The following is a 72,089-nucleotide window of genomic DNA, read 5'->3' on the forward strand; positions in this document are numbered from 1 at the left end:
TCTATGTTCCTGTGGATAAATAAATAATTCTTTGTTTGAAGAGGCTGTTCTGAGTCACTGCAACTTCACACTGGTCACAAGCTCCTGAAGAAAAGTTTATGCAGGATTTTAATGCAGTTGGGCCAGCAAGAGGGAATATGGTTGGTAAATGGGGTGTTGTAGCCTTGTCAGTCCAGTCTAAGAGTGGGACAAATCACAGGATTCCATTATGAGAGGAGTGCAGGTATAGGTCTGTCACTTGGAAAGGGTGCTCACAGAGATGGGCAAAAGTACAGCTTCACCCTCAGAACTGTAACATCTGTTTTGCATTTAAAGCAGGGATTCAACCTCTTTGTTATGGGTAAATGACAGCACCGTCTCCCCATAGCTACAGCATTTACTCTCTAGGTATAGAATTAATTTTCTGAAGATTTACAAATAAATCCATTGATTAGTTTGAGTTAAAATTAATTTTAAAATGAGTCCTTTAAGAAATTTAGTCTAAGTCTTTTCTTCTAAATTATCTTAAATGAAAAAATATTCTTCAAACTTTTCACATAGTTAAAATTAATTGAAATATATATTTGAGGAAATTTATGTTGAAATTAAGCTGCATTATTAATGATTTTGTATCTAATTGTTATATAGGCTACCACTAGGGTCGGGACAACAGCTCAGGTAACTCAAGTAACACCATTGTGACATCAGAGATAACTGAACCAGTCACCTCTACAGGTAACTTTCATGCAACAATTCTATTGGTTATAATGACTCAGTGATATGAGGGAGACTAGACATACGTTAAGAATTCTCACGGATAGATTATTTGACTCAACTGCCATTGCTCTCTAAAGATTCCATGGCTGCATACTGGCTTGGCACCAGAGTTTGAAAAGGCTCCCTATTGTGTCAGCTCCACTGTGTATTTAGGCATCACTGCTGGGAGAATTGAAGCAGAAGCACAGGGCTTCCTTAAAATGCAGAGATGTTGGGACTTCAGGCTCTCTCCAGCACTCCTTTCACATAATACAATCTCCATGACACAGATCTCTAAACCAATAGGCAATTGCAAATTAAGGGCCAGTTTCAGCAGTGCACTGTAGCTGCTTTTGTGCTGCTCTGATAATGCAAATTGGCTGAAAACCCAGTTTAACTGGTCAGTGCTCTCCGTCTGCTTTAAGCAACTGCCTTTAAAATATTTTCAATGATTTGTTCATTATTACATATCTTTAAATTATAAGAAATATTGATTAGTGTATTTTTTGGGTTTCTTGTTTTGTGTTCATGCACAAATTTTTTAACCAACAAAAAAACAACCACCCAAGAAAATTACATTACAGAGATGTTGTAGATGCCACAAAAGCAAGCATTGCAAACCCAGGAAATTCAGAGCTAAGATTACTCTTTAAAGAAATCCAAACAAGTGAAGGTAAGATATGCCAAGTTAAACATCAAAACAACCTTATTCTGTCCTGTAGTGTCAGAATGAGAGAAATACCAATGCAAAAAACCTATTTTAAATCACTTTTAATCTGTGACTACAAATACTAAAATAACTACGTCATAATCGCATGGTGTCTCTACAAAGCAGAGTTAAGGTTGCTTGAATGCCATAACTGTTTATTTCCGTACATTAACATGTTTGGGTTTTAAGTGAAAATTTAACTCTGAATATAGGTTTCTGAGTAGGGTCACACATTCAAATTGAAAAGCTGCAAGGTGACAGACTTGTATGGAAAGCACAAGGGCCACTTTAATAATCTCATTCTCCCTCTCATTGTGGATTTGAGACCCGAACATCTATTTCCATCCTACCCAATGACATAGCTGACAGAGTACCTCATTCTCAAAACAGTCTATAGGCGATATTTACAGATTACCTATTCTACAGTTTTTCTGTTACATACACACAGAGGATAAAGGGAAGATGACTTAAAACTTGAAAATTTCTCAATACATTTGAAAAAATTTCTTGAGTAATTGTGATAGTTATTTTGGATGTCATTGCACATCAAGTGGATCGTGTGTAATTTGGCAGGACATCAGGCAAAGTTACTAGTTTGCATAACTTTAATTCTGAATTTCCAGATTTTTAAACAATTGCTTTTTGTGACTGCTTTACCATAATTTAGTATGTTGTAACTATAGAGGAGAAAAACCCTACCAACGTTTGAAGGCTAAGAAATAATTGCTCTCTCTTTACCACTTTAAAAGACTTGTCTTCATGGGGATTTTTACCATCAGAACTATACCAGTATAATTATGTTGCTATAATTTGACTGGTATAACTCCCCATGTGGACACTATTATTCCAGTGTACGAGGGGGTCCTTTTCCAGTTTAACTTATGTCATATATTACACTGGAATAAGATTGTCCACATGCGGAGTTATATCAGTATAACTATAGCAACATAATTATAGTGGTATAATTTTTATGTAAATGTCTCTGTGTTGACAAGCCCTTTCCCTTTGTCTAGCAATTTATTTTGGCTCTCCATATTTCAGTTCATTCATGTGCTGGACTAAAACAGAGTGGATCAAGGCAATGAAAACAGTGAGAATTCAGTGTATATAAGTAGGCTGTCAGGTTCTCAGGAAACCAGACAGTAATAAACATATGTTTCATGAAAATATTCACTTTAAATTACATTGTCCTTGTTCTACAATGTTTGCATTTCTGTTGGGTTTAATAAAAGGGTAATAAATAAAGTTTTTTGTTCTCTTTGAGGATCATAAACTAATATACCAAATAGCTAAAAATTGGTAAAACATTATCTCTCATAAAATGCAACTGGGTTTTCCGGCAAATACAACACTAGGGAATGATTTGAAAGCTTTTTAGTCTCTACAGCAGGTCCTTTGTAGCCTAGTACCATAGCACATCAACTATGTAATTTCTCCATCTCCTATATCACAGTTAGGGTTCCTTAAATATGTGGGGCACAGGACAGTTGTCAAAAGTACAACAATAGCCAACTTACATGAAAATAGTATTCACGAAGTCTTTAATAATAAGACTCTGTTAGATGATAAAGGTAAATCTTAAGCAATGTTTTCCAAAATGTGCTTAGAGTGAACTATAAACATGCCTCACTTTTATAGATCTTTAAGGCTAGAAAGGACTATTATGTCAATAACTCATGCCATAGAATATTATCCAGTAACTTCTGAATCAAGGCCATAACTCCTAGTTGAACTAGACCATATCTTCTAGAAAGCCAGCCAGTCTTGATTTAAATACCCTTCAGGTAATGGAGAATCCAGTACATCCATAGCAAAAGTTAATTATCCTCACTGTCAAAAAATTGCACCTTATTTCTTATCTGAATTTGTCTACGTTCAGTTTCAAGCCATTGGATCTTGTTATGCCTTTGCCTTCTAGATTAAAGAGCTCTTTATGATCAGAAATCTTCTCTTCAAGTACGTACTTGCAGATAAAATGACCACTATGCACTTTGTATTCTGTGTTGTAATTGAAATCAATATATTTGAAAATGTAGAAAACATCCAATAAATAAATGGTATTCTATTATTGCTTAATAGCATGATAAATCATGATTAATTTTTAATCGTTTGACAGTTCTAATATTTTTTGAGATGGGGCAACCAGAACTAAATGCAGTATTCAAGGTGTGGGCATACTATGGATTTATATAGTGGCATTATGATACTTTGTGTCTTATGGTCTATCCCTTTCCTAATGGTTCCTAACTTTCTTTTACCTTTTTGACTGCCGCTTCACATTGAGCAGATGTTCTCAGAGAACGATCCATAATAATTCCAAGATCTCTTTGTTGAGTGGTAACAGCTAATGTAGACCCCATCATTTTGTATATCCAGTACAATCTCTTTATCATGAAAGTGGATCTTTCAAATATAGACTTTTAAGTACAAAATAACTGCATTTAAAAATAAAACAATGTAAAAACTTTAGCGCCTACAGGTACACTCAGTCCTACATCTTGTTTGGCCAGTTGCTCAGACAAACAAGTTTGTTTACATTTGCAGGCGATAATGCTGCCTGCTTCTTGTTTACAATGTTACCTGAAAGTGAGAACAGGCATTTGCATGGCACTGTTCTAGCCAGCGACGCAACATATTTACATGCTAAAGGCACTAAAGAGTCATATGTCCCGTCAGGCTTCAGCCACCATTCCAGAGGACATGCATCCATGCTGATGACAGGTTCGACTTGACAGTGATCCAAAGCAGTGCAGACTGACGCACGTTCATTTTCATCATCTGAGTCAGATGCCAACAGCAGAAGGTTGATTTTCTTTTTTGGTGGTTTGGGTTCTCTAGTTTTCGCATTGGAGTGTTGCTCTTTTAAGAATTCTGAAAGCATGCTCCATATCTCATCTCTCTCAGATTTTGGAAGATACTTCAGATTGTTAAACCTTGGGTCAAGTGCTGTAGTTATCTTTAGAAATCTCACATTGGTACCTTCTTTGTGTTTTGTCAAATCTGCAGTGAAAGCGTTCTTAAAATGAACAACATGTGCTGGGTCATCATCTGAAACTGCCGTAACATGAAATATACGGCAGAATGCGGGTAAAACAGAGCAGGAGACATACAATTCTCCCTCAAGGAGTTCAGTCAGAAATTTAATTAATGCATTTGTTTAATGAGTGTCATTATCATAGAAGCATGACCTCTGAAATGGTGGCCAAAACATGAAGGGGCATACGAATGTTTAGCATATCTGGCGTGTAATTACCTTGCAATGCTGGCTACAAAAATGCCATGTGAATGCCTGGTCTCATTTTCTGGTGACATAAATAAAAAGTAGGCAGCATTATCTCTCGTAAATGTACACAAACTTGTTTGTCTTAGCGATTGTCTCTACAAGAAGTAGGACTGAGTGGACTTGTAGGCTCTAAAGTTTTACGTTTTGTTTTTGAGTTATATATTAAAAAAAAATCTACATTTGTAAGTTGCCCTTTCATGTTAGAGATTGCACTACAGTACTTGTATGTGGAAAATTTAAAAATACTATTTCTTTATCATTTTTACAGTGCAAATATTTGATCAAAAATATAAAATAAGCAATGTATACTTTGTATTCTGTGTTGTAATTAAAATCCATATATTTGAAAATGTAAAAAAACATTCAAAATATTTAATAAATTTCAATTGGTATTCTATTGTTTAACTGCAATTAAAACTGATTAATCACGATTATTTTTTTTGAGTTAATCACGTGAATTAACTGCAATTAATTGACAGCCCTAAAAATAAATATATCTATCTATCTATATGAATTGGAAAAAGTACAGAAAAGGGCAACAACAGTTATTAGGGGTAGGAAACAGCTTCCATATGAGGAGAGATGAAGAAGAAGATTGGGACTCTTCAGCTTAGAAGAGAGATGACTAAATGGGGATATGACAGAGGCGTTAAAATCTTGAATGGTGTGAAGAAAGTAAGCGTTATTTATCCTTTTCCATAACACAAGAACCAAGGGCCATCCAATGAAATTAACATGCAGCAGTTTTAAAACTAACAAAAAGAAGTACTTCTTACACAACACACAATCAACCTCTGGAACTTGTTGCCAGGGGATGTTATGAAGGCCAAAAGTATAACAGGGTTCAAAAAAGAATTAGATAATTTCATGGAGGATAGGTCCATCAATGGTTATTAGCCAAGATGGTCAGGGATGCAACCTCATGGTCTGTGTGTCCCTGAATCTCTGACTGCCAGAAGCTGGGACTGGACGACAGGGATGGATCTCTCAATAAATTGTTCTGTTCAGTTCATTCCCTCTGAAGCATTTGGCGCTGGCCACTATCATGGAAGATAGGATAATGTCCTAAACAGTCTGACCAAGTGTGGCCATTCTTATTCCTCTGTTGGACTTCCTCAGTTCCAGGTGGAAAACTGAGGCAAAGGACTACTGTTCAAGATACTGTGGGGCACATGTTTACTTATTGTTTGCATATTTTTGAATCCTTGTTGTGGTGTTTTCCCAAAATAATGCTGTTTCCTTTTATTAAGAAAAGTTTTATTTTGTTATACACAAACTCAGTGCTTGTGAATGGAGAAGGAGAGGGGCCTACAGGTGGTGTTTAGTTTTTCCAAAGTTTCAGTTGGGGTCTGTCAGGGTTCCCTCCCCACTCTGAACTGTAGGGTATAGATGTGAGGACCTGCATGAAAGACCCCCTAAGCTTATTTCTACCAGCATAGGTTAAAACTTCCCCAAGGCACAAATTCTATGCCCTTGGAGGGTATGCTGCCACTACCAAGTGATTTAACAGATAATCAGGGAAAGGACCACTTGGAGTTCTTATTCCCCAAAAATATCCCCCAAACCCTTACACCCCCTTTCCTGGGGAGGCTTGAGAATAATATCCTAACCAACTGGTTACAAAGTGATCACAGACCCAAACCCCTGGGTCTTAGGACAATAAAGGAATCAGTCAGGTTCTTAAAAGAAGGATTTTATTTTTTTTTTAAAAAAAAAGTAAAAATCACCTCTGTAAAATCAGGATGGAAAATAACTTTACAGGGTAACAAAAGATTCAAAAAACACAGCAGAACTTCTTCTAGGCTTAGTTTCAAAGTTACAAAAATCAGGAATAAACCTCCCTCCAGCAAAGGAAAAATTCACAAGCAAAACAAAAAATAAAACATGCCTTGCCTGGCTTTTACTCACAATTTTTGTAATATGAGAGACTTTTAGGATGGTTTATAGGAGAAGGAGTTTTCTGACCTGATGCTTCTCTGCTTCCCACGAGAACACACACAAAGCCTTCCCCTCCCCCCCAACAAGATTTGAAAGTATCTTCTTTCTCCATTGGTCCTTTTGGTCAGGTGCCAACCAGGTTATTTGAGTTTCTTAATACCTTACAGGTAAGGAGGAATTCTAGGCTACTCTTAACTGTATTGTTATGACAGGGTCTTGAGATGGTTTTGTTTTGCAGTATTAAGAGGAACCCCTACATATTGAAGCTGATCCTTGCTGCTGCTGACATCACCTGGCAGAAGGATTACATAAACATCCTTCTTAAAGTATGGATCCCAGAACTGTGTACACAGTATATTGGTAATGGTCTTGTTAATACTGTATGTGGCAGTAATCCCACTTCCCTCCTTCTACTTGATACTCCCCTGTATTATATTTCCAAGGATCATGTTTGCTCTCTCAGCGACCACATTGCACTGAGATCATACTGAGTTTATCAATAATTACCCTAAGTCCCTTTCAAGAGTCACTGCTTTCCAAAATCCATCCCCCCTCCCTCCTCTGAGTGTGGAGGGAGGGGGGATGGATTTTGGACTTTGTTCATAAATGTATGACCTTGTATTTGGCTGTATTAAAATGCACAGTATTCAAATTATTCAATTTACCACAATCCAGATTACTCTGTAGAATGGGTGTTTTCTTATCATTATCACTCCACCAATTTTTGGGTCATCTGCAAATAGTCTAAGCAATGATATTGTTTTCTTCCAAATCATTTATAAAGATAGTGAATAGCATTGGTCCAAGAACAGATCCCAGTGGGACCACCATGGGCGGCGGCAGGTGAATTCCCACTTTGGGGAGACTAGCCTGCTGACCGTGCCCCTTCTGCCCGAGACTCTGCTCCCCATACACTGGAGAACCCCCAAATCAGGAGGAGCCCTGAGGGCCCCCGCATGACTGGAGGAGCCCCACGGTCTGCCAAAAGGGGTAACAGTATTATGTCAAACACAGATATCAACCAAATTTGCCTTTGGTTGAGAATCAATAATAATATTTTATAACATTATCTTCTCAAGTTCTTGAAGAAGATGAACTGAAAGACTATACTCTGCACTTGTAGGAGGTGAGGTCTCTCTGATCTAGTACATTTCTACATCTACCTCTTGTGATCTAAATGTGAACTGAAATTTTTAGACTTAAATTCTTAGTAATGACTTGAATACTTCCATCCTGTATATGCTGGTGTATAAGTAGGAGCAATCTCAATTAAGTAAAAAGCAATAGGTATGCATTGCACTGTGATTGGCTGTGAAATTTATTGGGTGTTTGGAACTCCTTTATATCTTTTTTCCACTTGTGCATCTTTGTCTCTTAAATATAGTAACAGCTATTGTGAGTTAAGAAACCTATCTGGTTTGCCAGAGAGGAGTCAGGATGTGAAATATTTATTTTTTTTCTAAATATGAAGGTTTTTTTAAGAAAAATTGTTTAACTGAGTGCTAAAATGTTTTTCAACATTCAGTGCTGCATTTGGTTTATTTTAGAATTCAGCTACCACAATTAAGAGACATGAACACTGATAAGTTCGTAGGGCAATAACAATGATGCATGTGACTTTTCTGTAGTACACTGCACTTGCAGATATGGAAGCAATGAGAAATAGTGAAAGCCTGAGTATGGTGGGGAAGTCCCAGCAAAAGTACTGGATCTATAGTACTGTTCTTGGAACATCAGAAACTTAAATAGAAGTTCACAAATTTAGAATTTTGAGTTCGACTTAGTCTAGTCTGCCCTTTTGTCTCTGTCAAGAAAGGAATGGCATATATGACCCTGCAAGCTTAATACTGCTGCAATGACTTTTGAGTCAGTAAAGCTTTTTTTTTTTTCTTCATCCCCAAAACTCGGTTGAGTAAGGCCAGTATTTTTATGGGATTACAGAGCTCCTCACATACTGCTCACTGTGTACTGGCTTTATGTGTGATCATTAACAAAGGCTTTGTTACATTCTCAGCAGTGTTATTTATAAATTCTGACTAAATCCTGTGTTGTTGTTCCACCTTTTGTTTAAAAAAAAAATCCCTCTAAAATAAAAATAGCAAGTCTTACCACTACTACAATCCCTGAATGAAGGGGGAAAAAAATCAAGATTTTCTTAGTAAACCTGTCAAATATTTTGAGATCGGTGAAATAAAAAATAAGGCTGAGTGGAATTGGGATCTTATACGGTGGCAAGAAGCCAGGCTGGATACCATTGAGGTATAGTATACTGGTCTTTAGCATTCTCCCTTGTGATCCTGCTCCTCTGAAAGAAGAAGAGGGCAGGTACCTCTACTCTCCATAACAGGTTTTCAGGAGAGGTGGGGAAATGGTTGCTTACCACCACCACAGTGTTGATTTCCATAAGAAGAGTTGAGGATGTCAACAGCCACCCATTGGAATTCTGCTGTGTCTGGGTGGACAAAGTAAACTACTAAAGGCCCTCTCCTACATGAACCTGTTTTCTGCTTGAGAGTGTGAAGACAAGAAGACCTCCAACCTATTATATACCTTGTAATTTGTGTGAGCCACAGAGTACCACATTTTCAGCTGGTTTCTGTTGTGTGCATAAATCTGCATTTGTATGTGTAAGCTGACATTTGTGCAATTGTAATGGATGGTTGGGCACCTGACTACAGTTTATTGTGTTCATAAGTGGGTATGTACACAGCTATTGCATTCATGCAAAAATAAGGACAGCTGGAAACGTGGACCAGAATAGGTTTGGGGTTGAAGAGGGGAAGGGGAAAAAAAAAAGTACTTGACTGGGAAAACTGGTGCCAAACAACTGAGAACTTCGCTGTATTCATCATATCAAAAAGAGAGGAAGCCACATACAGTAACAGTATGGTGAGATATTGATTCTAATAATTTAAATTAAGAAATAGAGCCGATAAAAGAGCTGAATAAAGAAAACACCAAGTACATGATATAGAATTCTTTTTTGATTTATCTTTATGACTTTATGATGGTAAGAGTTCCCAGCATTTAGAAATAAAGAAGTAAATTTAGAATCCCCTCAGTCTCCACCTCACCACACCAAACTCTCCAGAATACATTAATGTTAAAAGGACTTTACTACTAGTAAGTAAGAAAACCTCTCTCTATTGAGATTTGCTTAGAGTCAGTAAATTCAACTACATCTGTTTGAATTGAAGTCATATGTTATTTGCAGTGTTAATATTCTTTGAATTAAATTCATCATAGAGAAATCTCTTAGAAGGCATGTTTTTAAGCATATGTGGCTAAACTGGTGTTGCCAGCTCTGTATGTGGACACTTTGATTTCAGAATAAGAATCCTTTTTCAGTCAGTTTTTCACTTAAGCAAAATTGAAATAAACCTTATTTTGGAATAAAAAAAGTGCCCACACATAGACTTACACCAAAATAACAAAGCACATGAATTAAAACGTGTTATTTTAATGCAAGTTTGTGTGTAGAGCAACCCTAAAGAACCTGCTTGAGCTACATTGATTTAAACAGATTTCAGAGTGTCCACATAGGGAGGGTTGCACTGATTTAACCATGTCAATTGCTACACAGATTTAGTTGAACTGGTACAATTTGTGCATAGACAAGACCTTATTATTTAGTGTCTCCAAAACATAGAGAGACAAGAGGAAGGGAAACAAGTCAAATACTTATTGCTGCAAATTTATATTTCAAGGCCATTTCTTAAGTGCATGGTATTTTCTGGGGCTGCAGAACTGCTGCCAACTTCATGCCCTGATAACATAGATAAAGAGATAAGGTGCCAACAATAAACTCAAATTAAGCAACTTTAATACATGTGTAAGTAGCTTATTTATGTATAATTTTCTACTGTAGGTCAGCCCTCTCTTATACCTCACCAGAGACCAGTTCATAGCTCAATGATGCTTTCTATGAAAGTGATTCATTTATACACTTTGGAGTTCAGACAGGGATTCTGTACATATTCCCCTCTTTTCCATACCTTCTGCATTGCTTCTTGAACCGTTAGGAGAATGTTTCCTGCCTGACAGGGCAGAGAACTTTCATTTCTGTTTCCTCTGCACACATCAGTCCACAATGTGACAGCCTTTGGCTGGGAAAGATAGATGTGGTGCCATGTGGCTCTCATAAAAACTGTTGCTTGTTATTCTACAGTGTCCTCTAAGACCTGCTCTACACACAAGTTTCGTGTGGTATAATTATTTTGGTTAAGGGTTTGATTTTTTTAAATTGAAATAGTTATACTGATTCAACCCCTAGTGTGGATGCAGTTAAACTAGTAATAGTGTGCCTTGTACCAATATAGGTTTCAGAGTAGCAGCCGTGTTAGTCTGTATTCGCAAAAAGAAAAGGAGTACTTGGGGCACCTTAGAGACTAACACATTTATTTGAGCATAAGCTTTCATGAGCTACAGCTCACTTCATCGGATGCATTCAGTGGAAAATACAGTGGGGAGATTTATATACACACAGAACATGAAACTATGGGTGTTGTCATACACACTGTAAGGAGAGTGATCACTTAAGCTGAGCTATTACCAGCAGGAGTCTCTAAGGTGCCACAAGTACTCCTTTTCTTTTTGTAACAATATAGTTATTCCCCTTCCCCTACAGGAATATGTGTACTGGTATAAGCAATTTTATACCAATATAATTGTATCCACTAGGGCAGTTGTACAATTTTAACCACACTGGTATAGTTAAGGAGGTACAGCTTTTGTATAAAGACAAAGCCTTAGATCAGTTAAATTAAATTCCTCTTCCCTTTCAGAAATTGATTTGTTGCCTTTGAGGCAACTTTACTCCTTTGTCTCACATAGCATAAGACCTCATTCAAAGCTATATCAGATCAAGCATGCTTCTATTAGGGGTTTTACACCAGTTTAACAAGATCAATTTAAAATAGGTAACTGGCACAAGTTTTCTAGTATAGACATAGGGCCTGAAAACTCATGTTTTTTTATAGTTTATTTTTAAAATACACAGGAAAGAACTATGCGCTCCTACACACAGGTGCACACAAGTCTTTCAGTTTAATTGGGTCTGGCTTGTCTGTGCACTAATGGCCTGATTTTTAGAGGTGCTTAGAACCCACAACTTCCATTTGAATAGCTTCTGCTGTTTGCTTTCTAAACCAGTATTGTGCAAGACTTTCCTCACTTATCTTCAGATCTTTATGGGGTGTGGTGCAAATGTTATGTGTTTCAAGAAACTAATATGATACATTATTTTTGGCTTCAATTTTTTTCTTAGTGATAAATATTTAGTGTTTCTATTCCCTTCTACTTATGTCCAATCATCAAAGCTTTTATTCAACATTCCAAGAAGCCACTTCAGAGTGAGAACTCGATGTTATGAAAATAGGGGTGTGGTTCATTTGAATTTGGTTCTGAATAAGCTGTGACTCTTGGTTTCATAGTTTGTATTAAAGGGATAAAAAATTATTATAGTAATGTTACAGTACGTCTCATCTTTTGATGACTATTATGCTTCTGGTAAGAAAATTACTGTCAATTGTAACACCTGAAAAAAATGTTGTGAAAGCTTTAAAGAAATGGAGGTCTAATTATGTATCATCAGGTAATGCCTCAGTTGTAACATCCATGAAAAAATTAAGGTTATGCTCTTCCAGAATTATGGTTATCAGTTTAAGACACATTAATATCCAAGATAATGTTGAACAAAGCCAATTCTTTTGGTCTATCAAATTATGATAAAACCTATGTTAGTTCTAATTTAACTGGGACTAAAACCCAATATGGTTTGCAATGCAAATTTGATTGCAAATGTTGTCAACATTTTCCTCTCTTCTCTTCCTCACAAAACATTTAAGGAAATGAAGTCTAAGGTGATAAACTTTACCTCAGATGGCATGAACTTCCTGCATATTGCAAAAATCTGCCACTAATTAGCAGATTTGAAACATAAACACTGCAAATCTAGACTTGTTTAAATTTTTTTTTGCAAACATTGGGCCAAATTCTGTCTACATGTGATGTACACAGTTGCTATTGACTTGAATTGGGAGCTGCATGCCCATAATAGGGCAAAATTTGGCCACCAAATGATTAGTCACTTTGAAGGGTAAGTTCTCCCCTACCTCATTTTTTTGGGTGTTACACAAAGTCTTGAAGTAATGCCCTTGGGACCAAAGTACTGTGTTTATTCATAAAATAGGTAAAGCCTGGGTAATGGCAGTGCAAAATTCCCTGCTCTTCCTTTTCTGTGCATCTCAAGCCTGACTGGGAGGGGACAGCCTTCAGGAGTGAAAAGGTACCTCAGTCAGTAGGGCTACCACTTCTTGGCTCTCTACTGAGACTGACAACTATGGTGCCAACGTTAATTGGGAACTGGGTTGACCACCAAACTCAGTTCCCATAGACCACTGTCAGCCGTTAGATAATAACTTGCATTCTCTACTTACATGAATCAGATTTGAACTGACAACCTGGAAGCAAAAAGCTGTGGGTGAAATCCTGTCCCCATTGAAATCAATGGGAGTTTCGCCATTGACTTCAGTGGGACTGGAATCTCATCCTCTTTTCATTTGATTCCACTTAGCCCTCTAGTATCCATGGCATGTAAATAACTAAAAATGTGTAATTCGTTAAAAGACAACTAGTTTCTTCGTAGCGCTTTGGTATATTGCCTTTTTTCCATTCAACAGATATTGTCAAGAAACAAAGGATTGCAGGTGCAAATTTAAAAATTGCATTGAAATATTTTTTGAAATATGAATCTTTACATAACATTTAATGGTATAGTTTATTATCCACTATAACTTGTTCTTCAAACTGCATCATTTTTGTAACTGTATTTCAAGTGAGGCACCTCTTTAAATTAGTTCCATGCTATTATTTGGTTCCTTAACACTGATTCATTATAATTATCAGAGGTGGGCCTGAACTGCATAGTCAAAACTGGATCAGGTTTAGTTCTAAATTATAATGACTAAAACCAATAGCCAGTTAAATTACAGCAGTGCTGTCATGTTCCATCTAATGAATTGTTAACTTTAAGCAAAATGATTATATGGACAATAAGTGCACTAAGGGAAAAAAATAAAAATGTAATAGAAACCAAACCCTCTCTTACAATCTTTGATCTGTACTATAATTCATGAAAGGAACTTAAATACAAAAGGGTTTATCCATCAGAAAATATATCTAGCCATCTGGAATACCTATCTCCTGGAAATGTGTGTGTTTTGGCTACATACCAGGCCCACCTACCTGGAAGACAGGTTGGTCTTTTGAGCAAGGTGAAAGAACCCGAGAGGCAAATTTAGATTTCCTAGGGCCCAAAGATTTCTACTGTTTGCTGCAAATGACTAACACAATATGATCAACAAAATATATGGTGTAGATATAATCTTTTATAGCATGTAGCACACATTGTCAAATCTACTTTTAGGTTTGTGGACATATGCTAAGGGGTAGATTTTTATTTTTGGTGTATACTTATATTTGGTATTTATTTAGGTATTGTGACGGGGCAAGGCCAGATGGCTATAGAAAAGTAGTGAGAGAGAGATATATTAGCTCCAGGCTAAACAAATCCCTGATACCAGGATAAGTGAAATGGCAGCTGCTCCAGGTCAATTAAGACACCTGGAGCCAATTAAGAACTTTCCAGAAGGCAGGGAGAAGGCTAGGTTGATTGGGACACCTGAAGCCAGTCAGGGGCTGGCTGAAACTAGTTAAAAGCCTCCCAGTTAGTCAGGTGGGTGTGCATGTCAGGAGCTGTGGGAGGATGTTGTGCTGTTGGAGAGGCTAAGTAGTACACACCATATCAGGCACAAGGAAGGAGGCCCTGAGGTAAGGGTGAAGCGGAGCTTGAGGAAGTGAGGGCTGCTGTGGGGGAAGTAGCTGAGGGAATTGCACATGTCATGTTTCTAAAAGGTCAGCTACTATAGCTGATATTGTTAGGGTCCCTGGGCTGGAGCCTGGAGTAGAGGGTGGGCCTGGGCTCCCCACCCCCCACCGTTGCCCCCTGATTAATCACTGAGACTGGGAGACAACAGAGACTGTGCAAGGAAGGATAACTTCTCCCCACCTCCCTCGCTGGCTTATGATGAAAATGGCTCCGTAGACTGTGACCCTTGTCTCTAGAGAGAGAAGGGTTACGTGCAGGGTCATGGTGAGCCTCTGAGCTAGTGAAATCTGCCAGGAAATGCGGGACCCATGGAGGCAAGGACAGAGCTTTGTCACAGTGTGTACTGATACATACCACTCATCTGAATTACTCAGACCCCTATGGAAAACTGCATTTTCCCTAGACTCTAGTGTGTAATTTTTTAGAGCTGGGAACTCTACAAGAAATCTGCCACGTACTCAAGCAAATATGGTTTTTTAACATTTAACTTTAAAATTTTTTGGACCTAAAATTCATTTTTTAAAATTCATTAAACTCAGTTTTATTAGGCAAACTCTGAAAGTGGAGTTCTATTAACTCCCATTTGTAAAGGGTTTTGAAAATACAAATTTATGTCAAGCTGCTTTTGATACTGTTGATCCCTTGTGAAGCAGAGTAGGAATAGATGGGGCTGCTTCCAGCCAGCTTCTGTCTTTCTGATGAGCTTTTTCAGAAGAATTGTTTTGGGCAATTGCTCTTTCTCCATGTGGGATCTCTGTGTGGAGCTCCACAGGGTTACTTCTTGTCTGTCTATCCTTCTGTGTATAAATGGGGCCACTACTGGAGGTTAGAAGGAGACACATGCTACAGTGCTTTCTTTATGCCAGTGCCTTTTAGATCTATGTTTCTTTCTAACAGACTTACTGGATACAGTTGAACATCATGGGCGAAATCCAGGTGCCACTGAAGTCAATGGCAGAGCTCCCACTGACTATAATGGGGCCAGGATGTCACCCTTATGCTGTCAGTGTTTGGTAGAAACTGGGTGCATGATCTGCAGTGATTGCCAGTGGTTTTTGACCTATACAGTGCTAAATGGCTTGTGACTTGCCTATTTGAGAGATCATCTCTCTCCCTATATAAATATACCAATCTTACAATCAGAGTTGGTGCTCAAGTCTGAGCACCTTCATTTAAGAGAGGAAGTTCTTAGCTGAGTGTTCTCCAGGAATTACCCTTGGATGTGAATCTTATACATGCCTCCCACAGTCTGAAATAGCTTGAATCTGTTGAACTTCAGGGCATGCTTTGAATCTCATCTATAATCGTGGGCTTTTGGGGAAAGGTGCTGAAAACTTTGTTTATGGGAGAGGGTAGTGTGTTTTTGTTTGGCTAATATTGTTGGGAGAGATGAGACTGCTTATTTATGTACATCTTGTTTCAGAAATTTATTTTTCAGTCATGGTAAAGGTGCCTAGAGCAGGGGTCTCCAAACTTTTTGGATCGCACACCCCCAGGTCCAGCTCTGGGGAAGCAAAAAGACAGAGTGGGGAGAGCAGAGCTGCAGCTGGCATGCCGCCAAAGAATCAAAGGTCTAAGAGTGCTGCTGCCACTGGGCCGGCGGCGCTCCTCCTGCCACACCCCCCCCAGGAATAGTCTTGCGCACCCCCTGCAGTGCGCGCATCCCACTTTGGAGACCACTGGCCTAGAGCACAGGATAGTTGTATTTGTGTTATATTAAATCCAAATAAATAAAAATATAAAACAAATGCTAAATTTAATATTTGTGGCTTTACAGATCTTCTGTTGGTAAGCATAATTCTGTCTGCGTCAAGATATATTTTAAAATATAAATACATACATCTGTGTGTGCATTTTACGTTTTTGGTTTGTAATTGTTGCCTAATGCATTTACTACTTCTGTGCCCTTCAACAGGGTAATAGTGGATCAATGGAAGTAAATCAGTAATTAATTTAGCTCTTTCCTAATTTGTCATTCCTAAATTACGTACACACATAATAGAAAGCAGTATAGGTTTTTTAGTGCACTCTATATAGCAGTATACAGTAGCATCTGAGACATACTCACAAATCTGGTACCTAGTAGTCACAATAATTTACAACTTGTTTCCTATACTACATACCAACAACCACATGAGGAATTTACTCATGAAGCACTCCAACAGCTACATGGCAAGGCTTTCCAACCTATCAGAAACACATTTACTTCATAGCAACGCACATTTTACCTGATCTGGTAAACTCAATATCTTTTGACGATATGGAAGACTAACTTATTTTATGAGCAGACATTTATGCACCCAGGCACCCATATCACTTGGCATACAGAGTAAAACAAATTATTGACTCTGCAGCAATTTACATACATGTTACTTTTTAACATGGACTCTCTCTAAAATCTGAAGACCAATACTATTTTTGTGTACTTTTGTTGTATTGTCAACTGAACCTTCTTTTTGGTGTATCACTAAGCATGGGCCAATCAGTGGCAATCCTTAAGTTTTCAAAGTATCAGTACAATTTCAGTTTGCTGTATCCTGTCAAAAGATACAATAGCTAAACTCTGCAGAGCTCTGGGATGCATTGTCTCCCTGTGAGGCATTACAATTGCAGGATCTCTCAGGCAGGTGCACCTTCAATACAGAGATGGGTCTTAAAGATGAAATTATGACCTACCTTTGCACATTAATATGTGTAAACTAGGGATGGCCAAACTGGTTCAGATAAAGAAAGAACCATCTGAAACCTCTGCCTAAACTCAAACGTGAAATTGAACATTTGAAATAACTGAATAACTTCAATTTCTGAATTTTCAACAACTTCTGTACTTCATGTCTGTGCAAAGGTCAAGATGGAAGCACACATTCTAGAATACATACAGGGCTATTTTTTGTTGCACTTCTGATCTTCCCAAAATTGAGAACTGTAGATCGCTCATAAACCTGTTTCCAGTCTAATCTCGATACCAAAGGAATACCTCCAAACTTTGTGTGAGTGTACACTAGTGGTGGGTCTAACATAACATATTCTGAAGGGTTGATTTAGTGTAACGGAGGGCCAAAGTGGTAAGTGCATTGAACAGTAGGCAAAGACTAAATAGAAAATTACTGTTGTAAATGATGCGTATGTTTTGCCTGAATGTTGATATGATTTTATTAGTCTGCTATAGTAGCAGTAGCGGGCAGGAAAAAAACAGGAATGATATAACAACTTAGTTCACCAGAACAAATAAAAAGTTAGCTAGTTTCTCTCATTTATCCACTGAAACCAGAAGACCAGGAAATATGGTAGCATCTAGTTTCTGGCTGATTTGTAACAGGTGTTGCCAGTAAGCCCAGTCTCAAAAAAGAATTAACAAAGATCCACCACTCTGGTGATGTTTAAATGTCATAAATAAAATAGCAGTGAGCATCCATTTTTTTGAGTTATGGGACGCTCCATACAAAGAAAGAAAGTTTCACGAGAATAAGATCTGAAACTCAGCAGGAAGACATACTGTACTTTTCCTCACCTAAAAGCAGCTGCCCATGTCTCTAACTAGTCTTTTCTTTCTGAGGGTCCATCCTGAGTTATTAAACTGCACACTCTTTAATAGGCAGATACTGTCCCTTGATACATGAAGAGGATAAGTGCTGCCTGCTTTCGCTTGTATTTTTGAATGGGAAGCTCCATTAGCATCTGCCTCTGGATTTCCACACTCACAGTGTATTTTCAAAAAAAGAAAAGGAGGACTTGTGGCTTGCTCTAATTTTTTTCCATGGTTTGCACTTTTAATAGCTCATTAGTGGAGAAGGGTGGGGAAAAAAGGCTAGTATCTTTGGGGAACCAAAGCAACCATTGCTTCCCTGAAGATATCGGTCTTCTTTTCCACCCAGCTCCAATAATGAACCATTAAAAGTGCAAACCAGGGCAGAAAAATCAGAGCAAGGACTAGAAGATATACTGGGAGTATTATGATTTCATACTTCAAAATTAAATTGAGAGAGAGATTGAGATTAAAAAGGAAGCACATCAGAGTGCAGTTTTGGCCTGTAAATGGGAAATTCAATGTTGTAAGTGATAGTCCAGTAAAAGCTAGACTAACTAGAAATAATAGTAAAAAAAAAAGAGATCCTGAACTAGTAGCCTCCTCTTTTCCTACTGAAAGAAAACCCTATTCTTTTGATGTAACATTTTATGTGGGCATTGGGTGGGAATGGGATGTATTATATTTAAAGTATGCCATGTAAACTAGCACACACTTTAATTCCCCTCCTCCCACTTTCATGATTTAAAAGTGGGTCAGACAATCCCCAAGGCAAATATGAAAATATCAGATTTTGAGAACAGTGTGGGTGTAAAAGTATTTGCATGCATATATATATAATTGCCAGCACTACTTTGATGGGTCTCACACTTTCTCTTCTTGGGGAGGATTCAGGGCACACATTTCTCGCCCCTGAACTGTGGGTATTAACTGCCCCACTAGTGTCCTAGAGGAGGGGAGTGGAGAGGGAGGGACCCGACCCACCCTCTACTCTGGGCCCCAGCCCAGGGGCCCTAGGGATAGCGGTAAACCACTTGAACTAGCGGTTCCTTCCTCTGGGCTACTTCCCTCTTCTGCCCTTCAGCTTGTGGGGCTTCCTGCCCTCCCTCTGCACAAACCAGGTGTCTCTTTACCTAGGGTCTTGGTCGTCTTAGCCCACCACAGCACTTCTCCAAACTCTCCTCTGCTTTCCTCCAAACTGCTCTGTATTCCAGCACCAATCCACTCTGCTTCAACTCCTTCAAACTGCTCTCTGCTCTAACACCAATCCACTCTGCTTCAACGCCTTCCCTTCTCTGATTGAAGTAGGGGGGTTTTATCAGGTGACTGGCTTCAGATGCTTTAATTAATCTATAGCAAACTTTCTTCCCTCTACAGGGAATAAGGCTCTCTTCTAACACTCTCCTGCTGCCCTCTGGTCATGCTGTATCACATATATGCTTACAGCTTTGGTAATGCAGAGCGGAAGTACAGCCATTTTTCAGGCTAACTTTAAAATATTTACCCTTTTTGGAAGTGATAAAACTAGAAGAGTCTAAGAAACTGAAAAGTTAAAATAGAAGATTATTTTCTGTTCACAAACCACATCCACAACAGTAACCTGCACTACCAGTTCCAGCTACTCCTTTTCTCATGACTGACCATATTCTTTTAAAGAACTAAAAATCTACATTTGCAACAAAAGTAAACAAATAACTGTAGTTTGATGTAAACCTCTTCCTTTCTGATATCTTTGTTGTCTCCTGCTGTTGTCTAATTCAGATTGTCAGCTGCTTGAGTCAGGATCAGTGTGTCTTATTCTTGTAGAGCATCCTGCACAGTTATGATGCTAAACAAATAATAAAAGCTATGAATATAGTTGAGGACTGCCTACCGCCATGTACGCCACATAGTATCACCAACCCCAAACATTCACAAATCATGAATCAGGTACTCAAAGAATCATGAGATTGGCTTAAATAAATAGAGATTTAAAATAAGTGTTGGGTTCTTTTCATTTGCCTTCTGGTTTTTGAGCTTTTTAAGGTGAACTTGGGTCACATTTTCAATCTTTTCTCTGTAAACACAAGGACTAGAAACTTACTTTCTTATTTAGTTATTTTTACTGTCATGACACTAGGAGCTGGGACTGTAAATTAAACATAAAATGTTGCAAGACTCACAATAAAATCACAAGAGTTAGTGACACTGTCCACAAAAAGCTGGACCTAAATTGTGTGCCAGGGTCTCTGTATTCTACAGTAAATTGCTGTAGCTGGCTGAAAATTCTATAGCACTTTCAATTAAATGAAATAAAATTAATTAATTAGATATGAATTAATATAATCAATGCAATAGCTCCTGTGGTTTTTTTTTTTGATATTCAATTTATTTTAATGTCTGAACTTTTAGTTTTTGATATGGTCTGGCTTTTTGTACCAACAATGCATAACTGCATTACAGAAGATGGCAGAGGGCACAGGACAGTTTGGAACAAACCGCGGCCACTGGGAGCTGTGATCGGCCGAACCTGCGGACGCGGCAGGTGAACAAACTGGCCCGGCCTGTCAGGGGCTTTCCCTGAACAAGCAGCACCCCTAGTTTGGGAACCACTGCTCTAAAGATACATTTCTATTGAATTAACATTTCAGGATCTGATTAAGCAAATAGAAATTACCTGACAGACCTGCTTCAATGTTTATTTCAGTGGTGATAGCTGCTATGTTCTAATTCACACAACCAAGGTGCAGCTCATTGTTTGATGGTTTCTCTTATCAAGGCTGGTTTAAGATAGGTAGGGCCTCCTGTGGAATGATTTGAATCCCTCTTCCCTCCATCATTAAAGTTGTGTTGTATTTTGCTTTTTTTAAGTACCTACAATTTCTAAATATTAAAGCATGTTGACATGAGGGGAAGGAGTGCAGGGAATGCTGGCAGAGAGATGAGGGAAGATGGGAATGGGCTGGCTGGGGCATGGAGATGCAGGGAAGCAGTAGGCAGCCTGGAACAGCAATGGGAAGGGGTGCTGAAAGAAACTTCCAGACATGGGCAGCCAAGGAAGCCAGGAGGGATGGGGGACCCCGAAGGAAGGCAGGAGCAGCAAAAGCAGGCAGGAGGGTTTCAGGGAAGACAACTGGCAGTCAGAGAGGAAAGCAAACCCACCATCCCCCTCATGCACAAGCCTAAACTCCAGATATCCCCTTCCCAGTGCTTGCCTTATGGTTCTCATCTCTGAGAAGATCTAGCCTCAGCAGAGACTGGAGACAAAAAAGCCTTGGGATTCAATGAGACAATGGGGCGCAGCTCAGCTTTCTCCCATTCACTGCTGGTGTGGTGATAAAGTGAACAGTCTTGCTAGGTGGGGAGGGAGGAACCTGAAGGTCCTGCAGCCTGACAGAAGCAGCCCTCTTTCTTATTATATTAAAGACAACTTCTAACTTCCTCAAAACTAATTTACTTTGAATGCAAAATTCCATGTTCCTGCATATGAATAGGGTCCCAGTGTCACAACTGGGACATGGGCAGTCTGACCTGGTGGTCTGAGCAGGAGCCAGGCCAGGTTAGATACCAGGAGATCAGAGTCCAGGACAGAGGGCAAACCAAGAGCCAGTTGTCAGGCAGTAGGAGCAGGTAATGTAAGGGAAGCCATCCTATGCAGGGGAAATCAGTTGCATAGACTTGTGTTTGGTTCAAATAGAAGTGAACCAGTTAGGACCCCCCAGCATTCCATCAACCAATCCCAGGACTGGAGTCCTCTGTCAGAGTCCAGCTTCTAGTTCTAGCAACTGTTTGTAGGTCAGAACTTGCTAGTGTCTCAGTATCCTCTGGACTAGGGTCTGAGACCGATGATGCCTGATGCCCACGGAACTCTGTGGGAGTCCCCATTTATAAGTACAAGGGTAGAATGTAACTTTGCCTCTTCTCTCAAATGTAACGATAGGAAAAGCCTTTATCATTCTCCTTTACAGATCAACGAGCATGATTAAACTACTCACAATTATTTATTATTATTTGGATTACCGTTGCACCTTGGAGTCCTGGTCATAGGTCAGAACCCTTTGTGCGAGGTGCTGTACAAACACAGACCAAAAAGATGGTCCATATCCCCAAAATCGTACAAACTAAGTAAGACACAAAAGACAGCAGAGAGTAGTGCAAGGAACCAATAAGACAATACTGATCTGTCTGATAGGCTGTGGTCTCAGCAGACTGGTGGCCTCACAGAAAAGGAGAGTTTTAAGAAGGCATTTGAAGGTGGATCATGAGGCAGCTTTGTAGATGTTTATGATGAATGCCTCCCAAGCATGAGGGCCAACATGGGAGGAAACCATGAAAGTGCTTGCTTGAAAATATAAAAAGTGGGCAATGGAGGCTGGCTTCATAGACTAATTGGAGGTGGGAGTCGACAATTCAGTAGCAAATGAGAGGTAAGGTAGTGTGGGGATAGGCTCTGAAGGGCATTGAACGGAAAGACAAATAGCTTATGTTTGAGGTGATAGAAAATGTGCGGACAGTGAAGGGATGCAAAAAGAGAAGTGATCAAAGCAACAGGAAATTATCTTTGCAGTAGCATTCTGAATGGATAGGAGTGGGGCAAGACTGCAGAAACCTGCAATCCCAAATAGTCTTTTTTTAAACAAAATTTTAAAAAAATCTTGCTCCCAGCTGAAGAAGACAGTAGACTCTAAACTGCAAGTGATTTGGGACCTTCAGTATGAAATTCATTCTTTTGCCAAGCTTGCATCACCATAAGTGTTCTATACCATACTAAGTACTTTGTTGGCTTTATAAATTAGAGATGGAAAATTCATTGCTGTTGGTTGTCGAATCAATTCCAGCCTCTGGTCAGTCTACGATGGTTCTCTACAGCAGGTCTTCCATAGTTTTATTCGGCCCAGTTTCAATGGACACATGTTTCTGATAAATGCATACATAGTCTCTTTCCCTACATCTCTCTCAATTGCATAATATTAGGTTTGGGGTAAAAAGATGTCAGATTAAGTCACACTAGCCATGCCACTTTTCCCCTGGAGAGTGTCTTCAGCTGTGAATATATATACTCTAATGACAGTCAGCTGTCATGTCCGTAAACATACATTTACCTCCTATTAAGGGCTATTTGCCCCTCTCTGTGACCTTTCACCAGTTTTCCATACCCCGGCCATGTGGCACAGATGGTATAATCCTGTCAGGATAAAGCAGGTGATGGTGCTGTTCTGTGTTTAGTAATCAGTGACTGTAATTAGCCAGACTGGACGCAGACCCAGATAATAGGGCAGGCAGCCAGCTGCCAGTCATGAGACTTTTCCTGTGGATTGTGGTGGATGGAAGGAGGGAGTGGGGGCAGACTATAAAGAGGCCACCCATTTTTTCTATCATGCTTTATAGAGAGCAGTTAAAAATAGCCCATATTTGTGCATATCATTTGCCAATATGAAAATGCTATAATTAAATTAATCTGCAAAAGTACATTTCACATCAAAGGAACACCAATGGCTTTTAGTTAGTATTTTTCAAAAGATAAATTGTTAAAACCTGAAGGTTTTATGTGATTTCTAATACAGAGTATCATAAAGCTCTATGCCGATCTCAATTCCATTTGAAGAACGTTCTGCCACTTAATATATATTATATAATATGTCGTTTTCTAGTTGCATTTGGTTGATTCTTAAATTGATTTCCCGAGGAGACAGAAACAGTTAGATATTGATCAGCCACATCCAGAGAGCAGGATTTTAAAATGCAGGGCTAGCTGGAAACCATTATTTTAGCAGATAGTGAGAAATAAGGAAACCTCAGAAATAATTATTGTAAATAATTAGTATTGGCAAATTAAAACAGAATTGAAATAACTGTAAATAGGAATTTATAGAAAAAACAGGAAGGGACCCCAAAGAAATGTTTTTAGCAGAGTTTTACTTCCCTTTACTGATTTAGTTAGTCTTTCTCCCTTCTGATTCTATATGAAAGTGTGTGTTTAGACAATATGCAGCCAGCAAGCAATAGCATTTAAAAGAACTAAAAAGCAAACTCAACAAATAATATTTTGATGTGAAATATGACTCATAGTTTCCTGGATGTTACAAAACTGTCTACGCTGAACAGATGCTTGTACTTATAGCTTATATGGTAAAAGAGGTTTTATAACAAAAGAGGACAACCAATAGTCTCTCACAAGACTAAAGGATAATGTTAACTACTTTCAGGATTTTTAAATTTTTGTTTTTTTCCTGCATGTAATGTGAACCCTTCCCATTATTACAGAACTTCTAATAATTAAAGATATTTAAATACATTTAAAAAGAGAAAGCAAATTTAGAAATGAGCCAACTTTCTACTTTCTTTTATTTCATTTATTCCAATCACCTTTTTCCCCCTTAAAAATTATGCTATTTTATCTGTAAAGAACAATCACCTTAATCTTTTGTAGGAGTAGACAATAATTTCAGTTTCCATGCATTTATGAAAAGATAGTCTTAACTAGACCAGAAAGAGATATTGCATCTTTTAATAAATTATTCGGAGCTGAGATGGGGTTACCCATTACCATTGTTAGATGAGCATGCAAAGCCTGACCCTGGAGTGCAGCTGTTGTCTTTGTGATCGGGATTCTTCATTTCCCATTGTTTATGTGACTACAGTATACAAGTCTGGGGCGAGGGGGAAAGGGGGGAAGCAGTGTGGGGTGAAAGGATGTCTGTGCATTGATAACGTTTGGCACTATCACTGATTGCAATGATAGGCGTCTCAGCTGCAGTGCTATCCGTGTGCAGAAACAGGCCTTTTGAGTATCCCCCGCCCTGAATCAGCAATTTCAGAGGATCTGAATGTGTTCACCTTCTGATTGTGCCAGCTGGACTTTACCCAGATGCACATTGGATTGTGTCAACAGATGGTGAAAAAAGGGACAAAAAGGACAGTATTTCAAAACTGAATCTGTAATATTAAACAGGTGTGGAGGTAAGAAAATGTTAATGAGTAAAGAACTCCATTCAGATATAAACACAGAGGAATACAGTCACTCTAACGCATATGAGAGTGGCTGTGACGTGTCTATTGTAGTTGAACGTTTTTTACTAAGAGAAGGAAAGATTATGAAGGTCTTTCTGATATCTCTGTTTTCCCTAGTAACACTTACAATGAACAGTTCACTAATGAAAAAATGCTAGTGACTGCTCAGGCAGTCCCTGTTGTCCTTTAATTCTTCTGGTCATATTAGCAACAACAATACTTAACATAAATGTCTGGTTTCCAACTGTATATTTTCAAAGGGCTACACAAACATGCTAAGCCTCTTGATGCTCCTAAAATGTGGAAAACGAGGTATACTGACTCACCCAATGTCACACAATATCAGTAGCGGAGCACTGGACTAAACCCAGGAGTTTCAGGTACCCAAAGCCCGTAGAATCGCCATTGGGTCACATTGCTTCTCCTGTGAATGTTCTCTTCCTTCAAGCTAAGCTACACAGTGTGGGTTTGTCAGCCTCCACGGAGGCCTGTCACTCATCCGTTGCCAATGAGTTTGGCCATGTGACCTTTTGGACTGAATAAAACACTCAGAATCATGAGCCCAGTCACAGAGGAAGAATGGATGTTCATTACCTTTCTATCTCACCCCCTCAAAAGAAAAAATGCAGTGTGATCACTCTTACAAATTTAGGTGGCAGAAGAATTTGCATTTGGGTTATGGTATGGTGTCAGTCATTCACTGGTGTAAATGTCAGTCCTGAGTTGAGTGGCTGCCAGCTGTCTTGCACCCCACAATTGTGCAGCCTCAGTTCTTGAACTGGAAAAATACTTAAGTATTTTCAGCTTGGAAAAGAGATGACTTGGGGGGGATATAATAGAGGTCTATAAAATCATGACTGGTGTGGAGAAAGTAAATAAGGAAGTGCTATTTACTTCTCATAACACAAGAACTAGGGGCCACCAAATGAAATTAATAGGCAGCAAGTTTAAAACAAACAAAAGGAAGTATTTTTTTCACACAACGCACAGTCAACCTGTGGAACTCCTTGCCAAAGGATGTTGTGAAGGCCAAAACTATAACAGGGTTCAAAAAAGAACTAGATAAATTCATGGAGGATAGGTCCATCAATGGCTATTAGCCAGGATGGGCAGGGATGGTGTCCCTAGCCTCTGTTTGCCAGAAGCTGGGAATGGGTGACAGGGCATGGATCACTTGATGACCTGTTCTGTTCATTCTCTCTGGGGCACCTGGCGTTGGCCACTGTTGGAAGACAGGATACTGGGCTAGATGGACATTTGGTCTGACCTCGTATGGCCATTATTATGTTCTTAAGTGCTAGTGTGCTTTTCCCCCTACACATCAGACTGCTATAGGCCTGAAGAGTCGTTCCTTCCTCAGGCTCAAAATGTACTCGCCTTCCATTCAGCTTCATGATGCTTGGTGATACCAAGCTCCTCTTTTTCTGTAAAGAACATGTATTAGAATCATAGAATATCAGGGTTGGAAGGGACCTCAGGAGGTCATCTAGTCCAACCCCCTGCTCAAAGCAGGACCAATCCCCAACTAAATCATCCCAGCCAGGGCTTTGTCAAGCCTGACCTTAAAAACGTCTAAGGAAGGAGATTCCACCACCTCCCTAGGTAACGCACTCCAGTGTTTCACCATCCTCCTTGTGAAAAAGTATTTCCTAATATCCAACCTAAACCTCCCCCACTGCAACTTGAGACCATTACTCCTTGTTCTGTCATCTGCTACCACTGAGAACAGTCTAGATCCATCCTCTTTGGAACCCCCTTTCAGGTAGTTGAAAGCAGCTATCAAATCCGTCCTCATTCTTCTCTTCTGCAGACTAAATAATCTCAGTTCCCTCAGCCTCTCCTCATAAATCACATGCTCCAGCTCCCTAATCATTAAGCTGTCTTGATTTTTATATCTGATTCATTCATTAATTTATTTGTGATTCGTATTGGCCTTATAGTTCTAAGCACCATATGAACACACAGTAAGACAGACCCTGACCCAAAGAGTTTCCAATCCAGTGTGGAGACAAGGCATGAGAAGCAAGAGTGGCAAATTAAAAAGAGGGAAGAAAGGATCAAGCTAATGATGGAAATGAGACCACTTGGTTACAGAGCTGGCTACTGGCCAATTTAAGGGTTCCAAATGGTTCTTCTACATCATACCGTTTTCTCCTTTGCATTCTGTTCCTGATGCCACTTATTTCCTCTTCACCAGTTTATCATTATTTCCCTCCCTCCCGCACACCATGATGTTTTCACTTGGTCCTTCTTTACACCCTCACTATCTTTGGTCCATTCTCCTTTCCTTCCTCATTCACTGATGATCTTATATGGTACTATAAAAGCTGCAAGGCCTCTGTGATTTGCAAACGAGGGACTTCTCTCTGCAGGCTTCATCAAGTGTGTGGGCTGGGCAGTTCTTGTGGTGAGCAGTCAAATCATGGAATTTCTTCTATTCTATCTCAATTTCCTTAAGAAACCTTCCTCTCCCAAAGAACAACAAACCCTAGGAAAATTCTTTTAAAACGTTGTATTAAGAGAAAGTAAAGGTTGCACAGTTAAACACATACCAGTCTGGAAATGACACAGTTAAAATTTCATGCAGCCTTAATTATTGCCCTTTGTGCATATTTGTTACAAATTACATGTTCACATACTCTTTCTCAAATAATACAAGATAAGACCTTTTTTCCCCCTACAATGTTAGTCCTCACCTAAACACAGAAGTTGCACCAGTTTAAATAAAGCCTTTTAAAAATGGATGTAGTTAAACTTGTGCGAATCCCTGCGTGGACATGCTTACATCAGTTTAAAACTGGTTGTATCTGTTTAGCTTTTGCATGCAAATTAACTAACTAGCTAAATTAACTAAATCAGTTTCAGGGGCATCATTTCAGATTTTGGTGGGGGTGAGCAACTTTAACTGTGATTTCAGGGGCTACTTAAGCTAGTTTTTTGCAGGTAACTTAGAAATTAACGTACTCTGTTACGGCCATTATCTACTCTGTTTTAGTCAATTGTGTTTCACTCCACTAAAAATGTATTTACTTAATTTTAACATATGTGATCAAGTTATTTTCTTTTATTAAGAAAGGGAATTTATTTTTTTAATTATTTCGGCATTTATGTTTACTGGTCACAGTCATGTACATGATTCACTAACATTTGACTCCATCATTACTGTTAGTATCAGACTTGGAACTGTATTTATTTTTGTACGAATTTTAAGTTATTTTACAGATATAACTAAAAATACAAATAAAAAATAAATGACCATCTTCATACTGTCTAAAGTTATGTGTTTAGTTTTTTTTTTTTTTTTAACTGGCACTGCTAAGGTGAGTACAAGCTAAATTTACGTCCTAGAAGGATACAGTAATTTGATTGTACCACTTTAAGTAATGAATGAGAAAGCACAATTGGTAATAAAAGTAATAATGATAATTACTCCACCCAGGACAGTTAGGCATTTTAGAACTCACTATTCAAAGAATTATATTTAAGCATAAGAGAGAAATAAAATTATGAAATGCACAGACCAGTTAAAAAACTAACAATACTGAAGTCCTTAAGAAACTTTGAAAGAATAAAATTCCAGAGAATATATGTGCATTGAGCCTTTTGACAGGAAGTACCAAGAAGTAAACAAAAACAATAATAACAGAGCGTGAGAGAGTGTGCACTGTGGGGAATGTGTGAGGGAGATTGTGTGAGTGAGCGTCAGTGCAGTGTCTCTTTAAGCCAAGCACTCAGGAGCCTGAACTTGTTCACTACAGCAGCAGCACCCACTCCTGTGCCAGAGGCACAAGTACAGGCTCCCAGCTCAGCGGAGACCAGGTACGTGGGCGAGGGGTGAGGAAGACACTCCGACATGAGCCCCTGCCCTCAGTACAGCAGGTCAGGAGGCTGACTTCCCAATCCTAAGCAGCTTGGCCAGTGGCCACTCCTTGGTGGGGCAGCCCTGAGGCTGCAGACACAATGAAGGAGGGCAGTAGGGGGAGGAGGGGCAGTATCTTCCCTCCTGCTGCAAACTTCACCCAAATGTGATATGAAACTCCGGTTGGGGGATGGGCACGTCCCCACACCTGCACTCCCAAATGGCACCTCTGATCAGTTTAAAACCACTCCTTTAGTTAACTACACAAGTGTTACTTGGTATGTAGACCAAGGTACTCATGCTCCTCCTCATACTCAGGTACTCATGGTCCTCCTTCTTGAATGTGTATATATATATAATATGTAGATATATCCAGTTTGCGTAATTCACTAAATTCAAGCCTCTCCTTATTTTCAGAACTTGCAATAGCTCCACCTCTGCCTTCATCTCTTCTCTAATCTCCTCCTACACTCTCTGCAGCACCCTCTGATCCACCCAAGTTTTTCTCCTGATTGTTGTCTCTGTCACTTTCATCCACTCCTGCTCTGTGCCATCTTTCATGCTAATGGAAGTCTCCTTCCCTCATCTTACATATACTTCTGAAAGCTGGGCTGTTCCAGGAAACAGGCTGCATATCTCCCTTTGTCTGTCTGTTGTCTGTCCTTTACAGTGTTGTAGCCTTGTAGGTCCCAGGATATTAGAGAGACAAGGTGGGTGAGGAGTTCAGTGGCACCTTAAAGACTAACAGATTTATTTGGTGGATGAGGTAACATCTTTTGTTGGACCAACTTCTGTTGGTGAGAGAGAAATGCTTTCGAGCTACACAGAGTTCTGCTTCAGATCTGTCTGTTATGCATTTAGGCCCTGAATCTTGAGGGTGGACTCTGGGCATGTGTGGAACCTCAGAGAGGTCACTGGGCTGCACATGGGCTAAAGGGTTCTTCTTCCTGGTTCTCCGTACAGGATCAAGGCCTAAGACTGAGCTCTTCAGGACAGAGGTCTTGCTATGTGTTTGAGTGCCATATAGTGTTACAGTGCACAGCAATATAAATAAAATGTGGGTATATTAAAATGGACAGGGGAAAGTGAATATGATCCTGTGGTTGAATCATGGTATCTGGAGTCAGGGTTTATTCCTTTTTCTGCCATAGACTCACTGCTGACCTTGGGCAAGTCAGTTAAGCCCAAATGCACAAAGGTATTTAGGATCATAACATCCATTGAAATCAAAGGTATATAGAAGCCTAAACATCTTTATGGGTCTGGGCCGTAAGTGCTCTGTGCTTCAGTTTCCCCACATCTAAAGTGAAGATAATATCTTCTCAGGACTGAAAATTCTTTAATCTTTGCAAGGTACTTTGAGATCCTCTGGTAGAAGTCCCTATGGAAATGAAGCATCATACTGTTGCAGAATCTTGTTTGTACAGAGCAATTAACCTACAACCTTATATTATCTCATTGTCAGCCTGTTTTCAATGCAGCATTGTCTCTATTTACTGTTACTGAACATCCTTGCATTTAATGACACTTAGTTTGAAAATTTAAAGAGTGCATGTCCTCTCCTCCATCCAAGTTAACAATTCCTGTTTGCACACAAGGCACTGGGGAAGGCAGATCTATTTTAACATTTTAAAGGGACACTGTCAAGGCTTCAGTGTTTAAAATTAGATCTCCTAGCTGTGTTTTGGCTTTGGGGTGTCTGTATGCATATCATGCTGCCCCCTGCTTTGGCTGGCTTCTCTGTTTTTGTGAGAAGGCAGGATTCATATGCACTTGAACACCATGCCCACTCACAAGAACAAAGGCGACTGAGCAGAGAGGCAATGTAACGTGCACATATGTCCTTGCCCATGATCAGAGATAAAATCAAGGCCTTGTGTTTGTTGGAGGTCTGCCTAGCAGGCACTTAGGGCATGTCTACACTACAGCGGAACAGCTATGGCACTGCTGCTGTAGTGCCATTGTGTAGATGCTTTCTACGTCAGTGGAAGGGGTTTTTCTGTTAATGTAGTTAATCCATCTCTTTGAGAGGCAGTAGCTAGCTCTGTGGAATAATTCTTCCATAGATCTAACCGTGTCTGTACCAGGGAGTCTACCCAGTTACTATGTGCTTATATGGCCCCATTGCTCTAGTATCTAAGGCCTGGTCTGCACTTAAATTAGATTGACCTAGGTATATTGCTCAGGGCTATGAAAATTTTTGCCCCAAGTGCTGTAGTTAGGGTGAGGAACACAGAGGGATTTTAAAGGTACAGGCAAGTATTAAAATTTCGTGTAATTTAAACTTGGAGTCTGTATCAACCATGAAAGGTTTCTTTTAAAATTCATATTTTTAATTTTCTCCTAGAAACATGAGGGGTAAGTGACTTAGGTTTCGAAAGTTAATGGGACTTAGACCTTATCCACCCTGGAAAAGATTTGCTGATGCAACCCTCAGTGTGGAGATGCTGTTTACACTGGTAAAAGAGTATTACACTAGTTCCTTGAACAAAATAAGCTATACTGGCAAAAGGACTTTTTTGCTGGTATAACAGCATACACTGGCTGTGAGAACCACAGCTAGTGTATATGTAGCAAAAATGGACTACACTTGTGGACTCAAATGGACATAAATGTTTACTCCCTTTCTTATTATTAAGGTTTCACCCATTAATTTATGTTAAAAATTTGTATAACATTGCCTGTGGAGTTTTTTGCACATTGATTTTCTGCACTGTTTTTTCCCACTCAGTAAAGTTCTATTTTTGAAGAATCAAATTTGCCAGAAGCTGGGAATGAGCGACAGGGGATGGATCACTTGGTGATTGCCTGCTCTATTAATTCCCTCTGGAGCACTTGGCATTGGCCACTGTCGGAAGACAGGATACTGGGCTAGATGGACCTTTGGTCTGACCCACTATGGCTGTTCTTATGTACTTATGTTCAAATTATCTTTATTTATTCACAATATTGCAGAGTGATAGTCAAGGCAAACAGTACTTGTAAATGCACAGCAAGCAACTCATGATTCATACTTTCAGGAAAACACCCAGTCATATTTTAAATGTACAGCAAGCACTACACAGTTCTTAGCAGCACCCAAGGCTCTAGGCTCAAAAAAAACCTCCAGCTGAGAACACTACTGTGGCTGATGGTTAAAGTGCTCTTTCAAAGCCTCCCTCAACCATATAATGCCACATTGGGCTTTTGTAACAGCCCTCGTGTCTGGCTGTTCAGTCAGCTGACAGCTGCTGCAGACAGCTGCTGCACCTTTGCTCTCCACCCTGGTCATCGGCGCTAACTCTGTAGGTGCTCTGGGGCTCACGTACCCATGGCAAAAATATAGGGGATGCTCAGCACCAACCAGCCAGAGCTGTTGGGTGTGGCCGCCCATCAGCTGTTGGGTGTGGCCGCCCATCAGCTGTTGGGTGACTGGGGGAGGCTCTTGAGGGAGGACGGAGAGCACTGAGTCATGGGCAGTGGACCTCAGGGGGTTGGAGAGGAGCTAGATGAGGCAGAATGAGGGTGGGGCCTTGGGGGAAGGGGCAGAATGGGGCAGGGACTCAGGGCAGAGCGAGGGTGGAGCACCCACTGGGGGAAAAATAAAAATTGGTGCCTGTGACCCTGGTGGTAGCTTTTCTACATTTACCTGACAGATATTATGCAGGACACAAGAAGCAGCTCTGACCAATGGGATATTTTTCTCACAGAGATCCAGTTTAGTGACTAGCCACTGCCAGCATCCCTTCAATCTACCAAAAACACATTCAGCTGTCATTCTGCACCTGCTGAGCTGGTAGATAAATCTTTTCTTGTTGCTACTGAGGTGGCCATGCACAGCTTCAGGAGCCAAAGGAACAAGGGGTAGGCTGGATCCCCCAGAATCACTATTGGCATTTTAATATCACGATTGGTAATCTGCCGCTTGGGAAAGAAAGTCCCCGTGTAACGATGCTGGTTCTGGTGGGACCCAACTGAGAGCACCAGTTCAGGACATATTGCTTAAAGCAGGGCAGTTACAGCCCAAGGCTGGGGTTTTTCCACCTCTAGGGCAAACCAAACGAGCCAGACAGAGAGGACTTTGGTTTTACCCCACTGGCTAACCACAAGTCACACAACCAATTCCCTTAGACACTCCAATTTCCCAGTATCAACACTAGTGCCACTCATTATGGGGACAAATGATTATGAAAACCAATACCCCAGTAAAAGAAAAATGGTTCTCTCAATCCCAAAGACCAAACCCCAGACCCAGGTCAATATACAAATCAGATCTTACCCACAAATCATGCTGTTGCCAGTCCTTTAGAATCTAAAGGAAATCATAAAAGGAAAAAGATATAGATGATAGCTAGAATTGGTTAAATGGAATCAATTACATACAGTAATAGCAAAGTTCTTGGTTCAGGCTTGCAGCAGTGATAGAATAAACTGCAGGTTCAAATCAAGTCTCTGGAGTACATCCACAGCTGGGATGGGTCTTTCAGTCCTTGGTTCAAGGCTTCAGCGTAGTAAAGTTCCTCCAGAGGTAAGAAGCAGGATTGAAGACAAGATGGATGAGCTGTAGCAGCTTTTTATATTCTCTTGCCATGTGGTCTTTCTTTCTTTGTTCTAAAGACAAGCTGTCCATCGCATGGCATGGAAAAACCTCAGAATTCTGTCCATAGGCATGTCCCTGCATACCTTGCTGAGTCCCAAGGTGTGTCTGCCTTCTCTCAATGGGTCAGTTGTACATCTGATGGCCATCAAGCAGGTTAGGCAGAGCTGATACCAACTTGTCTAGGATGTCACCCAGAAGCATAGCATAAGTTTGAAATACAGACAGTATAGAGCCAATATTCATAACTTTAACTACAAAAACAATACACACATATAGACAGCATAATCATAACCAGCAAACCATAACCTTGTCTGAGACACCTTATTTGACTCCCTTTATACAAGATTTGGTGCTACTACAGGTTCTTGGTTGCAACAATGATCTATACGGTCCCAGATTATGTCAATAATGTCACACCCTGCTTGCAGCTTTCTGAACAGCCCAGTGTTCTTAAAAATGAGACCGTCCTGCACCTTTCCTGACCAGCCCACACTGATATTCATCCCCGGTGATTCACCAATGCTTGCATAACTATAGAAAAGTAGCCATTTCTGTTGACGTACTCTGTGGCAAGGTGGGCTGGTGCTGTGTGCCATCTATTACCCCACTGCAATATGGTAACCCCATTCCTGCAGATCCATCCATTATTTTCTGCACATTGTTGAGAGTCACAGTCTGGCATAGCAAGAGATGATTAATGGCCCTACACACTTGCATGACAATGGCCCCACTGTGGATTTTCCAACTTCAGAATGATTTTCCACTGACCAGTAGCAATCTGGCATTGCAAGCTTCCAGAATGTGATTGCCACTTTTTTCTCCATTATCAATGCAGCTCTCTTTCTGGTGTCCATATGCTGGAGGCCTGGGGCAAATTTGGCACACAGAAACAGGAATGTGACCTTCTGCAGCCACTGCTCATCATCCCAAACCTGCATTTCAATGCAATCCCACCACTCAGTGCTTGTTTCTCAGAGCCAGAAGCAGCACTCAGCTGTCTGCAGCCAACAACATTGAATTGTTTTTCATTATGTCCCTCAACAAAGTATCCTTGCAGAAATCCTCATGTCCCCCATTGTTGCAGTACTTCCTATGGGTCTCCAAATACAGGAGAATCGTGAATCCTGTATTGCAAGGTTCATGAGACTAGTGCAGAGCTCTATGGGCCCCATGCTTCTGGCAGAGATGGAAAAGTGCAAGGCAGGTTTGTGAGATTTTAAAAAAAGGCATGAAAATTATGGGATATGGATGGCATTATGGGATGGAGAAAGTTGCATGCTAGGAACTTGAACCAGATCCCTGGACAAGGCATTTCTATCCCACAACACATTGTGAAAATTTCTCAAAAGGCAGTGTGATGGATGGTGGCACGTGGCACACTGGGCTACCTACCCGTGGTGCACCACACTTGCATCAGCACAAGCATTCCTAGTGAATACATGGAGGGCCAATGCAAGCCACGTATAAACTTTGTTGGCTATATGCTGAGGTAACTTTTATCAGCCACAGTTTGTAGTATAGACATGGCCATAGTGTCTTCTATCTGTTCAGGTTATAACAAAGTGCCCATTATTATGATATCTGAGTACCTCATCAAAGTAAATCACAATAGGCAAATGGTTTAATTCTTTATTTGAAAGATTCCAGTAAACAGCAAAACAATTGCTCAATGAATTGTGGAGTCTATAAGTAAATATATAAAAAGACAGTGAGTGAGATTTTCAGAAGTACTTAAGTGCTACATCATGTCAATACATTTGTTTCTGGGGCAGGTATGGAAACCTGTCCACTGATAAATTAGCCACAAAAAACCTCTGACAGCAAAACCAGTCTTACAGGTGAAGGAGCAGGGAGTGGTTCAGTTCACAACCTCACCTCAGAAATTATGGGCCTGCTTCTTCTATCACTTACATCTGTGTAACTCCATTGACTTCATTGAAGTTATTCCTGATTTAAGCCATTATATGTGAGAGAAGAATCCAGGCCCAAGAGTATAAAGCACTTATCTCACAGTAGCCGGATTTCCTGCAGAACAGCATGTAACAGCAGGCTGGTTGGCTGTTTTCAGCTTGTAGGTGGATGGACCGGTTTGTTCTTACTATTTTCTTAGGTTGTACAAGAGTCCTTTTTTGGACTTCTCTCCACATGCTGGGATGTGTGCTTGGCTGGCACTAAGCAGGTGCGTCAAACCTGTTCTAAAGAACTCCATCCATTCAGCTCTTCCTGCTCAGTATTCCTTTCCCTAATGCCTTGTTTACAAGCTTGTTCATTTTTTTTTGTTAAACGTTTCTTATGAGGCTAACCTAGTCCAGTGCCTACTGCTGCTTACTATTGATTATTATTATTATTCATTATATGCAATCTGTTTTACAATATCACTCTGATGCCTTAATCAGGCTTGCAGTCTTTAAGTGCTGCACAAACACATACAAAGACATGGCCCGTATCATGGACAAAGCCTGGCCGTTTAAAAATAGCCAGAGCTTCGCGAACCAGCTGAGCGGCGGAGAACCAGCTGAGCAGCGGGGACAGCAGAGCAGCACACAGCAGGAGTTTGCCTGGGAGTTCGCCTGGAGGGAGCCCAGTGAGGCTTACGTCTTGCAAACTGCTCTGAGGAAGCTCACAGTAGGAAGGTGATATGGAAGGGGGGGGTTCAGCTGTTGTGACCTGCACTGAATGTGCCATGTTTGTCTTTCTTCCACAGGACAGAAGCGACTTTGTCTGTACAAAGTGCAAGCTGGTCTCCATATTGGAAGAGAAGATTGAAGGTCTGGAGCAACAGATAACAACCCTGCGTTGCATACGGGAAACTGAGGATTTCCTGGACGAAACTCAGGATAGGCTTCTAGGGGCACAAAGCTCTACAGATATAGAGCAGGTTGCACAGAGGAGCCAAGAGACCAGTGAAGAAGCTTGGCAACATGTGACCTCCAGAAGAGGTAAGCGGAATGTCCGGGTTCCAGTAACACAGACACAGGTAACTAACCGCTTTCATGTTCTCTCCACAGGTATCGTTGCGGAGAGTGGACCAGATGATATGTCTGGGGCGAGAAAGCAGAAGGAGACTCCGCTGGTTGGAAGGCATGAGATGCGCTGTCCTGAGGTTGGGGGTTCCACGACCACCACCCCCAAGAGGAGAAGGCGGGTGGTGGTGGTCGGGGACTCTCTCCTCCGGGGGACTGAGTCATCTATCTGCCGCCCTGACCGGGAAAACCGAGAAGTCTGCTGCTTGCCAGGGGCTAAGATTCGTGATGTGACGGAGAGACTGCCGAGACTCATCAAGCCCTCGGATCGCTACCCCTTCCTGCTTCTCCACGTGGGCACCAATGATACTGCCAAGAATGACCTTGAGCGGATCACTGCGGACTATGTGGCTCTAGGAAGAAGAATAAAGGAGTTGGAGGCGCAAGTGGTGTTCTCGTCCATCCTCCCCGTGGAAGGAAAAGGCCTAGGTAGGGAGCGTCGAATCGTGGAAGTCAACGAATGGCTACGCAGATGGTGTCAGAGAGAAGGCTTTGGTTTCTTTGACCATGGGATGGTGTTCCATGAAGGAGGAGTGCTGGGTAGAGACGGGCTCCATCTTACGAAGAGAGGGAAGAGCATCTTTGCCAGCAGGCTGGCTAACCTAGTGAGGAGGGCTTTAAACTAGGTTCACCGGGGGAAGGAGACCAAAGCCCTGAGGTAAGTGGGAAAGCGGGATACCGGGAGGAAGCACAGGCAGGAATGTCTGTGAGGGGAGGGCTCCGGCCTCATACTGGCAATGAGGGGCGATCAACAGGTTATCTCAAGTGCTTATATACAAATGCACAAAGCCTTGGAAACAAGCAGGGAGAACTGGAGGTCCTGGTGATGTCAAGGAACTATGACGTGATCGGAATAACAGAGACTTGGTGGGATAACTCATATGACTGGAGTACTGTCATGGATGGTTATAAACTGTTCAGGAAGGACAGGCAGGGCAGAAAAGGTGGGGGAGTAGCACTGTATGTAAGGGAGCAGTATGACTGCTCAGAGCTCCGGTACGAAACTGCAGAAAAATCTGAGTGTCTCTGGATTAAGTTTAGAAGTGTGTGCAACAAGAGTGATGTAGTGGTGGGAGTCTGCTATCGACCACCGGACCAGGGGGATGAGGTGGATGAGGCTTTCTTCCGGCAGCTCACGGAAGCTACTAGATCGCATGCCCTGATTCTCATGGGTGACTTTAATTTTCCTGATATCTGCTGGGAGAGCAATACAGCGGTGCATAGACAATCCAGGAAGTTTTTGGAAAGCGTAGGGGACAATTTCCTGGCGCAAGTGCTAGAGGAGCCAACTAGGGGGGGTGCTTTTCTTGACCTGCTGCTCACAAACCGGGTAGAATTAGTGGGGGAAGCAAAAGTGGATGGGAATCTGGGAGGCAGTGACCATGAGTTGGTTGAGTTCAGGATCCTGACGCAGGGAACAAAGGTAAGCAGCAGGATACGGACCCTGGACTTCAGGAAAGCAGACTTCGACTCCCTCAGGGAACGGATGGCCAGGATCCCCTGGGGGACTAACTTGAAGGGGAAAGGAGTCCAGGAGAGCTGGCTGTATTTCAAGGAATCCCTGTTGAGGTTACAGGGACAAACCATCCCGATGAGTCGAAAGAATAGTAAATATGGCAGGCGACCAACTTGGCTTAATGGTGAAATCCTAGCGGATCTTAAACATAAAAAAGAAGCTTACAAGAAGTGGAAGGTTGGACATATGACCAGGGAAGAGTATAAAAATATTGCTCGGGCATGTAGGAATGTTATCAGGAGGGCCAAATCGCACCTGGAGCTGCAGCTAGCCAGAGATGTCAAGAGTAACAAGAAGGGTTTCTTCAGGTATGTTGGCAACAAGAAGAAAGCCAAGGAATGTGTGGGCCCCTTACTGAATGAGGGAGGCAACCTAGTGACAGAGGATGTGGAAAAAGCTAATGTACTCAATGCTTTTTTTGCCTCTGTTTTCACTAACAAGGTCAGCTCCCAGACTGCTGCGCTGGGCATCACAAAATGCGGAAGAGATGGCCAGCCCTCTGTGGAGATAGAGGCGGTTAGGGACTATTTAGAAAAGCTGGACGTGCACAAGTCCATGGGGCCGGATGAGTTGCATCCGAGAGTGCTGAAGGAATTGGCGGCTGTGATTGCAGAGCCACTGGCCATTATCTTTGAAAACTCGTGGCGAACCGGGGAAGTCCCGGATGACTGGAAAAAGGCTAATGTAGTGCCAATCTTTAAAAAAGGGAAGAAGGAAGATCCTGGGAACTACAGGCCAGTCAGCCTCACCTCAGTCCCTGGAAAAATCATGGAGCAGGTCCTCAAAGAATCAATCCTGAAGCACTTGCATGAGAGGAAAGTGATCAGGAACAGCCAGCATGGATTCACCAAGGGAAGGTCATGCCTGACTAATCTAATCGCCTTTTATGATGAGATTACTGGTTCTGTGGATGAAGGGAAAGCAGTGGATGTATTGTTTCTTGACTTTAGCAAAGCTTTTGACACGGTCTCCCATAGTATTCTTGTCAGCAAGTTAAGGAAGTATGGGCTGGATGAATGCACTATAAGGTGGGTAGAAAGCTGGCTAAATTGTCGGGCTCAACGGGTAGTGATCAATGGCTCCATGTCTAGTTGGCAGCCGGTATCAAGTGGAGTGCCCCAAGGGTCGGTCCTGGGGCCGGTTTTATTCAATATCTTCATAAATGATCTGGAGGATGGTGTGGATTGCACTCTCAGCAAATTTGCGGATGATACTAAACTGGGAGGAGTGGTAGATACGCTGGAGGGGAGGGATAGGATACAGAAGGACCTAGACCAATTGGAAGATTGGGCCAAAAGGAATCTGATGAGGTTCAATAAGGATAAGTGCAGGGTCCTGCACTTAGGACGGAAGAACCCAATGCACAGCTACAGACTAGGGACCGAATGGCTAGGCAGCAGTTCTGCAGAAAAGGACCTAGGGGTGACAGTGGACGAGAAGCTGGATATGAGACAGCAGTGTGCCCTTGTTGCCAAGAAGGCCAATGGCATTTTGGGATGTATAAGTAGGGGCATAGCGAGCAGATCGAGGGACGTGATCGTTCCCCTCTATTCGACATTGGTGAGGCCTCATCTGGAGTACTGTGTGCAGTTTTGGGCCCCACACTTCAAGAAGGATGTGGATAAATTGGAGAGAGTCCAGCGAAGGGCAACAAAAATGATTAGGGGTCTGGAACACATGAGTTATGAGGAGAGGCTGAGGGAGCTGGGATTGTTTAGCCTGCAGAAGAGAAGAATGAGGGGGGATTTGATAGCTGCTTTCAACTACCTGAAAGGGGGTTCCAAAGAGGATGGCTCTAGACTGTTCTCAATGGTAGCAGATGACAGAACGAGGAGTAATGGTCTCAAGTTGCAGTGGGGGAGGTTTAGATTGGATATTAGGAAAAACTTTTTCACTAAGAGGGTGGTGAAACACTGGAATGCGTTACCTAGGGAGGTGGTAGAATCTCCTTCCTTAGAGGTTTTTAAGGTCAGGCTTGACAAAGCCCTGGCTGGGATGATTTAACTGGGAATTGGTCCTGCTTCGAGCAGGGGGTTGGACTAGATGACCTTCTGGGGTCCCTTCCAACCCTGATATTCTATGATTCTATGATTCTATGTTGCTGTCATTAATGGAGAAAGGATTTGTGAGCAGTTAGTGAATACTTGTCCAGCTATGCACTGTAAGCACCACCTCATGCATCAAGAAAAGTCTATAGCTGCAGTCAGAGACTTTCATGGACCTCTCTGTGCTTGTGTTTTTTCATTTCTGGAAATGCCTGGTGTAATATATTCAAGTCATTGGAACCTTGGCAATGATTTCAGCTAATAATCAAATTTGTTTAGACAGACGGAGTGAAAATTCCATGTTACGCATGAAACAAAGTATGAAAGGAGGCAAAAAAAAACTGCTGATCCTGCATACTTTACTCAGAGAAATAATTCCCAATTGGAGTTTTGCCTGAGTAAAGACTGCAAGAGCAGGCCCAAAGTATAGGCACAAAGGAATTGCCACACTGGATCAGACCTGAAGTCCACTTAGTCCAGTATCCTGTCTCTGGCAGTAGTCACTACCAGATGCTTCAGACGAAGATATAAGAACTGACAGTAGCCAGATATGGGCTAAACTGTCCCCACCCACATTAGGTCTCATCCTGGTGTCTAATAGACTGGTTTAAGCCCTTTTTTTATCATCAGTGATGATAATTATAGATATTCCTGATATTCATATGCATGTCCAATCCCTTTCTGAATCTGGTTAAACTCTTGGTCTCAATGACTTTCTTTGGCAGTGAGTTCCACAGTTTAATTATACATTGTATTTCTTTTTATTGATTTTGAATCCCCCCTTTTAATTTCATGGAATGTCCTTGTATTGTGACACGGGGAGAATAGAAAGCTCCTGATCTGTCTTTTCTAGATCATCCATTATTTTATATAATTTAATTATGCCCCTTCTCATTGATCTCTCTTCTGAGCTAAACAAACCCAGTCTTTTCAGTCTCGCACCATATGAGAACTTAACCATGCCCTTGATCACTTTCATCGTCTTTCTCTGAACCCTCTCTAGTTCGGCAATATTCTTTCTGAGATGGGGTGACCAGTATGAAGCTGCACCATTGATTTAGATAAAGGCATTATAATAATCTCTGTATTATTCACCCTACCATTTCTTGTGCAACTTTACATTTGTTTGCTTTTTGGATCACCAATGCACATTGAGCAGAGGTGATCATAGAGCCGTCCACAATGACTCCCATGTCCCTCTCTTGGGTTTTTTATAGTAAATGTACAAACCTATAAATTGTATGAGCAATGTAATTTTTTCCCTCCAATGTGAATTACTTTGTATTCATCAACGCTGAATTTCATTTGCCACTGCATTGTCCATTCACCCAGCTTGTTTAGGTCTGTCTGTAGTTCTTTCCTCACAGTCATCTCTGGTCTTCGCTAACCTAAATAACTTTGTGTCATCTGGAAATTTGCTATCTTGCCGCTCCCACCTCCTTTCCAGTTCATTTTTGAATGTATTAAACAACATGGGACCCAATACAGAACTGTCAGAACTCCCCTTTTGCCTTGATGAAAATTGACCAGGCTGCCACAAAGCCAGGCGAGCAAACTGGCAGTAAACCAAGCTGGTTTGGAAACCTGATTGATGGGCAGGGCTTTTTCAAAAATAAAACCATCTCTGCCATGCATTTCAATTTTGACAAATCAGCAAATTGCAATGAAAAAATATTATATTGGCATTTTTCTGACCAACTGATATGAACTTTAAAAGATATGAACTTTAAAAGATAGGGCAAGTGATGAGTCCATGCTCATAGAGAAATTCTATGGATTAGTTGAAAATAGAACCCAAGACACAAACAACTCCCCATTATCATCAATCTACAAAGACTTCAGTGGGAGTTAGTTATATACTGTGGCAGGAGAATGGAGCCCTAAGTCTCCTATCATTGGGTACAGGTCTGAAGGTATGTCCTCACTGCAGTCGGAGGTATGACTATAGCTCAGGTAGGCATACCTACGCTAGTTTTAATCTAGCTACTATAGATAAAAATAGTAATGTAGGTGTGTGGGCTATGAACATGAGTACATACCAGGGTTCCAGGTGGCCTTATCCAGCCTGCACCAGGGTCCATGCCATTGTGTCTTCACTGCTATTTTTAGGAACATTAGCTAGATTAAAGACATACCCACACTAGCTATGTTAAAGTTAGTGGTATGTATACCTGGGGTGCAATCACATTTCCAACTGCAACATAGACATGCTCTGAAAGCCAGAAGTGTCCTTCCTCACTACATTTATTCTTTAAAAAAAGTTATTCAAAAAACAAAGCAAAAAGCAAGTTGCCACAACTCACAAAAATATTGAGGTCAGGAGTTAGTTGGAAGTCAGTTGCTCATAAACTACCACCTGGGCAGGGAAGGCCTAGTCCACAATTTTATGACCCTTCAAAGGGACTAGAATTATTGCCAAGTAGTCCTACCCTTTTTCTTCGTCATTAGATTTGCCTTAAATATCTTAATCTTGCATTCCACTATATATAAATAATATGCACATTATTATATTAGCACATACAAACCACCTAGAACAGAAGGTACTTAATCATCAATTTGACCTTCGGCACTTAAGTGAAAAATTATCTGATTTTATCTATACATACACATCATTTCATCACCATGGCAAATCTGTTTGTACAGCATCTGTGCTATTATATATGATTAAAAAGCAGGTTTAATACTGTAGCTCCAGATTTTTTTAAGCATACACTTAAAACTAAAATAATTAATACAACCCTTCACCAGAAAGGATTGCAACTCAAATTTCATTGGTATCAAAGTGTCTAGGCTCCTAGAATATACCTTGGAGCAGATCCCAAGCTGGAGTAGATTCTTATAGCTCAGCTAAAGAACTATCTCTTTGTGCATTATGAGATTCATCACTTTCTCATGGGATGACACAATTCTCCACACCCACTGCCTATCTGTTTCCTAACTTCTTCCTTTAAGGTGAAAAGAGAGAAACATAGAGAATGAGCTATCTTTTTCCCTGAAGGTTGAGCACCACCACTGTTTTAGTTGGAAATGGCTTGTGCTACTGCTGTGTGTGCTGTAAATTGTATGCATAAATAGTCTCAAACCTTTCAGTATGTTACCTTTCATAAGCAACAGAATGGTTAAGTAACTAACACAAGTAAATGCATAATTGCTGTTCATGTCAGAATGAAAATGCTGAAGATCCATACTGTCAGGAGGATGAAATATAGAATTGTTTACATAACACGGCTCCTTTTGTTTACTTTGAACTATTATTATTTTACCTCAGCAGACATAGGCTCCGTTTCAGGAAAACATCCTTCTTCAGGACAGCATGTAAGCACGTGCTTACACTTTAAGCATATGCTAAGTTATTTTCTCAAGTGGGGCCATAGGTTTTTTTGTTTTTTGTTTTTTTGGAGCAAAATGTTGTGTCCTCTATGACTGATGCTACATGTGAACAACTAGCTGACTGTGATGTCTGTATGGAGCCATGGCTTGTTAAAGGATAGGAGGGCTAACAATGACCAAGGAAGCCACTATCATCATTCCCCTTTTATAGTTCTTAGGGCATTTTGTTTGCTTGCTTTCTTGGAAGGTCATCCGAGTTCCTGAGAGAGATCCTGTTTGAGGGAATGTGTCCATCAGGTCATAAGCAGACTGTATTTGTGACTGGTGGTAATTCTACTCCTGCACATTGCTATTGGTGACTGCTCCTGCGGCTGCTATTTCATGTGCATGTTCCGACCATACTGAAATACTTCCTCTAAGGGATTTAACAAAACTTGATTAGTCATTAAGTCAATTATTTACTGAAAGAGTATCCTGTCTATATGATGAATGCATTCACATTAGCAACTGAAATAATTGCCCAACCCTGTTATGCTAGTCTTATCTCCCCACTCAGAGGTTAGGAGACATGGTAAGATAGCGTGGGGAAGTGGGGAGCCCCTAGGGAAGCTGCTGTAATTTAGAGCAGCCCCCAAACCTCCATAACTTACATGGGGGCTGTTTTATATCCCTGGAGCAACACAGAATCAGTTGGACACAAAGGTGGGTTAACATTGCCCTGCCTGGCAAGAACATGGCTACAGGGGTGCCAGTCGAGACCAAGGCCTGGGTTGGAGGGGACTCAAGAGCATGATCTGAGTTTAGTCTGGAGGGGCAAGGCCAGAAGTAGCAGGCCATACTAGTGTCATGCCATAGGATCAGGTTGGAGTCAAAGTCAATGAGCCACACTGGGCCAGATCCAAGTGAGTCAGCTGAAGTAGGGTCAGTGGAATAGGGGAGTGAGGTGTCAAGAATGGAGCAGGGGACCAGGAATCAAAACAAGGAGCAAGGCTGAGTATCAGGAGCAGGGCTGGAGCCAGGAACTAGGAGCAAGGCAAGGTATCAGGAGTGCACAGCAGGGTCTGCAGCAATTAGCCAGGGATCTGTCTAGTTGCACAGGCAGCTTCCAGGTGTTTTCCCAAAGCCTTAAATAGCATGCCTGGGCCAATCAGGGAACATGGTAGGACCTCCAGTGGTGCTTGAACCTATCAATCTCATAAGTTGCTGTTCCTCACTTCACCAGAGTTTTGTGAGGTGGTGGTGTAGACACAGCAGCCACCCAGGAGCAGGCAGAACTGGATTCCTGGCCCATGGATCCTCACACTCCCCCACTTGGGCTTTGCCTATTACACCACACCTCCATTAAGACATAGCACTATTGATGTAGCGCTGAGGTTCCCAAACTGTGGCTCATAGACTATACTAAATAGAAGAGTTGTCTGTGAAGAGTTGGATGGTCTGATAGTGCTGGCTCACCTATTCATTTACAGTCACTAGATTGTACTAAAGGACAGCTACATATATGCAGACCACTTTCTTAACATCATGTTTTTAATGTAAGTCAACACTGGAGATGCCCCAGGGATACTAAGTGACTGTGGGTGGAAGGTGGGTATAGACCGCAAGACAATGACTGGGAGTGGAGGAGACCCGTGACATAATCTCTCTCTTTTGCAGTCCACCCTATGATGAGAGCCTTTGCTGTGATGCCAATATATAGATTTTGTGTACGTTTAAATATATTGTGTTCATACAAATTACACTAGAAATGAAAAAAAAACACAAAATAGTTTTAGTATGTAATCTAATTTCAGCATTTTATGGAATTACAACTGAACATAGTAAAATTGAACTGAAGCTGGGATAATAAATGGAGAATTATATTCTGTAGCAGGCACATGATCCATTCCTTCTTTTGCTCTGGAAAACTCGTGCTCCGGCCATTTTTACATCACCTCAATTATCATATACTCTGACAATAAAACACTGAAGCCATTTTTCAAGCTATCAAATGCCAAAGGAGCAAACACGATCTGGAAGGAACAGCTGTACTGGCTTCTGCTGCTGCTTCTAGAGGTAAACATAATTTTCTGCTCTTTGGAAAGGAGATAAACCGTCAGCAAAGCAAAATTATACACTTCCCCTCTGGCATCTACCAATCCCTAAAAGAGATCAGGTGGTACTGACCTAACTAAATACTAATAATAACCCTTTTTAAAAGAGTACTTCCTTCCAAGGAAATGGCACACACATTTCACATCTTAAGTATTGATTTATGGAAACTTATAAGAAAAGTTTTGTTTCTCATCTGCCTTGGTGATGCCCAAGAAGAACATGTGGCCTTTCTAATTTAACCTACCTATTTTAATGTTTTTTATAGTAAACATTATCATAGAATCATAGAATTGTAGGACTAGAAGGGACCTCAAGAGGTCATCGAGTCCAGTCCTCTGCATTCAACGCAGGACTAAGTATTATCTAGACCATTCCTGACAGGTGTTTGTCTAAACCACTCTTAAATATCTCCAAGGATGGAGATCCCACAACCTCTCTAAGCAATTTATTCCAGGGCTTAACTACCCTGACAGTTTAGACATTTTTCCTAATGTCCAACCTAAACCTCCCTTGCTGCAATTTAAGTCCATGCTTCTTGTCCTATCTTCAGAAGCTAAGGAGAACAATTTTTCTCCCTCATTGTAGCAACCTTTTGTGTACTTGAAAACTGTTATGTCCACCCTCAGTCTTCTCTTCTCTAGATTAAACAAACCCAGTTCTTTCAATCTTCCCCCTGATAGGTCATGTTTTCTAGACCTTTAATAATTTTTGTTGCTCTTCTCTGGTCTTTCTCCAATTTGTTCACATCTTTCCTGAAATGTGGCACCCAAAATTGTTCACAATATTCCAGTTGAGGCCTAATCAGCTCAGAGTAGAGCAGAAGAATTACTTCTTGTGTCTTGCTTACAACACTCCTGCTAATACATCCCAGAATGATATTTGCTTTTTTTCCACAACAGTGTTACACTGACTCATATTTAGCTTGTGATCCACTATGACCCTCATATCCCTTTCTTCAGTACTCTTCCTAGGCAGTCATTTCCCGTTTTGTATGTGTGCAACTAATTGTTCCTTCCTAAGTGGAGAACTTTGCGTTTGTCCTTATTGAATTTCATCCTGTTTACTTCAGACCATTTCTCCAGTTTGTCCAGATCATTTTGAATTTTAATTTTATCTTCCAAAGCACTTGCAACCCCTCCCAGCTTGGTGTTGTCTGCAAACTTTATAAGTGTACTCTCTCTGCCATTATCTAAATAATTGATGAAGATATTGAACAAAACCGGAACCAGAACCAATCCCTGCAGGACCCCACTCATTATGCCCTTCCAGCATGACTGTGAACCACTGATAACTACTCTATGGGAATGGTTTTGCAACCAGTTAGACAACCACCTTATAGTAGCTCCATCTAGGTTGTATTTCCCTAGTTTGTTTATCAGAAGGTCATGTGAGACAGTATCAAAAGCCTTACTAAAGTCAAGATATACCACATCTACTGCTTCCCCCCTGCCCCCCAATCCACAAGGGGTGTCACCCTGTCCAAGAAAGCCCAGGAGTAGCGGGGCAGCAGGCTCTGGACATGGGCCTTCGGGCTCCACCCCCAGGCTCTGGCTGCGCAATGGCAGACCCCGGGTTCTAGCCACACGGCTTCAGGCTCTGTCCCTGGGCCCTGTCCTCCATCCGCAAGGCTTCAGGCTCTGGCAGCAAGGCTTCACGGTCCAGTCCCCTGCTACCTTCTCCAGCCCCTAAGCCCCATCTCCCCTGGCCCTCACTGCCTCCCCCGTCACTCCATCCATTTTTTGTCCCCAGGATTGCCAGTGCTGAGTAAGTCTGCTGTGAAAAGTGATACTTGTGTGTGTGTTAATATCACTTTTCACAACAGACTTACTAGCTATGAATAAATAAATTACAATGATTTGGACGTGTATATGTGCATATTTATTTGGTTTTCCTAAAGCTAATTAAGTATTTTAGGAAAAAGCGTGAGAGTGGCCACCAGCAAGAATTGGTGGCCGTATTCTGAGGCCACCAAAAAAATTGTCCCGAGAACCCCTCTTTTAGGATGTATTTCATCAGGCCCTGGTGACTAGAAGACATCTAACTTGTCCTGTAATTTTTAACTTGTTCTTTCCTTATTTTAGCCTTTGATCCTACCTCATTTTCCCTGGCATTCATTAAGTTAGATATCCAATTGCTACTCAACCTTTTGGTGAAAACTGAAAGAAAAAAGTCATTTAGAACTTTTGCCATTTCTATATTTTCAGTTATTGTTTTTCCCCTTTCCTTGAGTAACAGACCGACCCTGTCCTTGGTCTTTCTCTTGCTTCTGTGATGTAGAATGTTTTCTTGTTACCCTTTATGTCTCTAGCTAGTTTAATCTCATTTTGTGCCTTGGCCTTTCTAATTTGTCCATACGTACTTGTGTTAGTTGTTTAAATTCTTCCTTTTCTAATTTGACCTAGTTTCCACTTTTTGTAGGACTCTTTTTTGAGTTTCTGATAATTGAAGATCTCCTGGTTAAGCCAGGGAGTTCTCTTGCCAGACTTCTTACCTTCTCTAGGCAGTGGGATAGTTTGCTTTTGTGTCCTTTATAATGTCTCTTTGAAAAACTGCCAACTTTCTTGAACTGTTTTTCCCCTTAGACTTGCTTCCCAGGGGATCTTACCTACCAACTCCCTGAGTTTTCTAAAGTTGGCCTTCTTGAAATCCATTATCTTTATTATGCTGTTTAACTTCCTACCATTCCTTAGAATCATGAACTCTACCATTTCGTGATCACGTTCACCCAAGTGGTCTTCCACTTTCAAATTCTCAACCAGTTCCTTCCTATTTGTCAAAATCAAATCTAGAACAGTCTCTCCACCTTCTGAAATAAAAAAATTGTCTCCAATACATTCCAGGAACTTGTTGGATAATCTGTGTTCTGCTGTGTTGTTTTTCCAGCAGATGTTTGCGTAACTGAAGTCCCACATCACCAAGTCCTGTGCTTTGGATGATTTTGTTAGTTGTTTATAAAAAGCCTCATCCACCTCTTCTTCCTGGTTAGATGGTCTGTAGTAAACCCCTACCATGACATCATCCTTGTTTTTTACTTCTTTTATTCTTACCCAGAGACTTTCAACAAGTCTGTCTCCTATTTCCATCTCAATTTCAGTCCAAGTGTATACATTTTTGATATATAAAGTAACACCTCCTCACTTTTTTCCATCTGTTCTTCCTGAGCAAGCTGTGTACCCTTCTATACCAATATTCCAACCATGTGTATTATCCCAGCAAGTGTCTATGATGCCAACTGAGTCAGAGTGTGTTTATTAACTAGCATTTCTAGTTCTTCTGCTTATTCACCATACTTCTCACCTTAGTATACAGACATCTAAGATATTAATAGTGTTTAAGCATTCTCCAGGTAAACTAGAGAATTAACTAGATTTATATTGTGGGATCCCATGAGAAGTGGATGGAGTTTTCTACACTTTACTGTTCCCTGGTTATAAAACACATTGCCTGTGTGTGTGTGTCTTATACCCCTACCCACCCACACAACTGGTGACACAGTTTCTTATGAAGTTTGCCCGATACTTCTCATGACAAGAGGTAGCTATAGAATGATCAAGTTACCCCTTAACCTGCTCTTTGTTAAGATAAGCAGATTGAGCTCCTTAAATCTTTTATAAGGCATGGTTTCCAGTTCCTTAATCTTGTGGCTCTTCTCTCAACCTTTTACAATATCTGTTTTGAATTATGGACATTAGACCAGGACTTGGTATCCCAGTAGCAGTTGCACCAGTGCCAAATACAGACCTAAAATAACCTACTCACGATTCCCCTGTTTATACATCCAAGGATAGCATTGCTCTTTTGGTCAGAGTGTCAAATTGGGAGCTTGTGGTCATCTTTTTATACACCATGACCGCTAAGTTTATTTCAGAGTCGTGTCTCAGGTTAGAGTTCCCCATCCTGTAGGTATGGCCTGCATTCTTTGTCCTGTATGAATAACTTTATATTTGGATATATTAAAATGAATATTATTTATTTGCACCCAGTTTACCAAAGATCCAGATTGCTCTGTATCAATTACCTATCCTCTTTCTTATTTACCACTCCCCCAATCCTTCTGTTATCTGCAAACTTTATCAGGGATGATTCTGTGTGTTCTTCTAGGTCATCAATAAACATTTTTATAGCGGACTGCCAAGAACTGATCCCTGCAGGACCCCCCTATAAACACACCCACTTGACAATGACTCCCTATTTACAATTACATTTAGGGAGGTATCAGTTAGCCACTTTTTAAGCCATTTAATGTATGCCATACTGATTTTGTATGGTTCTAGTTTCTTAATCATAGGGTCATGTGGTGCCAAGTTAAATGCCTTATAGAAGTCTATTACTTCAAGCACTATTACGTTTACCAACCAAATATATAATCTCATAAAAAAAGATCTTAGTTTGACAAGATCTATTTTGCATAAGTCCATGTTGATTGGCATTAATTATACTACCCTTCTTTAATTTTTTATTAATCAAGTCCTGTATAAGCTGCTCCATTATTTTCCCCAGGATAAATGTCAAGGTGACAGACCTATAATTAACCATGTCATTCCACTTACCCTGTTAAAATATTGGCACAACATTAGCTCATTTCCAGTCCTCTGGAATACCCTATTTTTCCAAGACTTATTGAAAATCAACATCAACGGTTCAGAGAATCCTCAACCAGCTCCTTTAAAACTCTTGAGGTACATTATTCAGACCTGCTGCTTTAAACATGTCTATATTTAGTAGCTTTAACAACCTCCTGAGTTACTGTTGGAATGGAAAGGGGTCGGTCCTGGGGCTGGTTTTGTTCAATATCTTCATAAATGAACTGGAGGATGGTGTGGATTACACTCTCAGGAAATTTGCGGATGATACTAAACTGGGAGGAGTGGTAGATACGGTGGCAGGTAGGGATAGGATACAGAGGGACCTAGATAAATTGGAGGATTGGGCCAAAAGAAATCTGATGGGGTTCAATAAGGATAAGTGCAGGGTCCTGCACTTAGGACGGAAGAACCCAATGCACAGCTACAGACTAGGGACCAAATGGCTAGGCAGCAGTTCTGCAGAAAAGGACCTAGGGGTGACAGTGGACGAGAAGCTGGATATGAGTCAGCAGTGTGCCCTTGTTGCCAAGAAGGCCAATGGCATTTTGGGATGTATAAGTAGGGGCATAGCGAGCAGATCGAGGGACGTGATCGTCCCCCTCTATTCGACATTGGTGAGGCCTCATCTGGAGTACTGTGTCCAGTTTTGGGCCCCACACTTCAAGAAGGATGTGGATAAATTGGAGAGAGTCCAGCAAAGGGCAACAAAATGATTAGGGGTCTGGAACACATGACTTATGAGGAGAGGCTGAGGGAACTGGGATTGTTTAGTCTGCAGAAGAGAAGAATGAGGGGGGATTTGATAGCTGCTTTCAACTACCTGAGGTGGTTCCAGAGAGGATGGTTCTAGACTATTCTCAGTGGTAGAAAAGGACAGGACAAGGAGTAATGCTCTCAAGTTGCAGTGGGGGAGGTTTAGGTTGGATATTAGGAAAAATTTTCACTATGAGGGTGGTGAAACACTGGAATGCGTTACCTAGGGAGGTGGTGGAATCTCCTTCCTTAGAAGTTTTTAAGGTCAGGCTTGACAAAGCCCTGGCTGGGATGATTTAATTGGGGATTGGTCCTGCTTTTGAGCAGGGGGTTGGACTAGATGACCTCCTGAGGTCCCTTCCAACCCTGATATTCTATGATTCATCATCATCATCCACACCATCTTGCTGTTTCTTCAGATACAGAAGAGAAATATTTATTGAAGAATTCTGCCCTTTTCTGATTGACAATTCTGTTATCTCCATCTAGTAATGGACCAATGCCATTGTTAGGATTTCTTTTGTTTCTAATATACTTAAAAAACTCCTTAAAACAGGCAGCCTTAATTCTAGTATTTCCTAACTTTTGAGTGCTTGACTTTGCAAACTTAGTAATGTTCTTTTATTGTATATTCTGTGCCATATATAATAATTTAAATAATATTTTATTCTGGTGATAGGGTTATTAAAGAAGTAGGTCTGGCATTTTGCCTTAAAGACCCTGGATTTGTCTAGTCTCCTCTGGCAACCTGTTTAACAACTGAACTCTCTTGACCAAGAATACTTTATCTATGGCTTTCACATGCACCAGATCACTGAGAAGCGTAGCTGTCTGGCTGTGTTGTGGATGCAGAAGTGGTCTCTGTTATAGCTAGGATCTGACCCGATGGTGGTCTTAAAGATAAGGTCCAAGGCTTTGAACTGACAATGGAAGTGGACCGGGGAAAGACTAGAATGATATGAGCAGAAAGGTTGCCATGTATATGGTAATCCCTCCCTTTGCGGAGGTGGGCTGCCAGAGTCTGCACAAGCTGGAGCATCGGCATTGTTTTCACATTCAGCCCCAGATACAGTGAGTTGCAGTAGTCACATCTGGAGGTGATGAAAAGATGCATCATTGTGGTAGCTTCTTGTTTGGAGCAAGGGATGGAATTTCCTGGCAAAATGGAAGTGGAAGCAGGTGCTTTTTGCTTGTGATGCCACCTGATCATCCAAATTTAGTGACAAGTTGAGCAGGGTCTGAAGGCTTCATACCATTTTGGTGAATGTGGGGGAGGGGTGGGGAAAGGTCAGACACCTTTGGTTGAAGGGAGGATAGTGTCCTAGCTAGTTCTCCAAAGCATTTTTTTCTTCTAACGAGTGTAACTTTGTGCTTGGTGGTGTTGAATTTGGATGAGCTATTCTTCATCACATGTTCAAATCCTGGAGGAATTGTGACATCCTTGCAATGGCATTGGTATAGCTTGTGGCAAATTAGATACACAGCAGTGTGTCATCAGCATATTCACAAAATGGAGCAAGATCATTTCTTACACAACATTTTAAAGACAGAGTACACCAGCGAGCTGGAGGATGCAATATGTGCTGAGCTGTACAGATGCGCAGATAACACAAAACCAGGAAAACTGGAAGTCACTACCAAAGAGTAATGGGGTATGAGGATGAGACTGAGAAATGGGGGGAGAGGACTATTATCTTACAGAATCTGACTAGCTAGACGATACTCAGAAAAGATTTGTGAAAAGTATCTTAAAAGTTGTAGCTTAACGTCTGGCAGCCGTCAGGAGAAAGAAATAGAATTGTGGGATATACTGGTAAAGGAACAAGCACAAAACAAAACAAATTACCAAGGCATTTTATAAGAGTGAAGGACAATGTTGGCCTATTACTAGAAAGATTTGTTGTTAGTTTGTTAATGTTTACATTACAGCAGTGCCCAGAAAACTGGGGACCTGTTCTACATGGAACTATACAAACCAAGAGGTCCCTACCTTAAAGGGCTTACAATCTAAGAAAATGAGCAATATAAGAAGAGTGGGAAGAGGGGAAAAAAATTCAATATATTTACTTTAATTAGAAGCTCTTTGGGGCAGGAGCAGTACAGCACCTGGGACAATGGGGCCCTGATACCTGATTGGGGCCTTTAGGTGCTATTAAAAAAAAAAGTGTAGCAGTGCTCCAAAACTCAGTTTTTGGGGTAACAAGCAGGGTGACTCTGACACACACTCAGTCCCAGATTTTCCCAAAACTGTGTGCCCTGCAATGACCAGTCCCCCGTGGACAGTTCAGAGAAATAATAAGGTTTGTTTGTTCCTTTAAAGACACAAAAGCACACCAGAGCTTATTAACTGGAGCAAATACACCCTTCCCTTTTAACACCACACTCAGTTGGTTTATAGTAAACATCTAACAAATTTATTAACAATAGGATGCCAAGTAAAAGGAATCAAGCTAGAAAGGTTACAGGCAAAGAAATGTGAAAATACGTATCTAAAAGTCTAAAAATTTATCTAGCAAGGTATAGGCTTTGTCAAGTTGGTTTCTCACCTATATTCGGTTTCTAGAGACTTCTGCCCCGCCTTGGTTGAAGGACCCATTTTTCTCAGCTTGCAAGAGCTCTGTTCCCTTGTTTCTGTCTAGTGATGGATGCCAAAGATGGCTTCTGTCTTTGCTTATATCTCCCAAAATTCAATTACTTTGTTTCAAGAGGCAAGATGACCTCATGCTGCTTTTCCCTTCCTGTGGTCTTCCCATCCCCCCATATTTAAATAGGACTTCCATTGTTTTGATGCCACCATGCTTAATTTACTTAGGAGACAGGTAAATAGCTGCCTTCTCTCCTGTCTGGGAGGGAACCTGGTTGGCCATAGACTTTAAAACATAGTATCATTAAGTATCCATATTTCCTCATACAGTATTAATACATACATTTCACAATGATATTAATCACCAGTGTGTGATTAGCTTCCAGAAAAGACCTCACTCTATACAATTTTGTAAAACAGTAATATTGAATACAATCAGTTGATTCAATTGCTTATCACTTGAGGTTCAGTGCCCCAGTATTTATAGATCAGTAAACCTTTTAAATGGATTCTTCCGAGGATTACCTGTCAAAGTCAAGTTTATTCAAGCTGTGAGAAAGGTGACATGGAGCTGGTGGTGAAGGAAGCTCCATACTCTTTCTTCCTCCACTCACTAGCTTAATAGCTTTGTTTACCTAATATGTAAAAAGGACCTTCACTGTCTTTGCCTGAAGACCAGGCTGGTCAGAGAATCAAATACACATTCCTTTATCTAAGGCAGACCTGTTTACTAACTCCCCCTGACAGGCCTAGTTTAAACACACTTTAGTCATAATTCTAGCATACATCCTGTGATGGGTTGCCCCCCTTCAAGGTGCCACTTGATGTACTGGGATGCCACCAAGCCCGCCTGTTCCGCCTGGGCCCCCTTTACCCTGTCTTGCTGAGCCAGGCTCTTAAGCCTCTTCTAGCACACACAGCTGCAGAAAGACACAGACACTGAGATCAGCTCTGAGAAGACTCCGCTTAAGGAACTTGCCCCAGCATTCAGGTGCCCATCTCCCTTGGAGTGCAGACCCAAAGGTATATTGTCTTGCACTACACAGAAAAATCTGCACAGCGCACGCTCATAAAAATGCAACCTCTCCCTCAACATGAAGAGAGATATACACAGCTTCTTGCCCTCCCAGATATGGATTGCACAAACCGGGTTATGTTATAAACAAGAAATAAGTTTATTAACTACAAAAGACAGCTGTTAAATGATTAGGGTTAGTAAACAGAACAAAGCAGATTATTAAGCAAATAAAACAAAACACACAAACTAAGCTTGATTCACTAAAGAAACCGGTCACAAAATGTAATTTTTCTCACCCTAGATGTTGAATTAGGCAGGATGCAGAGTTTCTGTAGCTTAGAGTTCCAGTTATCTCTTCTTACAGACTGGACCCCTATCTCAGTCCGGACTCACCCCTGCCTTTCCCCTCAGGTACTTTCAGCAGTCTTTCTTCTTGGGTAGGCAATGGAGGAGAGTCCAGATTAGCCCCCTCCACCCTTAAAAAGGATTTACCTAAGGTGGGAAACCTTTGTTTTCTCCCCATCCCCCTACAGAGAAAAAGTACCAGCAGTGTCCAAGGTGGTATTTTATATCAGGTGACAGGACCACCTGACCTGGTAGTGTCACAGCTACTTCCCAGGATGCCTCTCAGGAAGGAAGAGATTAGTATCTTCACAGTCTCGTTGTTTCTTCCTAATGGCCCAACAAGGCTGATGGCCTGTTGTCTGGTGGGTGTCTCCCAAATACACACCCAGTTGTAATTGTTACATAATCCATATTCCTAACTTTAGATACTGAAATGGTACATGCATACAAATTGGATAATCACATTCAGTAATTTATAACCGTTCCAATGATACCTTACATGAGCCATCTTGCGTAAAATATATTTTAGTTATGTGATATTCATATCATAACCATATTTCTATGAAGAATATGGGGTGTAATGTCACACATCCATAACTCTTAATACCCAGCACGTACATACATCACACAAGAATAATAATGATCATTATTATTAGTTTTGAAATGATGCATCACAAGGCACATTTTGTACAAAGATTATTACAATAGTGTGGAGGGTGTGAATACAGGGGAGCTTACGGTGATGTTAGAAGAAAACTGTTTGTCATTATTTGAAGAAATTCTGAGAGACTATATCAGTGTGTATGCCAAGGGCAAGTACCATGTGACTGTTTGAGTGTAACAGGCTTCAGACAAGCAACCAACTGAAAAGTTTAAACATATAGCATATCAAGCATTGCAGTCTCAAAGGTGTTGTAAATAGTCTCACTACATAAACTTTAAAGAGGACACCAAAAGAAAGTTAGAATTGACCAGGCTGAAAGGGAGTCTTTACCCAGTTCCTGGACCGTGTACCAAACAAACAGAGAGAGAAGTGGCAAACGAGAATGGAAGGAATTTGGAAACAGAGTGTTATCTACTGCTGCTAGAGCCAAATGGTTGAATTCCTGCCACTAGACATTAGATGAGACACCAGCAAAATGATTAACTTTCCCTGGCACATTCCTAGCTCTGAATTACTTACAATAGTAAAAAAAAGGGGGGTTGGTCTTTTAAAAATGCTCAGGTACTGCAAAGGGGGAGGCCATGTAAAATATTTAAGTAGAGAGGAGTTTGTTTCAAATGAAAAAGACATTTAAAGAAGTATTTGAGGAATATGCAAACACTAGCATGATTAATGGACAAACCTAGATGACTATAAGGAGAGACATGGTTATTTTAATCCCAGCTCTGACATCAACTCCTGGGAGTTTTGCCATTGACTTTATTGGGGCCAGTATTTCACCCTTAACCTCTGTCTTGGTTCCTCCTTCTTTAACTCAGGGATAATACTTACCTATGTGACAAGGGTATTGTGAGAGTCAACTAGTTAATTTTCAAAGTGATTGGAATGTAATTGCTATTACTACTATAAATTACATCCTGGATTATTCGCAAAAAGAAAAGGAGTACTTGTGGCACCTTAGAGACTAACCAATTTATTTGAGCATAAGCTTTCGTGAGCTACAGCTCACTTCATAGCTCACGAAAGCTTATGCTCAAATAAATTGGTTAGTCTCTAAGGTGCCACATAGCTCAGGAAAGCTTATGCTCAAATAAATTGGTTAGTCTCTAAGGTGCCACAAGTACTCCTTTTCTTTTTGCGAATACAGACTAACACGACTGTTTCTCTGAATCCTGGATTATTGTTACTTTTTTGCACATAATCAGGGTCATAATGAGCTTTGGTAAAGAATTCTAGAGCAAACCACCATACCACACAAAATAAAAAGCACGATGTAAATGTAGGCTGCAGTATCTTGTTGCCTTAATTAGATTTCCCTGCTTCCTTATATTACTGCTGAGTTGTTAGCTTCCAGGAACTGCTTTGGTTCATCATAATCAAAAAGTAAATATTTAATGTGTTTTTACACTACTGTTAGCTTGGGTGGATATAAAATTGCAGTGTCTGCCCTCAATTTAAAAATTCAGTGTTCTTAGTCTGTCACAGCCGAGGTAGGTAGGAGAGGGAGTGTGTGTGAAAGGCACACAGATAAAGTTGGGAGGCACACTGAATTCTCTGCTGTTGTCCAATTTTCTGTTTCTTCATATAAGGTAAAGCTCAATTTCTGTCACTGAGAAAACTGCTGATCATAGCTGAGGCTAGAATAGACCCATAGGATCTTTATGATTGCTGTTACGTCAAAACTATAGGCTTGATTTCCTTTCCCTTAACTGTGTGTAAAATGAAGGAATTCCCTTGAGGCCAATGAAGTTACACCAGTGTAAAATTGGTGTAATGAGAATCAGCCCCTAATTTTCTTTCCATTTGTATTTCTGTGAGCTCACAGAAGATTGGACTAATCCTGTTTGCCATATTGAGTCAGCCTAGTGAAGGCAAAGTTGCTATTCATGTGAGTAAGGAGAGTAAGATATATCAGATTATGTATAGTGCAAAGAGAAACTCAGTGGCTTCTATTTGCCTAGATCTGTGAAAACCTTTTTTTGGGTTTCACTCTGCATGGTTTTGTACCCTTTCAATTTTGCTTCAAGTTTTTGCATTTGAACATGCCCAAATGTCAAAAGCACATGGTTGTATTTGGCATTGGGATGAGACAGTACAAAACAGAGTTCCATATACTTTTGATGAGAAGTCATAAACCAGTCCCTTGGTTCACTTGAAAGCAGGCTGAGTTTTGAGTTTATACTGAAAATAAGCCTGTTTTGTATGGTCTGTGGGTTTGTAACAAATTTTGCACCTAGAAACATAGGAATTGACCAGACTGGTTCAGGCATAAGGAGCATCTAGTTCAGTATCCTGTTTCTGACAGCAGCCAGCATGAGATGCTTCAGAGGAAGGTGTAAGAACCCACAGGAGCCAAATGGGGCATAATCTGCTCCCTACATTAGGCCTCATCCTGATCTCTAATAGGATTTGCCTTAAATCCCAAAGCATGAGGTTTAACATCCTTTTCAAATTTATTATCATGAATTCTAGATTTCTTGGTATCTGTATAAATGTCCAATCCCTTTTTGAATATGATAAATTCTTTACCCAATCAGAGCTGGGTAATCTAATTAGAGATTGACAGAGTGTTTGGATCAGGAGATGAATTTTTTCAAAATTTGGTTGTTTAGAGCTTACATTTTGGTTCACACCCATGTTAGCTCTACTATGACCGCTACATACGGCCCATGCATTGGTTACTACAGTGAAGATGACAAACACTGGAAAGATCTCTGATGTGTGTCAATGTTGGTGTTCCTTTACATTTGCTGCTGGACTTTCAGGCTGTGTGGAGTAGTCTTTTGATTAGTGGGTGTTCCAGTTACATGCTGTGTTTGGTAAGTTCAATTCTGAATAAAAATTCTGCTTTGTAAACTCATCTGTGATTTCTTGGCATGCAGCAATAATGTGGGTATAAACTATATCAGCAAGTTGGTTGGAAAGAATGTGAAGGCAGAAGGCTTGAAAATGAAAGACAATTTGCTAGTTCTAAACCATGCAATGATCATGGAATTGTAATTCAGGTAACTGTCATCAATCTCACCAAGGCACATTCGGCTATCATTCTGTTCCTGTGACAGCTGAAGAGCTGCCATAATCCGGATATGCCTTCATTATTCCAGAGTCACAAAGGGTAGACTCTATCCCCAAGAGTTGCACAATGAGCTCAGAAACACCATTAATAATACTTGCTAAGTGGCTGGAAAAGTGTTCCTGTCCTGTCCCTTCCTATACATATTAGAAGTCTTTAAAGTTCTGCCATTGTGAACCTTACCAGGCCATCATGAGCACAGGGAAATCTAATTTAAAGTTATTGAAGTCAGATGTGTGGCAAAGAATGGAAAGGGGAGTTCTAGCAATATTCCCACCGCTTTTGGGAAAACCCACAGCCACTCAAAACCCCCAGGATTGTTGCTGTAGCATTCAGACAGGACTTGTACCAGTGTACACGCTTCTGACACCATTTCACCCACCACAAACTAACTTTCACACATAGAACATGTGGGCCAGGGAGTGGTAGTCTGTACCCAGCCTCCATAGTATGGTGTCCAATCCCTTGCGCAGAGGGATAGCATACCCAAGCCAACCATCTGTAAACTAATAGGGCTAGCACCACACTGCTAAGTAGAAAGTGGGCTTCATCATATATAGGATCATTAGCCAGTTATTTACTTCACTCAACCACAATTTTATCCTGATAGGGGGCCAACATCAGTTTATCCAGACTCATCTACCCATGGACAAGTTTGGCAATATGGGGAGAAAAAAAATTCCTATGCAACCAAGTTTGTGTGTGTGGAGTGCATCTTGAAAAACATCAATGATATTTTGTATTAGCAGTATAGCAAAGTTGCTCAGATTGTCCCAGAGTGCACTAATGATGTGCCAGTTGTGGACATGCAAATATGTCTGGAAGATAGGTGTGCCTGGAAATCTATTGTGTGAACATGCTGAACCTGATGTAGCCAGGTCAGCTGGCCATGTCAAAATGATCTTTGAAATTGAAACCCATAAAGTGAGTGAGTCAGAGGACAACAGTGTTGGAACTGGAGCCAGACAGGAATTTGCCACTGGAGTGCTTTTATGAAAATTCAACTGTTTGTCCTGATTTGGGATGAAAACAAATATTAATATGTCAGAATTTCCCATGACACAGAAATTCCAAATTTTGCTGAGCTCTAGTTGTAATTGTCTCTGGACTCTGATTTATTTGTAGTGCAGAGGGAGCCAAACTGTGTTAAGAAAGAATGCTACAGACTTTCTAGGGAGGTAGTTTGTTGCATAGCTGCGTTTAAAAATAACTAATCCCTCCCTGAAACCAGAGAACCCTATTTTCACCCCGGGTAACGTTTTTGTTTATTTGCCTGGGTATAACCTGTAGGCAGCAGTTCTGTACCTAAATATGGTTCCAGTCATCAAGCAGTAAACAGACTTCACTGGTGATATCCACAGCTTCTAAAGAGAATTGCACAAACTAGGCATTTCTCCAAGTTCTATTGGCCTACATCAGTCAGTTAAATATAACTTGCAAGAGTATCTCTAATAGCACAGGTTAGCAACTCCCAGTAATGTTTGGCTTTGGACAAGTGTGATAGCAAATAGCTGTCATCCCTAGTATGGGCAGGGCCTGGATCAAGCCTAAATCTTCTGTGTAGCAGTGGAGAGCAATGCCATTAGATAAGCAGGCTTGTTACTTTGCATTATAAGGCCAAATTGACAGACAGTTTTTGTACTTGCCAGTTAGGGATCTGATTCTTTTTTTCTGAAATAGTTGCACTTGTTCATCCTCGTGTGGATGCAGTCATACTGGTGCAGAGGTACTTTATACCAGCGTAGCTTATTGCTCTCCCCTTATGAGAAGAGCAATACCTCAGCATGGGTATTTCCAGGCTGAACCACTTCCTGACTAGCAAACTGGCTAAATCTGTTGTGGGCAACGTGCGGCCCGTCACGGTAATCTGCTGGCGGGCCATGGCCCACCAGCAGATTACCCTGACGGGCCACACGTTGCCCACAACTGTCCTAAATGGTCAGCATCTTCACTTTGCTTCCACTTCAGAGACCAATAACAGAGTAATTGCCAACAGTTCTAAGTTACCACATAGTTCTTTCTAAGGAGGTACATTTGTTTTTAAGGTATAAAGCATACAGAGAAACTCATGCTAACAAGCTTACCAGCTATCACTCCCCTCCCCCCCACAGCAAGGGCTGTGGACAGTGACTAGTCCTCCAGACCACACACAAGGGTTTTCCTGTGGTTTAAGTTCATAACACTCTTTGCTCAGAACAAGAGCCCTCAGTTTTATGGGGACTCAGCAGGCCAAAGTCCCACCAACCCTTCCCTAAATATTGAGCCCCCGCTTCAACCAAAGGTGCTGTCCATTTGCTGGATTGGAAAGAAGGCCCTGAGTCAGTTTTAACTCAGGCTATTTAACCAAAACCTTTTCCTTATCTGTTGGTCGCTGGAGAATCTAGTTTGAACCAGTATATGCAAGCCTTTTTCCAAGTTATGGTGCTTCTCTGGAGGTGTTATGACTGAGTGAATTTGCCTAATCACTCCCTGCTGTTCTTAATTTCTGGAAGGCTGTGGTTCCTCTCCCGCATGGAATTATATATAATCCCTGGTCCGTAAGGATACATAGCCTTTAATTTAATACAATGAACTCCAAGGATACTGAACTAATTCAGTAAGGTTTGTCCAGGATATTGCAGGAAATTGTCAGAATTGTCACAATTGCTATCTGTCAAAAAACTGAGGCTTGTGTGTCTGTCATTTGTCTATCTTTACCGAGAAGCCTACAAGAAGCTAGCCATCTGTTAATGGCAAGATCACAGGGTGATTGTTGTTTTTCTTTAATTAAAGATATAAAAACTGAAACTCCACACACTATGTGGAGTATCATCAAGACATGGTTAGTTACCTCACAGCTATGTCATTTGTTTGTGTCCCTTTTAGTTACTATCTATCTAGTTGTTTGGGGATGTAAACTTTTGACAGCAGGGACTATGCCTCTTTTTGTCTTGTACTGCACCTAGCACATTGTGGAAACTACTAAATTATTATTAACAACAATTCCCATTGGAGTTAAGTCCCTAAATACCTTTGAGGATCTGAGTTAGAATGCCTTTAACCTGTGATATTCAGTATGATGGCTTTACTTTGTGTGGCCTCTTGTAGCGACGCAATGACTCACTAGCGCGGCACCTCCTGCTGGTCATCTCCGGAATTAGCTCTTTCCAGCCTTTGGAGCACCCTCTGCAGGCCAGTGTCTCACCTGCCACTGGCCCCGTGTCCCTCCCAGACTCTGGTGCCCTTTACCTCAGGGTCCTGCCCCCAGCAGTATCCCCACACTGGGTCTCCTCTCTCAGGGGAACCCCCAACCCTCTAAACCCTCCTTGCCTCAGTGGCTACTGCCAGTCATCATCTAGGCCCTGCTCACCGGGGCAGACTTAAGTCTGAAATGGCCACTCATCACTGGCAAGGGAGTAGGACCGGCTGCCTCTGCCTGTCCCCAGGCCACACCTCTGCAGCCCCAGTACCTTTTGGCTGTAAACAAGGCTGCAGCTTGGGGGTTTATCAGGTTGGAGCTCTCCAGCTTCCTTTGCCCTTCCCCAGCACTGCTCCACTTCAGATACCTTGCTCCCAGGCAGCTAACCCTTCCCACTCCAGGACTAGAATGAGACTCCTCAGCTTCTGGCCCACAGACCTCTTTTATAAGGGCCAGCTGGGCCCTGACTGAGCTGGCCACAGCTGTGATCAGCTAAACAGACAGCTTCCCCAAGCTGTTCTTAATCCCTTTCCCTTCGGCAGCCCTCTCCAGGGCTGCTTTTAACCCCTTCAGAGCCGGAGCGGGGTGACCACCCCGCTACACCTCTTTATGACAGTACTGATTGATTAAGTTAATTTCCTTTTTTTTATACATTCTTACTAAGGTTAAGATTTTGTCACAGTTATTTTTAGTAAAAGTCACAACAGGTTGAGGGCAATAAACAAAAATTCCAGGGAGCCCGTGACCTGTCTGTGACTCTTACTAAAAATAACTGGAGGGGAGGTTTGAGGTGGGGGAGGAATGACTGCTGGAGCCCACTGGGGGCGGTGGGGTGACTGCTACTGTGGGGGGTGAGCAATCCCAGCTCCAGCCACAGGGCAGGAGTGCAAAGCCCCAGCTCCAAAGCTGCTGACAGTTGAAGTTGAAGATGTCCCAGAGGTCCAGTAAAGTCACAGAATCCGTGACGTCCATGACACATCCTATCCTTAATTATTACACAATATATTAATTATTATTATTATTTATTATTACTCCATTGGGAGTTAGAAACCGGAATACCTGCAGAGGATCTGAGCCTTAGGTCCTGATCTTGCAAATATGTTCTAGCAGAAGTCAGTTTTCGGTGTGGGTGCGGGGCTCTGCAGTAACGCACATGTTTGCAAGATCAGGGTTCAAAAGGGCCTAAGCAGGTCACACTACACATTTTTAATACATTATTGCCAAGAAATAATGACAGACAGACAGTTATTACTTCAAGGAAGTCATGTAATGTACTTGGATTGAAGAACAGTTTTCTACCATACACTGCAGTTTTGTACATACATGCATCCGATGAAGTGAGCTGTAGCTCACGAAAGCTTATGCTCAAATACATTGGTTAGTCTCTAAGGTGCCACAAGTACTCCTTTTCTTTTTGCAAATACAGACTAACACGGCTGCTACTCTGAAACCTGTAGTATTACTGTGAAAGTAGCCAGTTCAGCCTAATACCCTAGGTCTAATTATAGGACATTTGCGTCTTCTGATGACTTTTGATAATAATATCTTACAGAGCTATTTTAGTTGAGAGGCGTGCGATGCACTAATTTAAAGCAATACATACATAGCACTTGCTTTAAAAAATAAAGTGTTAAGCGCATTATTTACTGTGATTAAGCACCCTACCACTGCAGTTGTAATGTAGCAAAGCAAGCCTTTCTGGTTTGTAAAATGTGCCTCTGCTGAGTCATTGTTGTTTTTTAAAAAGGTTTGTTATGAATGAAGGCCTGAGTCAATGCCAAATTCCTTGTTGCTGGATGCTTCTTTTGTTCCCTTACAAACAATTTAAATCCCTGGAAATGAGTGTCTTTAAATGAAAACTCCCAAGATCAGAATTAATTAAAATCACCTAAAATAATGTAAAGTCTAAAATCCAAAACAGCTCCCCATACGAATGACTCTGTGTATTTTAATATAAGATTCCACCAAAAGTAAAGAAGGTAAAATAGTGAAGCACTGTAATTTACAGATTACAAGTAGCAGCTATTTATATTTTTAACTATTTATATTTTCTTCTGCAGAACAGGGATTCAGCCCCACACACAAAAATCTTGGGGCAGAGAGAACATGATGAAAATGAGTCCTGCAGCCTCACTGAGAGTATCAGTACGATAATAAAAAGTGAAGGGAGGGAGAAAATATCTCTTCAGTCCCCTCAGTGGTTGGACCTGTTCTGCAGAATGGGTGCATGGAAGAACAAAATAATTCATTGACTGAGAACCTGATTTGAATTTTGAACTCAAATGGAAGATGGAAAGCAAAATTGCAAAAAGAGTCCTATAGGGCAACTTCACAACCCACAATCACTAGCCTATACATCTGAGACAATGTTACATGGAAACAATTGAAAGGGATGCTGTGACCATACATGTTTTTAAACCATCCTTTCCTTTGTTGTTTCTTTTATTTAATATTTACATTAGTGCTCAGAGAGACAATCAAGACTGGTCCTGAATGTGTTAGGTGTTGAAAAAAAATTCAAAACCATATGATTGCATGGTCCTTACCTCATACTGCTTACAGTCTAAAGCCCTGATCCTGAAAACACTTATGCACATGCTTAACTTAACTAAACTTAATTGAAATCAATGGGGATACTCATGCTAGTAAAGTTAAGCATATATGAGTAAGTGTTTGCAAGATCAGGCCTAAGGCTGCAATCCTTCTAAGGAGTTGTCTGCACTCCAGAGTTAACTTGAGTGTTGCCCCTAACTTAAATTCTGTCCATATATAGAAATCCTTAACTTGAATGTAGGTGGTTAGGGCTGGTTGAAAAATAATATGAGAGAGCGAGAGAGACCGCACACGCCAATAGCCCAGTGACTAGGGTTCTCTCAGTCCTAGGATGTCAAGATCCAAGTTCAAGTCCCTGATCCAGTACAGGCAGACTGTCAGCTCTTCAGGGTGAGGACTGTCCATTACTCTGTATTGGTAGAGTGCCTAGCAAGATTGGATCCCGCTCTTGGTTGGGCTTACTACCATAACAAGCGTGATTAATAACAGATAGAAAAAATATTTCTACTTACGTTAGAAACAGATTTGAGTCGTGAAGTTCAGATCCACACTTAGACTTCTCTAGTGTTTGGGTATTTGAAATGTTTAGTCCATTATTTCTTTGCAGTGTTACTATAGCCGTGTTAGTTCCAGGATATTCGAGAGACAAGGTGGGTGAGATAAATATAGAAGATACTACTTCATCCATCTTGTCTCTCTATTCCATTATAGTCAATCCTGAAAACAGTCATAGATATTTAATATTTTGAGAATTTTAACAACTTCAACATGAACTAGGAAAAAGTAGTGTGCGTGGGATCCAGCTATCTGTCAAAAATAATACATATTTTGTGTTTTTCATCTTCAGATTGCTTTACAGATACTCAGGTATTTTAGGTTCAAACTCTAAGCTCTGTTTGTGCTTTATATATATGACATCTAAAATATGTTAAAATAATGGTAAAGTTTCAAAGTCAAGCACTTAGAAGTTAGAAAATGCCAGAATTAAGATTACCTGTGCAACACAAATTTACCACCCCCACATTGTGTGTATTTATTATGAGACAGTCTTTAACTACATTATCACTTTATTTTTTCCACAGGACACATTCCTCATTCAGGGTATTTATTCAGTATTTCTTTTTTATCACCTTGATGCAATGTGCAGCCTGAAGCCTCATTCACTGCATACCATCCAAATTCTGCACTCAATACAAAAGTATTAATTTTCTTCTGGGTGTTTTTATGACGCTCTCAATACAGTATTTAGACGCTTCACATACATTCATGAATATATGTCTTTACAACTCCACTGTGCAATAAGGTGGTATTGTTATCCCCATTTTACAGTTTGGGGAACAGTGACACAGAGATCAAGGCCAAAATTGTCAAAAGTGTCCACTAATTTTTGTTGTCCAATTTGAGACACCTATACCCTGATTTTTCAGAGGATTTAGAATTTTAATAACACTTTATGTGTTCAAAACACGGCTCCAATCAACTTTGATTGCAGCTGTGCTGTGCAATGCGATCAGCACTTTTGCAAATCTGACCTCAGGTATCTCATGTTGTTCATCCAAAAATTGAGGAACACACAATTAGTAGCCAGCTGTGAAAAGTCTGGATTAAATTATTTGCCGAGCATTGCATAGGAACTCTATGGTAGAGGCTGGGAGAGAATCCAGTTCTCAGGGTGTCATTTAACTGCCTTAACCATGAGACCTGTTTTCTTCCTGCAATCCCCTACTTTATGCACTTCATACCTTCCAACTTCTGCAACAAATGAACCAGGTATTCTACAGACAACAGACTCCTTCACTACACAACTGATTCATCTCCAGTTTCATGAGCAACCTTAATATTGGCATTCCCTAACTCTTAAGTGCTTGACTTTGCAAACTTAATGTTCTTTTTTTATTGTTCTTTTAACATAGTGGTGTGGTTGTTTGTTTGTTAAATAATATATAAATCTTAATAAACTGAGGTATTAAGTAGGCAAAGATTTTTTTTCATTTGTTTAGTTTTAATCTGTGTTCCTTAAACTAATAGTCTACATACCTATATGAGGAAGGTTGGCACATAGCATTATCCCCATTTTACAGATGAGGAAATGGAAATGGGTTGCCAAAATCATGTAGATTAGAAGCAAAGGGCTGAATCCTCTGATGCGCTGAACTCATGCTTGTAGCAGGTAAGGAGAGTGGGGGAAATCACATATTTGCTCCCCAATCCTGGGGCTATCAGGCCCCTAAAGACTCTAAATTATAGAGGCTGCTGCCATCCTATTGAGATTACTCTGCTAGCTAAAGACGGGCTGGAGTACTGTGAGCTTTGGAGTACTGTGAGCTTTCCACCCCTGACATCCCCCTATGTGGAGAAGGGGATAGGTGGCATAGAGCTGAGGAGAGCCCACATTTCAGTAAGTATTGAGAAGGGGTTAACTTGGATATCTTCAGCTTCCCATGAGATTTTTTTGCTTGCCTGAGAGGAGAACATGCTATTTTCTCTTATGAAGGAATGGCCTCCTCCACCCCAAAAAGGATTATCACTGCCACCCTATAATGGTGTGATTCTGCTCCCAATGAAATCAATGGCAGTACTCCCACTGAGGTCAATGGAAGCAAAGTCAGGCAATAAGAGATTGTCATTAGACTTGACAATCTGCTTGGATTTCTGTAGCTTTCTGTAGGAATACAGTCTGTCTCCCTGGAGTGTTTTCACTAGCTATGAAGAGACGGAGGCTGCTCATGTTATCAAAAGATAGCATAATTTCAAATAGCTTCTCTGCATATAGAAGGAATGGACAATGGTGGTGGCTGCTCTCCCTTGTGTTCTAGGGTGGCTCTGTGGGCTAGTACAGAGGACTCGGGGCCCGGGCTCTGCAGGATGGACAGAAGGACCAGTCTGGAGATCTGCCTGCAGGGATTACTGCTGTGTCTGGCCCATGTGCGAGCAGTGGAGGCTTGCTATGTCTTTTGTTACCTGGGCACCTCCAAGGACAATCTGTTCCAAAGACTTTTAATCGTTTTCTATTTTGTTTATCTTTTGTCTTCACCAAACCAGGTCAGTACGTCTGAATGTAAAACTGTCATCCTTAAAAGTCTACTACCAAACAGGATTAGCCACACATACCAGTTCTACGACATGCTGTGAATAGGTAAAATTCCTTCCTGGCTCCTGCTTTGAAGAGTTTATACCATAAAGCCTGATAGTCCTTCTAATTGCAATCCAACTAGTTTAACTGAAGAGGCTATTCTTATTCATGTTAATGTCTAATAATATTATGAATCTTACTATGTTTTTAGTCTCAGTAATATCATGCCACAGTGAGCTCCACCAGTTAATAATACAGTGCATTGCAAAGTTTAACCTCTTAGTTTTGAGTGTTCATTTTGTAGTGCCTTAAAAAGAAATCAATCATCATTGCACATTACAAGCCATTTGCTTTATCAAGGGATGAGCATAGATAGCCTCAGTGTTCAGAAGACAGGCTTCCAACACCAGCAGCAGACACAGCTCCTGAGTTCCTCTCTGCAGATTAGAGGGGAGAACTCCATCTTGCCAGAGAGGCTCAGCTTACCAAAGTGCCCAGCTGCAAAGGGGGAGTCCCTGTCCTCCCTCAGCGAGCTGTTGCTGATTGGTTGGGCAATCAAAAAGCATCAGGCAAGCAGAGGAGAGAGTGCCCCATCCAGCCAATCACCAGCTGGACTCAGCGTGGTGAGGAGCAGCCCCCAGGTTCCATATCCACAGGGAAAGGACTGTGTGCCAGTCTCGCCCATTAGGCCTCCCTTTGTCCGGAAGCCAAATGGAAGCAGGGCTATGAGTCACCTGAGACCAGCTCCAGCCAATGAGAAATCTGCCCTGCAGTGGCCTTAACCGTGAGTTCCGGGGAGATTTCACCTAGCTAGTTAGGAAAGGGTTCTGGGTGTGGTGTTTAGTGATCACTCCGTACTTAACTTGCCTGCAGGAGTTCTGGTTTATTGTGTGTTTGGTTCCAACTGGTTGGGTTTAACAAGTTACAATGAAAGCTTCACAGCTCCCATCCACGCTCTCAGTCTGGAAAGCTCAGGCCTTGAAGGCACAGCCCCTAATACCACACTCACTGAGGTAAGGAAAGGCAGGTGAAGACTTCCTTGTAGTTGAGGGGCTTAGTTGGTACGACACTGCACAAGCAATAGTCAGGCCTGTAACGCCCCTTAACATCCTGTAACGTTAATGTTCTACTGCACAAATTTACCTTCTCTCAGTCTCCCCTAAAGAGACCAGCACAAAGAACACTGTGCACCCCACCATCGGAGAGCTGCAGAGAGACTCTGGGGTTTTACCACTTGCCTTTGTGTTCTACACGGAATTGTGTTTACATTTCATTTGTAGAGGGGACATTTTTATTCAAAGGAGGATCTGATTATTGCTGTGAGCTTTACTTATAGTAATCTGTTCCTTTTATTCCCCTGCCTTTTCCCTTGTCCCAATTCCTATCTTTATACCTTCCTTAATATGGCCTTATCATTTTCTCTGCTAAAGTCTATTTCATTCCTTCCATCCTTCTTCCCTAGAGGTCCTCGGGGCTGTATATTCACCTGGCCACTAGGTGGAGGCACTGTGCACTGAGAATCCAGTTTAGCTTCAGCAACCTAAGGGTGGGACCTGCTCAACCAACACAAAGCACACCGGGCCCGTTGGTTCTAAGATGGGACCTACAGCCACACTGGAGGGAGGAACAAATGGACTGTACCATGTTTTGGGATCAGGGATACTCTAGGAGGGTGCTACAATTACAAGGCAAGTCTGGTCCCTTTTTGTTGGGCATAGCAAGTGCACCTGGTTGAGTGCTGAAGGCCAGTTGTCCATCCAGTGGACATATTCTTACAATATAGAAGAATGGGGAAAGGCTTGGAGAGAGTTCGAGGTCTGCTTTTCTCAATGTCTGCCTCTCTTCTGCTCTCACTGGTCCCAGCTAGGGATCCCACCCAAGGGTCTGCTTATTGAAAGACCAGTCCTACATTTGATCACCTTGATCCTCCAAAAGCCGAGGCTCTATCAAAAGGATGCATGTCCTCATCACTCAGGTGGGGCATCTGCCTACCGCTAGGGAGTAAGGTGAAAAGTTAATATCTACAGGGCTATTTTAAACACGTTAAACTATTTTTAAAAGCGCAAGATCCATCTTGGGTTCAAATAGAACTTCCATACCTGTATCTAGTTACATTGTTGGTGTAGCTGCACTTTGAAGTGGGCTTTTTCTATGGTTGGCCATTGCTCTCCTTGTATTTCATGTCCAATGGGTGGGGTTCTTTTGTTTTGGTTTGCCTTCATCCTATGGAAGGGTGCTGAATGCTGACCAGATGATACTTCCACTAACTCTAGCCCAGTCACATTTGGGTAATTCAGGACAGAGTCTATGATGATTAGAGTGCTGTGTGGGGCGGGAGATGGGGAATAGGCATTTTAATAGAGAAGTTGTATTTATAAACCTGAGGCTACTTCCTTTTTGCTAAAGCCCAGTACATAAACAGAGATGACACCTGAGGGATGGGGGCTTTTTCTTACATACAATATGTAAAATCAGGCACTTGCTTGGTTAATAGTCAGGGAGATAAAACCACAATTCTTTGTTGTGGGCAGTGGTTTAAGAGAATGTACCTACCTGACCACTGGAAACAGCTGGATGCAGGTTTACTGACAATGGTATATTTCTATTGCTATAATTTCTCCTGTCTACCTCTACCTATGCTATGGGATAGATTAGCAATGTCCCCTATTAACACTAAAGAGAGGTTTGGAATATGCTCCAGCCCAGTGTCTGACTACAGCAGTGTGACCTTGTGCTATTTGGACTATTAGTGCTGTCCAGAATCTCAGCTCTTCAATGACAATGAAGGAGTCTGTGATCAGAATGAGAATTCTTGGAAGATCAGGAGCAGAGAGAGTCTCCGACAAATAATAGCAACCTTTAAGGAAAGCTGCATAAATGATCCTTGTCAATACTGCCATTAGATTAGTGAGGGAGTGAGACTACTCCAGGGCTGTGAACTGCATTATAGTCACTTAATAGAGCTCATCGGTGGTAAACTGGCTTAGTGATTTGCTCTTTGTCAGAGCTGCTGGGCTACTTTTAAGTTACTTCCATTCAAATGACATGTGAAATCTCACATATTATTAGCTGGCGCCACTGGGGTAATCTAACAGAAGATGGCACAAAAGAAAACAGCTTGATAACAGCTGGCCAGATACCTGTGAATTCTCAATAACTCAAGGAAGAGCCTGAGATTTTTTTCTCATTTTTCCAGTTACTTCTTTTTCTTGTAGTCTTTGTTGTACAGCTAGGACCTTCTTCTGATTTTCTGTATGTACAGTACGGCTTGAGGAGTGCATTTGCAGAGGATGTACAGTATGGTATGTTAGGCTACATATCTCATACATGGCTCAAGAGGTACACGTGCAAAACACTCTGGCCAGAATTCTGGTCTGACAAAGGTCATTTTCAGCTCCTTAAAGGTATTTAGTTAAATCCTTTCTATGTGCTAATTTTTAACATTTAAATGCACCGCGTGAGGTCATACACCCAGTGTGATGAAGGATACAGGCACATCCTGTTATCTAAACTCACTTATCCAAAAATCTCCTGTTATTCTAGACAGGATTATGTCTGATTCCTTTAGCTAGGGACAGGATAATGTTTTGGATAAAGGGTTTGCAGGTAAGTCCTGGAAAGTTAATCAGAAGTGGAAGATTGTAGGGAGAGGGAGAAGGCTGCTGATGGGTTTAGGGCTAACAGCTTCTTCAACAGGTGCCCATGTACTTATCCAGCCTGTATCCAGTATACTTATAGAGGTATATAAAATAAGGACTTACAGGAGAAACCCAATTATGTAGAAGAGCATTTGGGGGACAGTGTTTGGGATGAGGGTGCTTCGCTGAGTGACCCCTGTTCATGCTGTGCAGGGCTGGCAGCAGCTGGACCAGAGCTAGAGCAGGATTACAGTATTGCTCAGGTTTGGCATGGCCCCCTCTCATGGTCATGCTGGAGGAGTGGCCAAATTTGAGTGAAGTGGCTTTACCAGGTCGCAACATGACTCATGGAAATTTCCATTGTGCTCAGGGCCATAACATTCTTTAATCTGCATGGATTTTCCCTCTTCTAGGAGCTGCTCATAGTTGAGATGATATACAGCAGGCTGTGAAGCTGGTGATCAGGGTTGGGGTGGGTGGCTCCCTGGGAATTCAGAGCCTGCTGACTGACTCCTCCATGTTTCCAAATGCCTCTAGATAATTGGGTTTCTCCTTCAAGTCCTTATTTTATATACCTTTACAAGTGTACTGGATACAGGATGGGTAACTACATGGGCACCAGTTGAAGCAGCTGGTTATCCCAAGCAGAATCTAATTAAGAAATCATATCATGCACTAGTTCTTCCTATTCACAAAACCAATCTGTCATGGGATTTTGCTTGTCTTGTGAAAGCAGTTGTATGGAAACATTATGCATTATTCCCACCTTATTTTCCTATCTGGGGAGGGCACAGAGTAACATGATCTGAGCTCATGACTATGAGCATGGAATTCCTGAGATCTAATTACAGCTCTTGAAGATGAGCCTCTGTGACCTTGGACAAGTCACTTGACATCTGTCTCCAGCTCTCCCTATGGAATAACTCACCCACCTCACAGGGCTGTTGTGAAGACTGATTCATATTTAAAGAGATCAAGTGCTATATGAGTATTATTATTATTGGCTATACTGGCATTGTAATTGACAGCAAGGAAGCAAGTTAAAACCATCTCCCTCAAAAGAAGTTACAAAAACAAAATGCAATTCCATCAAGGGAAGGGCTTCATGT

This window comes from Lepidochelys kempii, chromosome 4, assembly GCF_965140285.1.
Source record: "Lepidochelys kempii isolate rLepKem1 chromosome 4, rLepKem1.hap1, whole genome shotgun sequence".
NCBI classification, from domain to species: Eukaryota; Metazoa; Chordata; order Testudines; family Cheloniidae; genus Lepidochelys; species Lepidochelys kempii.